At 62.2% G+C, this 58,556-nt stretch overlaps 2 protein-coding genes across 2 annotated transcripts; both read right to left on the bottom strand.

Annotated features, from left to right (window-relative positions):
* Positions 1-245: 245 nt before the first annotated feature.
* On the bottom strand, positions 246-18,022 carry HNRNPUL1 (heterogeneous nuclear ribonucleoprotein U like 1; the record flags this gene model as incomplete). Its single annotated transcript, XM_050322155.1, has 14 exons — positions 17,973-18,022; positions 17,321-17,499; positions 15,347-15,544; positions 14,462-14,575; positions 14,162-14,339; positions 12,836-12,909; positions 11,528-11,667; positions 8,967-9,066; positions 8,325-8,437; positions 5,911-6,177; positions 3,505-3,627; positions 3,295-3,423; positions 676-844; positions 246-330 (listed from the first exon to the last, which is right to left on the bottom strand). Coding segments are annotated over exons 1-14 (1,919 nt in total), but the record flags the coding sequence as incomplete, so codon positions are not given.
* Positions 18,023-19,711: 1,689 nt separating this feature from the next.
* On the bottom strand, positions 19,712-49,335 carry LOC126643643 (tyrosine-protein kinase receptor UFO-like). Its single transcript, XM_050322156.1, is given in 27 exon segments — positions 19,712-19,943; positions 22,790-22,926; positions 24,933-25,092; positions 26,431-26,470; positions 26,893-26,966; positions 27,354-27,473; positions 27,705-27,720; positions 29,328-29,363; positions 29,366-29,416; positions 29,504-29,576; positions 29,670-29,770; positions 30,815-30,885; positions 31,572-31,695; positions 32,979-33,008; positions 34,234-34,363; positions 35,107-35,237; positions 36,519-36,846; positions 38,789-38,900; positions 42,622-42,717; positions 42,719-42,800; positions 44,660-44,755; positions 46,582-46,625; positions 46,657-46,777; positions 46,865-46,897; positions 46,986-47,018; positions 47,111-47,167; positions 49,236-49,335. Coding segments are annotated over 27 exon segments (2,628 nt in total).
* Between the last annotated feature and the right edge of the window lie 9,221 nt (positions 49,336-58,556).

Here is a 58,556-nt window from a genome sequence, read left to right as displayed (position 1 = left end):
CGGCGTGGTCGGGCACGTCCTTGCCCTCCTCGGTGGGTGCCACATGGGGCAGATCCCCCCCAATGCTCCATTCCCACCCCCAATCCTGGTGTTTTTCACCCCAAATCTGGGTGTTTTTCCCCAGAATTCCGTGTTTTTCACCCCAAATTCCCATTTTTCCCCACCTTTCATCTCCTGCATGGCGTGGTCGGGCACGTCCTTGCCCTCCTCGTGGGTGCAGATCCCCCCCAGTCCTCCATTCCCACCCCAAATCCTGGTTTTTCACCCCACATCCCGGGGTTTTTGCCTCAAATCCCGGTGTTTTTCCCCAGAATTCCCATTTTTCCCCACCTTTCATCTCGAGCACGGTGTGGTCGGGCACATCCTTGCCCTCCCCATCAGTGCCCATGGGGCAGATCCCCCCCAGTCCTCCATTCCCACCCCCAATCCCGGGGTTTTTCACCCCAAATCCGGGTGTTTTTGCCCAGAATTCCCCCAGAATTCCCATTTTTCCCCACCTTTCATCTCGAGTACGGCGTGGTCGGGCACGTCCTTGCCCTCCTCGTGGGTGCACATGGGGCAGATCCCCCCCAGTCCTCCATTCCCACCCCAAATCCTGGTGTTTTTCACCCCAAATCTGGGTGTTTTTGCCCAGAATCCCGGTGTTTTTCCCCCAAATTCCCACGTTTTCCCCACCTTTCATCTCGAGCACGGCGTGGTCAGGCACGTCCTTGCCCTCCTCGTCGGTTCTGCGCACCGTGCGCTGCCGCAGCTCCTGGTCGGTGGGGCAGATGACGATGGCCTTGCGCTGGAAGCCCTCGAAGGGACGCATTTTTCGGCGCTGGGCGGAGCCGTACACGTTGGTCTGGGCGGGGATTTGGGGGAAAAAAGGGGGGAAATGGGTTAAAAGTGGTGTTTAGGGAGGGGTTTCCTGGGGAGGGGCAGGACTGGGGGACAGGGACACATCCAGGATGGGGGACAGGGACATGGGAGATGTCCAGGATGGGGGACAGGGACATGGGGGATGTCCAGGATGGGGGACAGGGACATGGGAGATGTCCAGGATGGGGGACAGGGATATGGGAGATGTCCAGGATGGGGGACAGGGATATGGGGGAGGTCCAGGATGAGGGACAGGGATATGGGAGATGTCCAGGATGAGGGACAGGGACATAGGAGATGTCCAGGATGGGGGACAGGGACATAGGAGATGTCCAGGATGGGGGACAGGGATGTGGGGGAAGTCCAGGATGGGGGACAGGGACATGGGGGAAGTCCAGGATGGGGGACAGGGACATGGGACATGTCCAGGATGGGGGACAGGGACATGGGGAGGTCCAGGATAGGGAACAGGGACATGGGGGAAGTCCAGGATTGGGGACAAGGACACTGGGACATGTCCAGGATGAGGGACAGGGACATGGGAGATGTCCAGGATGGGGGACAGGGATATGGGAGATGTCCACGATGGGGGACAGGGATATGGGAGATGTCCACGATGGGGGACAGGGACATTGGAAGAAGTCCAGGATGGGGAATAGGGATATGGGAGATGTCCAGGATTGGGGACAGGGACATGGGAGATGTCCAGGATGGGGGACAGGGACATGGGAGATGTCCAGGATGGGGGACAGGGACATGGGAGATGTCCACGATGGGGGACAGGGACATTGGAAGAAGTCCAGGATGGGGAATAGGGACATGGGAGATGTCCAGGATTGGGGACAGGGATATGGGAGATGTCCAGGATGGAGGACAGGGACATGGGGAGGTCCAGGATGGGGGACAGGGACATGGGGAGGTCCAGGATGGGGGACAGGGACATGGGAGAAGTCCAGGATGGGGGACAGGGATATGGGGGAAGTCCAGGATGGGGGACAGGGACATGGGGGAAGTCCAGGATGGGGGACAGGGACATGGGGGAAGTCCAGGATGGGGGACAGGGATATGGGGGAAGTCCAGGATGGGGGACAGGGATATGGGAGATGTCCAGGATTGGGGACAGGGATATGGGAGATGTCCAGGATGGGGGACAGGGACACCGGGACATGTCCAGGATGAGGGGCAGAGACATGGGGAGGTCCAGGATGGGGGACAGGGACACTGGGACATGTCCAGGATGAGGAGCAGAGACTGGGAAGGCAGTGGAGGCTGTCCCACAAGTGCCCCCAGTGCCCCCAGGATGCCCCCAAAGCCCCTCAGAGTCCCCTCCCCACCTGGTCGAGGGTGTAGTTGCGGCATTTCCTGGCTACGATCCGGATGAGTTGGTTCAGGCCCTACATGGCCTGCTGACCCTGACAGCCCCCAGAGCCCCCCAGGATGTCCCCAGAGCCCCCCAGAGCCCCCCAAAGCCCCTCACCCACCTGGTCGAGGATGTAGTTGCGGCGTTTGCGCGCTGCGATCTGGATCAGGCGGTTCAGGCACTGCTCACCCTGACACCCCCCCAAAGCCCCCCAGGATGTCCCCAGAGCCCCTAGGATGTCCCCAAAGCCCCCCAGAGCCCCCTGGATGTCCCAGCCCCCACCCACCTGGTGCTGCGATCTGGATCAGGTGGTCCAGGCACTGCTGACCCTGACACCCCCAGAGCCCCAGACGCCCCCAGGATGTCCCCAAAGCCCCCAGGATGTCCCCAGAGCCCCCAAGCCCCCAAGCCCCCCACCCACCTGGTCGAGGATGTAGTTGCGGCGTTTGCGCGCTGCGATCTGGATCAGGTGGTTCAGGCACTGCTGACCCTGACACCCCAGAGCCCCCAGAGCCCCCCAGGGTCCCCAGGATGTCCCTAGAGCCCCCAAAGCCCCACTCCGCTGCGACCTGGTCAGGATGGTTCGGCTTAGCGCTGCTGACCTGACACGTTTCAGGCACTGCGGGACGTCCCAAGCCCCAGAGCCCCCCAGAGCCCCCAAAGCCCCCACCCACCTGGTCGAGGATGTAGTTGCGGCGCTTTCGCGCATGCGATCTGGATCAGGTGTTCAGGCACGGCTCACTGGCACCCCAGTGCCTCTGACACCCCCGGATGCCCCCAAAGCCCCCAGAACCAGGATGCCCCAGGCCCCAGAGCCCCCAAAGCCCCCACCCACCTGGTCGAGGATGTGGGGCGTTTTGCTGATCTGGATCAGGTTCAGCTCTCACCTGACACCCCAAGCCCCATGTCCCAGAGCCCCCAGAGCCCCCACCCACCTGGTCGAGGATGTAGTTGCGGCGTTTGCGCGCTGCGATCTGGATCAGGCGGTTCAGGCACTGCGTGGTCCTGATGACCCTGACATGCCCCCAAAGCCCCCCAGAGCCCCCAGGATGTCCCCAAAGCCCCCCACTCACCTGGTCGAGGATGTAGTTGCGGCGTTTGCGCGCTGCGATCTGGATCAGGCGGTTCAGGCACTGCGTCGCCTGCTGGATCAGCACGTCCCACCTGCCCGCGTAGTTTCGCTGCCGCCGCAGCCCCATCACCTTTGGGGGGACAGGGGGGACGTGAGGGGGGTTCAGCCGGGCCTGGGGACACCTCGGGGACCCCCAGGGGGGCGGCCGTACCCTCATCTTGTCCATGATAGCGTTGGTGCCCAGGATGTTGTACTTCTTGGACGGGTTGGCGGCCGCGTGTTTGACGGCCCACGTCGTCTTGCCCGCGGCAGGGAGGCCCACCATCATCAGGATCTGGGGACATTGGGGACATGTGACACTGTCATTGGGACAGCCCAGGGCACCCTCAGTGTCACAGCTGTCCCTGTGCCACCCCACCATCATCAGGATCTGGGGACACAGGGGACATGTGACACTGTCACTGATCACCCTGCACTCCTTGGGGTCACAGCTGTCCCTGTGTCACCCCACCATCATCAGGATCTGGGGACAGGGGACATGTGACACTGTCACTGGAACAGCCCAGGGCACCTCAGTGTCACAGCTGTCCCTGTGTCACCCCACCATCATCAGGATCTGGGGACAAGGGACATGTGACACTCACTGGAACAGCCCAGGCACCCTCAGTGTCACAGCTGTCCCTGTGCCACCCCACCATCATCAGCATCTGGGGACAGGGGACATTGGGGACATGTGACACTGATCACCCTGCACCCCTCAGTGTCACAGCTGTCCCTGTGTCACCCCACCATCATCAGGATCTGGGGACAGGGGACACTGGGGACACAGGGGACACTGTCACTGATCACCCTGCACTCCTTGGGGTCATAGCTGTCCCTGTGTCACCCCACCATCATCAGGATCTGGGGACATTGGGGACATGTGACACTGATCACCCTGCACCCCTCAGTGTCACAGCTGTCCCTGTGTCACCCCACCATCATCAGGATCTGGGGACAGGGGACATTGGGGACATGTGACACTGTCACTGGGACCCCCCAGGGCACCCTTAGCATCACAGCTGTCCCCGTGTCACCCCACCATCATCAGGATCTGGGGACATTGGGGACATGTGACACTGATCACCCTGCACCCCTCAGTGTCACAGCTGTCCCTGTGTCACCCCACCATCATCAGGATCTGGGGACATTGGGGACACAGGGGACATTGGGGACATGTGACACTCACTGGGACAGACCAGAGCACCCTCAGTGTTACAGCTGTCCCTGTGTCACCCCACCATCATCAGGATCTGGGGACATTAGGGACATTGGGGACACAGGGGACACTGTCACTGATCACCCTGCACTCCTTGGGGTCACAGCTGTCCCTGTGTCACCCCACCATCATCAGGATCTGGGGACAGGGGACAGGCATGTCACTGTACTGCGACCCCAGTGCACCCCTTGGGGTCACAGCTGTCCCTGTGTCACCCCACCATCATCAGGATCTGGGGACATTGGGGACAGAGGACATGTGTCACTGGGACACCCTGTACCCCCCAGTGTCACCATCACTGTGTCACTGCTCATTGGGACCCAGGTGACCCAGATCCACCTCCAAGCCCCATCACAGCTGTCCCTGCACCTCACCACCAGCCATCATGATCTGGGGCACAGGGTGCCCCAGGGCTGCCCCAGGGGCAGGTGCTGGATGGGGGTGAAGCCAGGGGGGAGGGCACAGGGTGACCCCAAAGCTCCTCAAAGACCCCCACACCTCTCACCTCACACTCAGCCTTGCTCTTAGGGCCCAGGATGACCCTCAGAGGACCTCAGGGCCCCCCGCACACTCGTCACTGATCACCCTGCACTCCTTGGGGTCACAGCTGTGCCTGTGTCACCCCACCATCATCAGGATCTGGGGACAGGGGACAGAGGACATGTGTCACTGATCACCCTGCACTCCCCAGTGTCACCATCACTGTGTCACTGCTCTTGGGCCCCAGGGCGACCCCAAATCCCAAACCACCCCCAAACCCCTCACCTCACACTCAGCCTTGCTCTTGGGCCCCAGGGTGACCCCAAACCCCTCACCTCACACTCAACCTTGCTCTTGGGGCCCAGGGTGACCCCAGGATGTCCCCCCAGCCCCAGGGTGACCCCAAATCCCCCCAAAGCCCTCACCTCACACTCAGCCTTGCTCTTGGGGACCAGGGTGACCCCAGAGCCCCCAAATCCTCCCCAAAGCCCCCCCACATCCCTCACCTCACACTCAGCCTTGCTCTTGGGGCCCAGGGTGACCCCAGGGTGTCCCCCCAGCCCCAGGGTGACCCCAAATCCCCCCAGTTTTCCCCCAAAGCCCTCACCTCACACTCAGCCTTGCTCTTGGGGCCCAGGGTGCCCCGCAGGCGCTGCCCCAGGGGCAGGTGCTGGATGGGGGTGAAGCCAGGGGGGAGGGCACAGGGTGACCCCAAACCCCCCCAAATCCCCCCAATCCCTCACCTCACACTCAGCCTTGCTCTTGGGGCCCAGGGTGCCCCGCAGGCGCTGCCCCAGGGGCAGGTGCTGGATGGGGGTGAAGCCAGGGGGGAGGGCACAGGGTCACCCCAAACCCCCCCAAATCCCCCCAATCCCTCACCTCACACTCAGCCTTGCTCTTGGGGCCCAGCGTGCCCCGCAGGCGCTGCCCCAGGGGCAGGTGCTGGATGGGGGTGAAGCCAGGGGGCAGGGCACAGAAGGGCTCCTGGCGCTGCCCGAAGTTGAACTCCACGGCGCAGTTCTTCACCAGCACGTGGGGGAACAGGGCCCGGCCCCCCAGGGCCTCCTTGGGCACCCTGAAGGCCACCCCCAGCCACTGGCCGTTCTTGAGGAACGACAGCTCCACCTCCTCCCCGCACTCGAAGTCCTGCCGGGGACGGGGGGACAACGTCACGTCCACCGTGGGGACAGCGGGGACAATGTCACATCCACCGTGGGGACAACGTCACATCCACCGTGGGGACAGGGGAACAATGTCACATCCACCGTGGGGACAACGTCACGTCCACCGTGGGGACAGGGGGGACAATGTCACATCCACCGTGGGGACAACGTCACGTCCACCGTGGGGACAAGGGGGACAGGGACAGGGGGACAACGTCACATCCACCATGGGGACAGGGACAGAGGGGACAACGTCACATCCACCGTGGGGACGTCACATCCACCGTGGGGACAGGGGGACAACGTCACGTCCACCGTGGGGACAGGGGGGACAGGGACAGGGGGACAACGTCACATCCACCGTGGGGATAGCAGGGGACAACGTCACATCCACCATGGGGACAGGGGGACAACGTCACATCCACCGTGGGGACAGGGGAACAACATCAGATCCACCCCATGGGGACAGGGGGACAATGTCACATCCACCGTGGGGACAGGGGAACAACATCAGATCCACCCCATGGGGACAGGGGGACAATGTCACATCCACCATGGGGACAGGGGGGACAACGTCACATCCACCGTGGGGACAGAGGGGACAGGGACAGGGGGACAATGTCACATCCACCGTGGGGACAGGGGGGACAGGGACAGGGGGACAATGTCACATCCACCGTGGGGACAGAGGGGACAGGGACAGGGGGACAATGTCACATCCACCGTGGGGACAGGGGGGACAGGGACAGGGGGACAATGTCACATCCACCGTGGGGACAGGGGGGACAGGGACAGGGGGACAATGTCACATCCACCGTGGGGACAGGGGAACAGGGACAGATCCACCCCATGGGGACAGGGGGGACAATGTCACATCCACCGTGGGGACAGGGGGAACAACATCAGACATCCACCCCCCGGGGACAGCAGGGACGGGGACAGTGGGACAGGATGGGGCACAGGGACAGCGGGGACACCATCAGCCATCACCCACTGTGGGGACAGCAGGGCATGGGGACAGTGGGGACACCATCAGACCATCCCCCTGGGGACAGCAGGGCAGGGGGACAGTGGGGACACCATCAGACCATCCCCCTGGGGACAACAGGGCATGGGGACAGTGGGACAGGATGGGGCACAGGGACAGTGGGAGGGAGACAGGGACAGTGGGAGGGGGACAGGATGGGGCACAGGGACAGTGGGAGGGGACAGGATGGGGCACAGGGACAGGGGAGGGGGACAGGATGGGGCACAGGGACAGTGGGAGGGACAGGGACAGTGGGAGGGGACAGGATGGGGCACAGGGACAGTGGGAGGGGGACAGGGACAGTGGGAGGGGGACAGGGACAGTGGGAGGGGGACGGGATGGGGCACAGGGACAGTGGGAGGGGGACAGGATGGGGCACAGGGACAGTGGGAGAGGGACAGGATGGGGCACAGGGACAGGGACTCTAAAGGACACAACGGAGCTCCAGAACGTCCCCCAGGAGGGGTCCCCCTGCAGGACACCCAGAACAGGTCCCAGAGCCCCCCAGGACACCCAGGACAGATCCCAGTACCCCACAGGACACCCAGGATGGATCCCAGAGCCCCCCAGGACACCCAGAACAGGTCCCAGAGCCCCCCCAGGACACCCAGGACAGATCCCAGTACCCCACAGGACACCCAGGACGGGTCCCAGAGCCCCCCAGGACACCCAGGACGGGTCCCAGAGCCCCCCCAGGACACCCAGGATGTGTCCCAGAGCCCCCCAGGACGGGTCCCAGTACCCCCAGGACACCCAGGATGTGTCCCAGCACCCCCCAGGACAGATCCCAGCACCCCCCAGGACACCCAGGACAGATGCCAGTGCCCCACAGGACACCCAGGACCGGTCCCAGAGCCCCACAGGACACCCAGGACCGGTCCCAGAGCCCCCCAGCACACCCAGGACAGATCCCAGAGCCCCCCAGGACACCCCAGGACAGGTCCCAGAGCCCCCCAGGACACCCAGGACAGGTCCCAGCACCCCACAGGACAACCAGGATGTGTCCCAGCACCCCACAGGTCCCCCAGGATGTGTCCCAGCACCCCCCAGGCCATGCAGGGGGTCCATAAAGGGGTCCCAGGGCCCCCCTTTCCCCCACCCACCGCCAGGCAGGCGATGACGTCGTTCTCAGCGAAGGGCTCCCCGTAGCTCTCGAACTTGCAGTTGGTCGATTTCTTGCCGGTGCCGCCGTAGCCGTAGGAGAAGGGCTCCTCTCCTGGGGGGTACACACTGCCATGGGCTGGAGCCCCCCCAGAACCCCCCTTACCCAGCTGGGTGCTGCAGGAGCCCCCCTTACCCAGCTGGGTGCTGCAGGAACCCCCCCTTACCCAGCTGGGTGCTGCAGGAGCCCCCCTTACCCAGCTGGGTGCTCAGGAGTCCAGGGACCCCCCAGAACCCCCCCTTACCCAGCTGGGTGCTGCAGGAGTCCAGGGACCCCAGAACCCCTTACCCAGCTGAGTGCTGCAAGAGCCCCCCTCTTACCCAGCTGGGTGCTGCAGGAGTCCAGGGACCCCCTCAGAACCCCCCCTTACCCAGCTGGGTGCTGCAGGAGCCCCCCTTACCCAGCTGGGTGCTCAGGGACCCCCCCAGAACCCCCCCTTACCCAGCTGGGTGCTGCAGGAGCCCCCCTTACCCAGCTGGGTGCTGCAGGGACCCCCCCTTACCCAGCTGGGTGCTGCAGGAGTCCAGGGACCACCCCAGAACCCCCTCTTACCCAGTTGGGTGCTGCAGGAGCCCCCCCTTACCCAGCTGGGTGCTGCAGGAGTCCAGGGACCACCCCACGCGCACGACGTGCGGGTCGGGCTCCGACGAGGGCAGGTGCTTCACCGAGATCTCCTCGTTCACCTGCACGGGGGGCATGGGGTTATTGTCACTGGGACCCACCGCTGTCACCAAACCTGTCAGCTGTCACTGGGACCCCTAACTGTCACTGTGACCCATCACTGTCACCAGAACCTGTCACTGGGACCTATTATTGTCACTGTGACCCATCACTGTCACCAGAACCTGTCACTGGGACCTATTATTGTCACTGTGACCCACCACTGTCACCAGAACCTGTCAGCTGTCACTGGGACCCCTCACTGTCACTGAGACCCATCGCTGTCACCAGAACCTGTCAACTGTCACTGTGACCCGTCACTGTCACTGTGACCCACCACTGTCACCAGAACCTGTCAGCTGTCACTGGGACCCCTGACTGTCACTATGACCCGTTACTGTCACTGTGACCCATCGCTGTCACCAGAACCTGCCACTGGGACCCGTTATTGTCACTGGGACCCGTTATTGTCACTGTGACCCACCACTGTCACCAGAACCTGTCAGCTGTCACTGGGACCCCTGACTGTCACTGAGACCTGTTATTGTCACTGTGACCCATTGCTGTCACCAGAACCTGTCAGCTGTTACTGGGACCCCTGACTGAGACCCGTCATTGTCACTGTGACCCATCACTGTCACCAGAACCTGTCAGCTGTCACTGGGACCCCTGACTGTCACTGAGACCTGTCATTGTCACTGTGACCCGTCATTGTCACTGAGACCCCTCACTGTCACTGAGACCTGTCACTGTTACTGAGACCCATCACTGTCACTAAGGCCTGTCACCAAGACCTATCATTGTTACTGAGCCCCATCACTATCACTAAAACCTGTCATTGTCACTGAAACCCATCACTGTCACTGGGACCCGTCACTGTCACTGAGACCCATCATTGTCACTGAGACCCGTCACTGTCACTGAAACCTGTCACTGTCACTGATACCCGTCACTGTCACTGAGACCCATCACTGTCACTGAGACCTGTCACTGTCACTGAGACCTGTCATTGTCACTAGACCCGTCACTGTTACTGAGACCTGTCACTGTCACTGTACCGTCACTGTCACTGAGACCCAATGTCCTGGACCTGTCACTGTCACTGAGACCTGTCATTGTTACTGAGACCTGTCACTGTTACTGAGACCTGTCATTGTTACTGAGACCCATCACTGTCACTGGGACCTGTCACCAACACCTGTCACGTGTCACTGTCCCCTGTCACCTCTCAGTGGGATCTGGCACCAAAAACCACCACCTGTCACCATGACCTGCCACTGTCACCAGGACACAACAAAGTCACCAGGATCTGTCCCGTCTGTGTCCCTGTCCCTGTCAGTGTCCCCTGTCCTTGTCTGTGTCCCCTGTGTCCCCTCTCACCTTCATCTCGAAGCAGACACCTCCCTGCCATGCCACGTAGGTAGCCCTGTGTCCTCTGTGTCCCCTGTGTCAGTGTCCCCTGTGTCAGTGTCCCCTGTCCTTGTCTGTGTCCCCTGTGTGTCCCCTCACCTTCATCTCGAAGCAGACCCGTCCCTGGCGAGCCCTCTAGGTGTCCCTGTGTCCCCTGTCCCTGTCAGTCTCCCCTGTGTCAGTGTCCCCTGTCCCTGTCCCCTCTCACCTTCATCTCGAAGCAGACCCATCCCTGGCGTGCCCCGTAGGTGGCCCTGTGTGTGTCCCCTGTCTGTGTCCCCTGTATCAATGTCCCCTGTGTCTCCTCTCACCTTCATCTCAAAGCAGACCTGTCCCTGCCGTGCCCCGTAGGTGGCCCTGTCAGTGTCCCCTATGTCTGTGTCCCCTGTCCCTGTGTCCCCTGTCCCTGTGTCTCCTGTGTCAGTGTACCCTGTGTCTGTGTCCCCTGTGTCAGTGTCCCCTGTGTGTGTCCCCTGTGTCTCCTCTCACCTTCATCTCGAAGCAGACGCGTCCCTGCTGTGCCCCGTAGGTGGTCCTCTGTGTGTCCCCTGTCTGTGTCCCCTGTGTCCCCTGTGTCAGTGTCCCCTGTGTCCCGTCCCTGTCTGTGTCCGTGTCCGCCTCTCACCTTCATCTCGAAGCAGACGCGTCCCTGCCGTGCCCCGCAGGTGTCCCCTGTCCCTGTGTCCCCTGTGTCAGTGTCCCCTGTGTCCCCTCCCACCTTCATCTCGAAGCAGACGCGTCCCTGCCGTGCCCCGTAGGTGGCCCTGTCAGTGTCCCCTGTCCCTGTGTCCCCTGTGTCAGTGTCCCCTGTCCCCGTGTGTGTCCCCTGTGTCCCCTGTCCCCCTCTCACCTTCATCTCGAAGCAGACGCGTCCCTGCCGTGCCCCGTAGGTGGCCCTGTCTGTGTCCCCTGTCCCTGTGTCCCCTGTCCCTGTGTCCCCTGTGTCCGTGTCCCTGTGTCCCCTCACCTTCATCTCGAAGCAGACGCGTCCCTGGCGTGCCCCGTAGGTGGCCCTGTCTGTGTCCCCTGTCCCTGTGTCCCCTGTCCCTGTGTCCCCTGCCTGTCCCCTCTCACCTTCATCTCAAAGCACACACGTCCCTGCCGTGCCCCGTAGGTGGCCCTGGCCCCGGACCAGAGGTAGGCGAAGCCCTCGATGGTCAGGGGGTAGCCGCTGTACCGGTCCCGCGCCACCTTGAAGTGCAGGTCACAGTTGTCTGGGGACACACAGCGCACAGGGGTCACCCAGGGGACACCGGGGGGACAGGGGACACCTGGGGGGACAGGGAACACCTGGGAGGGACAGGGGACACCTGGGAGGGACAGGGGACACCTGGGGGCACAGTTGTCTGGGGACACACAGTGCACAGGGGTCACCCAGGGGACACCTGGGGGGCACAGGGGACACCTGGGGAGCACAGGGGACACCTGGGGGAACAGTTGTCTGGGGACACACAGCGCACAGGGGTCACCCAGGGGACACCTGGGGGGCACAGGGGACACCTGGGGGGACACAGGGGACACCTGGGGGAACAGTTGTCTGGGGACACACAGGGCACAGGGGGTCACCCAGGGGACACAGGGGACACCTGGGGGACAGGGGACACCTGGGGACAGCACTGTCGGGGACACATAGCTACAGGGGCCAGGGACACCTGGGGACTGGGGACACCTGGGGGAACAGCGGACACCTGGGGGACAGGGGACACCTGGGGGACACCTGGGGGCACAGGGGACACCTGGGGGGACAGGGGACACCTGGGGGGGCACAGGGGACACCTGGGGGAACAGTTGTCTGGGGACACACAGCGCACAGGGGTCACCCAGGGGACACCTGGGGGGACAGGGGACACCTGGGAGGGACAGGGGACACCTGGGGGAACAGTTGTCTGGGGACACACAGCGCACAGGGGTCACCCAGGGGACACCTGGGGGGCACAGGGGACACTGGGGGTCACAGTTGTCTGGGGACACACAGTACACAGGGGTCACCTAGGACACCTGGGGGGGACAGGGGACACTGGGGGGGACAGGGAACACCTGGGGAGCACTGTTGTCTGGAGACACACAGCACAGCAGGGTCACAGGGGGACACAGAGGACACCAGGGGGGAACAGGGAACATCGAGGGGGTCACAGACGACAAGGACGGGGGGAGGGGGGTGACACATAACACCAAGGGGGGTGACAAGTGACGTCAGGGGTGTGACAGGGGGGGTGACAGGTGATACCAGGGCAGTCCCAGGGGCCACGAGGGGGTCACAGGTGACATGGGACAGGTACTCACAGGTGACACGGGGGGGTCCCAGGGGACACAGGGGGGTCACAGGCACTCACAGGTGACACAGGGGGTGACAGGTGACACGGGGAGGTGACAAACACTCACAGGTGTCCACGGCCACCAGGGAGTCATCGAAATCCTCCTCCTCCTCCTCGGCCGGGGGCTGTGGGGAACGGCCCCTGGGGGGGCACAGACTCAGCTGGGGGGGCAGGGACCCCACTGGGGGGGAGGGACTGAATTTGGGGGTAGGGACCCAACTGGGGGCAGGGACTGAATTTGGGGGGCAGGGACCCAACTGGGGGGCAGGGACTGAATTTGGGGGCAGGGACTGAATTTGAGGGGGCAGGGACCCAACTGGGGGCAGGGACTGAATTTGGGGGCAGGGACTGAATTTGGGAGGTCAAAGCATGAATTTGGGGGCAGGGACTGAATTTGAGGGGCAGGGACCCAACTGGGGGGCAGGGACTGAATTTAGGGGGCAGGGAGTGAAGTGGGGGGGCAGAGACTGAATTTAGGGGGGTAAGGAATGAATCTGGGGGGGCAGAGACTGAATTTGGGGGGTCAGGGCACAAAATGGGGGTCAGAGCATCAAAGTGGGGGATGTCAGAGACCAAACTGGGAGAGTCAGAGTCCGAAATTGGGAAGTGTCAGAGACCAAACTGGGGGGGTCAGAATCTCAAACTTGGGGGGCTCAGAGGCCAAATTGGGGGAGGTCAGAGCGCCAAATTGGGGGGGAGGGGTCAGAATCCCAAACTGGGTGGGGTCAGAACCCAAACTTGGGGGGATCAGAGCCCCAAATTGGGGGAGGGGTCAGAGCCCCAAACTGGCGGGGTGGGGGGGCCCAGAATCCCAAAGTGGGGGGGGTCAGAACCCCAAACTGGAAGGTGACAGAACCCCCAATCGGAGGGATCAGAATTCCAAACTGGGGGTGTCAGAACCCAAACTGAGGGTGTCAGACCCCTCCAGTTAGAAGGGAATCAGAACCCCAAACTGGGGGCTGTCAGAACCCAAACCAGGTGGGGCGTGTCAGCCCCCCAAATCGGGGGTCAGCCCCCCCAAATTGTGCTGGGGGGGGGTCAGTGGCTCAGCCCCCCCAAATCGTGCCATGGGGGTCAGCAGCTCAACCCCCAATGTGCTGGGGGTCAGCCCCCAAATTGTGCTGGAGGGGGGCTGGCTCAGCCCCAAATCGTGCTGGGGGATCAGGGGCTCAGCCTCCCCAAATCGTGCTGGGGGTCAGTGGCTCAGCCCCCCCAAATTGTGCCGGGAGGGGGTCACTGGCTCAGCCCCCCCAAATCGTGCTGGGGGGGGTCAGCCCCCCCAAATCGTGCTGGGGGAGGATCAGGCCCAGCCCCCAAATCATGCTGGGGTGTCAGCCCCCAAATCGTGCTGGGGGGTCAGCCCTCCAAATCGTGCTGGGGGTCAGGGGCTCACCTCTTGTCCTCGCGGTGCTCGTAGTAGCCCCTCCCCGCGGCCTCGTAGGGTCTCTTGCGGGGCTGGGGGCCGGGAGGGGTCTGGGCCCGGCCGCCCCGGGGTGCTGTAGGGGGCCCGGGGCGCTGAAGGTGGGGAGGGGCGCTGTAGCTGGGGGAGCTGTAGCTGGGGGAGGCCGTAGCTTGGGGGAGGGCGCCGTAGTTTGGGGGAGGGCGCTGTAGGTGGGGGAGGGGCGCTGTAATTTGGGGAGGGAGCGCTGTAGGTGGGGGGGCCGGGTAGCCGGTGGGGAGGGGAGCCTGCAACCGGCCGGGGGGAGCGGTGAAGGTGGGGGGCGGGGGAGGTGAAGGGGGGCGCTGTAGGTGGGGGACGGGGCAGGGGGCGTGGGGGTCGTCGGCCTTCGCTCCGGCAGCTTCATCTCTGGGGGGGTGGAGAGAGGAGGGGGAATGGTGAGAGAGGGGCTGGAGACCCCCACCCAGAGACCCCCCAAGCACCCCAGGGCAGGACAGGGGGGTCTTGTTGAGAGACCACCCCCAGAGACCACCCTGAGCCCACCTGGGGCAAGGATGGGGGGGTTCTTGTTGAGAGACCCCCCCCAGAAACCACCCTGAGCCCCCCTGGGGCAAGGATGGGGGGGTTCTTGTTGAGAGACCCCCCCCAGAGACCACCTGAGTCCCCCTGGGGCAGGACGGGGGGGTTCTTGTTGAGAGACCCCTCCAGAGACCATTTGGGGCAGGATGGGGGGGCTCCTATTCAGAGACCCCCAAATCACACCCCCAGACACCCCTGTGACCCCCTGGGGCAGGACAGGGGATTCCTGTTCAGAGACCCTCCCAGAGACCCCCCGAGACCCCCTGGGAGAGGATAGGGGGGTTCCTGTTCAGAAACCCTCCCAGAGAGCCCCCCGAGACCTCCTGGGACAGGATAGGAGGATTTCTGTTCAGAGATCCCCACCCAGCGACCCCCCCGAGACCCCCTGGGACAGGACAGGGGGGTTCCTGTTCAGAGACCCCCCAATCACCCCCTCAGAGACCCCCCCAAGCACCTCTGGGGTAGGGTGGGGGGGTTCCTGTTCAGAGATCCCCCAAACACATCCCAGAGACCCCCCCCCAACCCCACTGGGAGCATCAAGGGGGGGGGGTTCCTGCCCAGAGACCCCTCCAAAGACCCCCCCAAACACCCCTTCCCTACCTGGGGGCAGCACTAGGGGGGGTTCCTGCTCCAGGGGTCTCCTCTCGTAGCCGGGCTCGGCCTCGGGGTCTCGCCCCCCCTGCTCGTAGCCCTGGGGGGGGCCCTGGAGGTCCTGGTAGTGGCCCTGGGGGTCCTGGTGGTGGCCCTGGAGGTCCTGGTGGTGGCTCTGGGGGTCCGTGTTGTGGTTGTCGAGGCCGTCTGGGAAATCAGGGGGGAAGAAAATGAGAATTTGGGCAAGGAACGGTCTCAAAATGTGGGGTTTTAATCCCCCCCCACTCCGGATTAGGGGGAAAATAAGGGGTCCCAGGGGATCTCAGGGATGAGGAAGGACATGGGGGGGTCCCAGGACCCTCAGGGATGGGGGGGAACATGAAGGGGTCCCAGGAGCCTCAGGGATGGAGGGGGAACACGAAGGGGTCCCAGGACCCTCAGGGATGGGGGGGGGACATGAGGGGACACAGGGAGGAATTGGGGGTCCCAGGAGCCTCAGGGATGAGGTGGGACCATGAAGGGGTCCCAGGACCCTCAGGGATGGGGTGGGGACATGGAGGAGTCCCAGGACCCTCAGGGATGGAGGAGAAATGGGGGGACATGGGGAAATGGGGGATCCCAGGGGGTCTCAGGGATCGGGGATCCAGCGGGAATGGGGGGTCCCAGGACCCTCAGGGATGGGGGATCCTTGGGAAGGGGGGGTCCCAGGACCCTTAGGGATGGGAGATCCTGGGGAAGGGGGGGTCCCAGGACACCCAGGAATGGAGGAGAAAGGGGGATACGTGGAGAAATGAGGGGTCCCAGGGGGTCTCAGGGACGGGGGAGGACATGTGGGGGTCCCAGGATGCTCAGGGATGGGGGATCTGTGGGAATGGGGGGGTCCCAGGACCCCCAGGGATGGGGGGGAGACCCGAGGGGATCCCAGGGACCCTCAGGGATGGGGGATCCTTGGGAATGGGGAGCTCCCAGGGACCCTCAGGGATTGGGGATCCTTGGGAATGGGGGTCCCACGACCCTCAGGGATGGGGGATCCAGGGGGGAATGGGGGGTCCCAGGACCCTCAGGGATGGGGGGAGACCCGAGGGGGTCCCAGGGACTTTCAGGGATGGGGGATCCAGGGGAAATGGGGGTCCCAGCCCCCTCAGGAGTGTAGGAAATGAAGGGGAGTCCCAGAATCCTCAGGGATGGGGGATCTAAGGGATCCCAGGAACCTCAGGGATGGGGGATCCTGGGGGATATGGGGAGTCCCAGGAAACCCAGGGATGGAGGGAGACCCGAGAGAGTCCCAGGACCCTCAGGGTTGGGCGTCGCGGGGCGTCCCAGCCCCTCAGACACGGAGGGTAACGGGGGGTCCCAGCCCCTCAGACATGGAGAGTAACGGGGGTCCTGAGGCCCTCAGGGAAGGGGGTCCCAGCCCCTCAGACACGGAGGGTAACGGGGGGTCCCAGCCCCTCATACACGGAGGGTAACGGGGGGTCCCGAGGCCCCTCAGGGATGGGGGGTCCCAGCCCCTCATACACGGAGGGTAACGGGGTCCTGGCCTCAGGAGGGGGTCCCAGCCCTCAGACACGGAGGGTAACGGGGTCCCAGCCCCTCAGACACGGAGGGTAACGGGGGGTCCCGAGGCCCCTCAGGGATGGGGGTCCCAGCCCCTCAGACACGGAGGGTAACGGGGGGTCCCGGGGCCCCTCAGGGAGGGGGGTCCCAGCCCCTCAGACACGGAGGGTAACGGGGGGTCCTAGGGCCCTCAGGGATAGGGGTCCCAGCCCCTCAGACACGGAGGGTAACGGGGGTCCTGGGGCCCTCAGGAGGGGGGTCCCAGCCCCTCAGACACGGAGGGTAACGGGGGATCCCATCCCCGCCAAGCCCGGGGGTCTCGGCCCTCCGCGCCCCCTCCGCGCGATCCTCACCCCCCGCCATCGGCGCGACCCCCGAGGGTCCCCCCCAACCCCCCCGGCCCCCCCGGCATCCTCACCCCCTTACACCGCCCGTCAGGCGCCGCCTCCCCTCTCCGGCCGCCCTCTCCGTCCAGCGCCGCCTGCAGCCGCTCGGCCAGCTCCGCCTTCAGCCCGCGCGTGTCGAGCCCGCGGCGGCCCAGCTCGTCCCGCAGCTCCTGCACCCGCAGCCGCCGGGGTCCATGGCCGGCCCCCTCCCCTCCCTCCCTCACGGGCCCCTCACGGGATCAAAATGGCCGCCACCGCCCCCCTCACGGCCGCGGCCCGCGCCGCGCCGTAACGCGCGCTCCCATTGGCCCGCCCCGCCGCCCGCCGATGTAACGCCGCTCCCCATTGGTTGCCGCGATCCGCTTCGCCCCCCCCCGCCTTCAACGGGTCCCGCCTTCTTCCCCCCCCCTCCTCACCCACAGCCCGGGCTCCCGCTCAGCCGCGCTTTGTAACCGGGGCGCTGATTGGGCGGCGGGGGCGGGGTCGGGGTGTAAGGCGGGCGATCATTGGTTAGTGCTGGGACTGGGCGACGCCTCTCCTCCTGAGGCGGGCTGCGCTACTATTGGCTGAGCGCCCTGCCTGTCAACGCGAGGGCGGGCGCAGAAGAGTAAAACTCGATTTCTATTGGTTGTTTAGCACGGGGAGGGCGGGGCCACCAGGACGGCGTCCCGGCGTGTTCCCGCCCCCGTTGCCTGGCAACGGGAGCCGCGCTGCTATTGGCTGGCTCGCGTTGCGATCCCATTGGTTGAGACCCGTTTCAGGGCGTGGTCTAGACCAAACCACGCCCCCTCCCCAAGCCACGCCCCCGAGCCTCCCCAAAAAGCGAGGCCGGAGCAGAACGAGGGGCTTTAATTGGGGGGGACACAAAAGGGGGTCCCGGGGGGGTTCTGGCCTTTGGGGGCGTCCCTGGGGGGGCTCTGGGGCTGAAGGGGGAGGGGTTGGGCCCTTTGGGAGACCCCAGAACCTGTGCGGGGGAGGGGTGTGGGGTGTCCTTCCTTTATGGGGGTCCTTGTGCTCGGGGGTCCCAAATGCCCTGATACCTTTGGGGGTCCTGCCTCTTGGGGGTCCCCAGTACCTTTGGGGGTCCTCAGTACCTTTGGGGGGTTCTCCTTTCGGGGGTCCCCAAAATGCCCTGATACCTTTGGGGGTCCCTGCCCTTGGGGGTCCCCAGTACCTTGGGGGTCTCGGTGGGTCTCTGCCCTTGGAGGGTCCCCAGTACCCTGGGGGGTCCCAGGGGGTCCCTGCCCTTGGGGGATCCCCAGTACCTTTGGGGGGATCCCAGGTGGGTCTCCAGTACCTTTGGAGGGGTTCTCCCTTTCTTCGGGGGTCCCCACAATGCCCTGATACTTTTGGGGGGTCCCAGGGGGTCCCTGCCTCTGGGGGCTCCCAGTCACCTTGGGGGATCCCTAGTACCTTTGGGGGGTCCCAGGGGGTCCCCAGTACCTTTTTGGGGGGTCTCTCCCTTTGCGGGGTCCTCACAATGCCCTGATACCTTTGGGGGTCCGTCCCAGGGGGGTCCCTGACCCTGGGAGGGTCCTCAGTACCTTTGGGGGATCCTCAGTACCTTGGGGGAGGTCCTGTCCCTTTGGGGCGGGGGTCCTGTGCCTCTGGTGGGGGTGAAGTCCCTGGGAATGCCCTGATGCCATTTGGGGAGGGGGCGTCTCAGGAGGTCCCTCCCATTTGGGGGTCCTGTCTTCTTGGGAGGGGGTCCCGGAATTCCCCTAATCCCTTGGGGGTCCTGTCCCTCGGAGGGTCCTGACCCTTAGGGGGAGTCCCTGGGGTGTCCCTTCCTTTGGGGGTCCTGACCCTTGGGGGGTCCCTGGGGTGTCCTTCCTTTGGGGGTCCTGACCCTTTGGGGGTCCTGTCCCTGGGTGGGGTCGCCCTGGGGGGTCCCTTCCTTTGGAGCGGGGTCCTGTCCCTTTGGGGGTCCTGACCCTTGAGGGCTGTCCCTGGGGGTCCCTTCCTTTGAGGGGGGTCCTGACCCTTTGGAGGGTCCTGTCCCTTTGGGGGTCTCTGTCCCTTGGGGGTCCTGACCCTTGGGGGCCGTCCCTGGGGTGTCCCTTCCTTTGGAGGGGGTCCTGTCCCTTTGGGGGTCCTGACCCTTTGGGGGTCCTGACCTCCCTTCCTTGGGGGGTCCTGACCACTTTGGGGGCTCCTGTCCCTTTGGGGGTCTCTGTCCCTTTGGGGGTCCTGTCCCTTTGGGGGTCCTGACCCTTGGAGGTGTCTCTGTCCTTTGGGGGTCCTGACCCTGGGGGTCCCCAAGTCCGTGATTCTGGAGGAAGGGGGATCGGAAGGGGTGGGGGCGTCCCTGGCAGTGCGGCAGCTTTTTTGGGGGTTGGGGGAGGGGGGTGGGGCGGGTGGGGACCCCCACGTCACCGCCCTCCTCGGAGGCGGCGCAGGGGGCCGGGCTGGGGGTCCCCTGCTCGGGGGCTCAGGCAGAGCACGTAACGCCCGGGGGAGGGGCGAGGGAGGGGGCTCTGCCGGAGCCCTCCCCACCCTCTGGCCGCCCCTCCCCCTCGGCCATGTTGACGTAGAGGGTCCGTGGGGGCGGCGGGGGTCGGGCAGGGGGGAGACCTGCAGGGCTAGCCCCCAGAGCCCCCCAGCTCCTCGAAGGTCGGGCGGTCCCGGGGTCGGCGGCCCAGCAGCGGAGCATCAGAGAGTACTGGGGGACCCCAAAATGGGGGACCCCAAAATGGCCAGGAGAGGGGAACCCCAAAAATGGGGGTCAGGGGCACAAAAATGAGGGCACAGCACGCATCAGGAGTACCTGGAGGGACCCCTGAAATTAGGGAACCCAAAATGGGGGAGTCAGGGAGAGAGGGGAACCCCAAAAATGGGGGTCAGGGGTCACCCTAAAAATGGGGGGGCCAGGGAACCCCAAAAATGGGGGACAGGGGCACCCTGAAAATGGGGGCTCCAGCAGCGGAGCATCAGGAGTACCTGGGGGACCCCAAATGGGGGACCCTGAAATTGGGGGTCAGGGGCACCCCAAAAATGGGGGGTCAGGGGGCACACTAAAAATGGGGGCCCAGCAGCGGAGCATCAGAGAGTACCTGGGGGGACCCCAAAAATGGGGGGGGTCAGGGGAGAGAGGAACCCCAAAAATGGGGGCCCAGCAGCGGAGCATCAGAGAGTACCTGGGGGGACCCCAAAAATGGGGGGTCAGGGGAGAGGGGAACCTCAAAAATGGGGGAGCACCCCAAAATGGGGGTCAGGGAGAGAACCCCAAAAATGGGGGCCCAGCAGCGGAGCATCAGAGAGTACCTGGGGGACCCTAAAAATGGGGGAACCCCAAAATTGGGGGTCAGGAGAGAGAGGGAACCCCAAAAATGGGGGAACACCCCAAAAATGGGGGGGTCAGGGGAGAGAGGGGAACCCTAAAAATGGGGGCCCAGCAGCGGAGCATCAGGGAGTACTCTGGGGGACCCCAAAAATGGGGGAACCCCAAAAATGGGGGTCAGGGGCACACTAAAAATGGGGGCCCAGCAGCGGAGCATCAGAGAGTACCTGGGGACCCCAAAATGGGGGACCCGAAATTGGGGGTCAGGGGACCCCAAAATGGGGGTCGGGAGAGAGGGGAACTAAAATTGGGGTCAGGGTCACCCCAAAAATGGCGGCCCAGCAGCGGAGCATCAGAGAGTACCTGGGGGACCCTAAAAATGGGGGAACCCCAAAATGGGGGTCAGGGGACCCCAAAAATGGGGGTCAGGGGAGAGGAACCCCAAAATGGGGGCCCAGCAGCGGAGCATCAGAGAGTACCTGGGGGGACCCCAAAAATGGGGGGGAACCCCAAAAATGGGGGGGTCAGGGGAGAGAGGGGAACCCCAAAAATGGGGTCAGGGGGCACCCAAAATGGGGGCCCAGCGGGAGCATCAGAGAGTACCTGCGGGACCTTGAAATTGGGGGGACCCCAAAATGAGGGGTCAGGGGAGAGAGGGAACCCCAGAAATGGGGGAGCACCCCAAAAATGGGTGCCCAGCAGCGGAGCATCAGAGAGTACCTGGGGGGGACCCCGAAATTGGGGGGATCAGGGGGTCACCCCAAAAATGGGAGGGTCAGGGGAGAGAGGGGAACCCCAGAAATGGGAGGAGTACCCCAAAAATGGGGGGTCAGGAGGCACCCCAAAATGGGGGTCAGGGAGAGAGGGGAACCCCAAAATGGGAGGAGTACCCTCCAAAATGGGGAGCACTCCCAAAATGGGGGCCCAGCAGCAGAGCATCAGGGAGTACCTGGGGGACCCCGAAACTGGGGGGAAGGGGGTTTGGGGTCAGCCTGCAGCTGGGGGGCACTGGGGGTTTTGGGGGTCAGGGTCACTCACAGGTGTGGGGGTTGGGGAGGGTCAGGGGTCACAGGTGCGGGGACAGTGGGGGTCAGGGGTCACAGGTGGGGGTTTTGGGGGTCAGGGTCACTCACAGGTGGGGGGCTTTGGGGGTCAGAGGTCACTCACAGGTTTTGGGGGATTTTGGGGGTCAGGGTCCCACAGGTGGGGGTTTTGGGGGTCAGAGGTCACTCACAGGCAGGGGGTTGGGGGTCAGAGGTCACTCACAGGTGGGGGTTTTGGGGGGTCAGAGGTCACTCACAGGTGGGGGGCTTTGGGGGTCAGAGGTCACTCACAGGTGTGGGGGTGTTTGGGGGGTCAGAGGTCACTCACAGGTGTGGGGGTTTTGGGGGTCAGAGGTCACTCACAGGTGTGGGGGTGTTTTGGGGGTCAGAGGTCACTCACAGGTGTGGGGGTTTTGGGGGGTCAGAGGTCACTCACAGGTGTGGGGGATTTTGGGGGGTCAGGAGGTCACTCACAGGTGTGGGGGTTTGGGGGGTCAGAGGTCACTCACAGGTGTGGGGGATTTTGGGGGTCAGAGGTCACTCACAGGTGTGGGGGCTTTGGGGGTCAGAGGTCACTCACAGGTGTGGGGGTTTTGGGGGGTCAGGGGTCACTCACAGGTGGGGGTTGGGGGTCAGAGGTCACCTACAGGTGCGGGGAGGCTACTAGGTGTGGGGGTTTGGGGGGTCAGAGGTCACTCACAGGTGTGGGGGGTTTTGGGGGTCAGGGGTCACTCACAGGTGCGGGGGCACTGTGGGGGTTTGGGGGTCAGGGGTCACTCACAGGTGTGGGGGCTTTTGGGGGTCAGGGGTCACTCACAGGTGTGGGGGCTTTTTGGGGGTCAGAGGTCACTCACAGGTGTGGGGGCTTTGGGGGTCAGGGGTCACTCACAGGTGTGGGGGTTTTGGGGGTCAGGGGTCACCACAGGTGCGGGGCACTGTGGGGGTTTGGGGGTCAGGTCACTCACAGGTGCGGGGGCACTGTGGGGGTTTTGGGGTTCAGGGGTCACAGGTGGGGCTTGGGGGTCAGGAGGTCACCCACAGGTGGGGGCACTGTGGGGCTTGAGGCTAGGGGTCACAGGTGGGGCTTTTGGGGGTCAGAGGTCACTCACAGGTGCGGGGGGCACTGTGGGGGCTTTGGGGGCCAGGGGTCACAGGTGGGGGTTTGGGGGGGTCAGGGGTCACTCACAGGTGCGGGGGGCACTGTGGGGGGGCCCCCAGGCGATGCCCCCCCCGCAGGTACTCGAAGACCTCGCTGTTCTCCAGCCCCGGGTACGGGGTCAGACCCCGGGCGGCGATTTCCCACATGGTCACCCCGAAGGACCACTGGGGGGACAGGAACCAACTGGGATCCACCAAAATCCACTGGGATCCACCCACATGGTCACCCCGAACGACCACTGGGGGGACAGGAACCAACTGGGATCCACTGGGATCTGATGGGATCCACCCACAGACACCCACATGGTCACCCCGAACGACCACTGGGGGGACAGGAACCAACTGGGATCTGATGGGATCCACCCACAGACACCCACATGGTCACCCCGAAGGACCACTGGGGGGACAGGAACCAACTGGGATCCACTGGGATCGACCGGGATCCACCCACAGACACCCACATGGTCACCCCGAACGACCACTGGGGGGACAGGAACCAACTGGGATCCACCCACAGCCATCCAAATCCACCCCCATGGTCACCCCGAAGGACCACTGGGGACAGGAACCAACTGGGATCCACTGGGATCCACCCACAGCCATCCCCATCCACCCACATGGTCACCCCGAAGGACCACTGGGGGGACAGGAACCAACTGGGATCCACCCACAGCCATCCCCATCCACCCACATGGTCACCCCGGGCGACCACTGGGGGGACAGGAACCAACTGGGATCCACTGGGATCCACCCACAGACACCCCCATGGTCACCCCGAACGACCACTGGGGGGACAGGAATCAACTGGGATCTGATGGGATCCACTGGGATCCACCCACAGACACCCACATGGTCACCCCGAAGGACCACTGGGGGGACAGGAACCAACTGGGATCTGATGGGATCCACCCACGGACACCCCCATGGTCACCCCAAACGACCACTGGGGGGACAGGAACCAACTGGGATCCACCCACAGCCTTCCCCATCCACCCACATGGTCACCCCGAACGACCACTGGGGAGACAGGAACCAACTGGGATCCACCAGAATCCACTGGGATCCACCCTCATGGTCACCCCGAACGACCATTGGGGAGACAGGAATCAACTGGGATCCACTGGGATCCACCCACGGACACCCCCATGGTCACCCCAAACGACCACTGGGGGGACAGGGACCAACTGGGATCCACCAAAATCCACTGGGATCCACCAGGATCCACCCACATGGTCACCCCGAACGACCACTGGGGGGACAGGAACCAACTGGGATCCACTGGGATCTGATAGGATCCACTGGGATCCACCCACAGCCATCCCCATCCACCCACATGGTCACCCCGAACGACCACTGGGGGGACAGGAATCAACTGGGATCTGATGGGATCCACTGGGATCCACCCACACCCTGAACGGTTTTGGGGTCCCTGTGGATGTTTTGGGGTCCCTGTGAATGTTTTGGGGTCCCAGTGGATGTTTTGGGGTCCCAGTGGATGTTTTGGGGTCCCAGAGGGTGTTCTGTGGTCCCAGAGGGTGTTCTGTGGCCCCAGTGGATATTTTTGGGGTCCCAGTGGATGTTCTGTGGTCCCAGTGAATGTTTTGGGGTCCCAGAGGGTGCTCTGTGGTCCCAGTGGATATTTTGGGGTCCCGGTGGATATTTTGGAGCCCCAGTGGATGTTTTGGGGTCCCGGTGGATATTTTGGGGTCCCAGAGGGTACTCTGTGCTCCCGGTGGATGTTTTGGGGTCCCAGTGGGTGTTTTGGGGTCCCAGAGGGTGCTCTGGGGTCCCAGAGGGTGCTCTGTGCTCCCGGTGGATATTTTGGGGTCCCAGTCGATGTTTTGGGGTCCCAGTCGATGTTTTTGGGGCCCAGTGAATATTTTGGGGTCCCAGTGAATATTTTGGGCTCCCAGAGGGTGCTCTGGGGTCCCGGTGGATGTTTTGGGGTCCCAGAGGGTGCTCTGGGGTCCCAGTGATATTTTGGGGTCCCAGTGGATATTTTGGGGTCCCAGAGGGTGTTCTGTGGTCCCAGTGGATATTTTGGGGTCCCAGTGGATATTTTGGGGTCCCAGTGGGTGTTCTGTGGTCCCAGTGGATATTTTGGGGTCCCAGAGGGTGCTCTGAGGTCCCAGTGGATATTTTGGGGCCCCGGGGGTGCCCTGTGCTCTCACCACGTCGCTCTTGGTGGTGTACACGCGGTCAGCCAGGCTCTCCAGGGCCACCCACTTGACGGGCACGGGGGCCCCCCGGCCCTGCCGGTAGTACTGGGACCCCCCCACCTGCTTGGAGAGCCCGAAATCCGCCACCCGCACCCGCAGGTGCTCGTCCAGCCTGGGGGGAAAGAGACCCCATCACCCCAAATAACCCTGACACCCCAAATCCCATCACCCCATAACCCCCACCCGCACCCGCAGGTGCTCGTCCAGCCTGGGGGAAAGAGACCCCATTAACCCCAAATAACCCTGACACCCCATCACCCCATCACCCCCCACCCGCACCCGCAGGTGCTCGTCCAGCCTGGGATGGGGGGAACAGGGACCCCATCACCCCAAATAACCCTGACACCCCAAATCCCATCACCCCATCACCCCCACCCGCACCCGCAGGTGCTCGTCCAGCCTGGGATGGGGGGGACAGGGACCCCATTAACCCCAAATCCCGGGACCCCAAATAACCCTGACACCCCCAAATCCCATCACCCCATAACCCCAAATCCCATCACCCCATCACCCAAATCCCATCACCCCATAACCCCCACCTGCACCCGCAGGTGCTCGTCCAGCCTGGGGGGAAAGAGACCCCATCACCCCAAATAACCCTGACACCCCAAATCCCATCACCCCATAACCCCCACCCGCACCCGCAGGTGCTCGTCCAGCCTGGGGGGAAAGAGACCCCATTAACCCCAAATCCCATCACCACATCACCCCAAATCCCATCACCCCAAATCCCATCACCCCATAACCCCCACCCACACCCGCAGGTGCTCGTCCAACCTGGGGGGAAAGGGACCCCATCAACCCCAAATAACCCTGACACCCCAAATCCCATCACCCCATAACCCCAAATCCCATCACCCCCCCATAACCTCCCACCGCACCGCAGGTGCTCGTCCAGCCTGGGGAGGACAGGGAGACCCCATTAACCCCAAATAACCCTGACACCCCAAATCCCATCACCCCATCACCCCCACCCGCACCCGCAGGTGCTCGTCCAGCCTGGGATGGGGGGACAGGACCCCATTAACCCCAAATCCCATCACCACATCACCCCATAACCCCAAATCCCATCACCCCATCACCCCCACCCGCACCCGCAGGTGCTCGTCCAGCCTGGGGAGGGGACAGGGAGACCCCATTAACCCCAAATAACCCTGACACCCCCAAATCCCATCACCCCTTAACCTATCCCCCCCGCCACCCCCTTTCCCCACGTGCCCCCCCGTGCCCCCTCGAGCCCCCCTGAGCCCCCTCGAGACCCCCGAGACCCCCGAGCCCCTCCGAGACCCCCCGAGCTCCCCCTCTCCCCGGAGCCACCCCTGTCCCTCCGTGGCCTCCTCTGCCCCCACGTCCCCCTCGAGACCCCCACATCCCCTCCCGTCCCCTGAGCCCCCGAGCCTCCCCTGTCCCCCTGAGCTCCCCAAGCCCCCCGAGCCCCCCCTGTCCCCACATGCAGTTCCGAGCCGCCAGGTCCCGGTGCACAGTTCCTGCTGCTCAGGTAACTCATCCCGGCCGCGATGTCCCACATGAACCCCACCAGGGTGCGGGGGGCAGCGCCTGGGGCACAGACCCAAATTAAACCCTGGGCCCCCAGGGACCCCCAACCCACCCCTGAGACCCCCAACCCATCCTGGACCCCCCCAGGTAACTCATCCCGGCCGCGATGTCCCACATGAACCCCACCAGGGTGCGGGGGGCAGCGCCTGGGGGCACAGACCCAAATTATACCCCTGGGGACCCCGGGGACCCCAACCCATCCTGAGCCCCCCGGTAACTCATCCCGACCATGGTGTCCCACATGAACCCCACCAGGGTGCTGGGGGCAGCGCCTGGGGGCACAGACCCCAAATTAAACCCCTGAGCCCCCAGGGACCCCCAACCTGCCCTGAGCCCCCGGGCACCCCCAACCCACCCAGACACCTCCCCAGGTAACTCATCCCGGCCGCGATGTCCCACATGAACCCCACCAGGGTGCGGGGGCAGCGCCTGGGGGGGCACAGACCCCAAATTATACTCCTGAACCATCCCCAGGGACCCCCAACCCACCCTGAGCCATCTCGGGGACCCCCAACCCATCCTGAGCCCCCCTTTGACCCCCCCATTCCCCACTGACCCTGGGGTCCTCGAGGCGGGCGCAGAGCAGGAAGCTGTGAGACCCCCCCATGACCCCCCCATGCCCGCACTGACCCTGGGGTCCCTGAGGCGGGCGCAGAGCAGGAAGCTGTGAGACCCCCCAGGACCCCCCAGGACCCTCCTGGACCACCCCAGGACCCCCGATCCCCAGCACTGACCCTGGGGTCCCCGAGGCGGGCGCAGAGCAGGAAGCTGTGAGACTCCCCAGGACCCCCTATGACTCCCCATGCCCGCACTGACCCTGGGGGTCCCCGAGGCTGGGCGCAGAGCAGGAAGCTGTGCAGGTCCCTGTGTTTCATGAAGGGCAGGATGACGATGGGGGCGGGGAGCCCCTCGGCCCCCAGCTCTGCAGGGACACCCCTGGGGGTCACCCTGGGACCCCCGGACCCCTGAGCCCCCAGCTCTGCAGAGACACCCTGGGGGTCACACCTCGGACCCCTGGGACCCCCTGAGCCCCCCAGCTCTGCAGGGACACCCCTGGGGGTCAAACCTGGGACCCCACGGGACCCCTGAGCCACCCTGAGCCTCCCAGCTCTGCAGGGACACCCCTGGGGGGTCACACCCTGGGATACCCTGGGACCCCTGACCCACCCTGAGCCCCCCAGCTCTGCAGGAACACCCCTGGGGGTCAAACCCTGGACCCCTGGGACCCCCAAACCCCCCAGCTCTGCAGGGACACCCCTGGGGGGTCACACCCCAGGACCCCTGGGACCCCTGAGGCCCCCAAACCCCCCAGCTCTGCAGGGACACCCTGGGGGTCACACCTGGGACAACCCTGGGACCCCTGAGGCCCCCAGCTCTGCAGGGACACCCTGGGGGTGGTCAAACCCGGGACCCCCGGGACCCCCTGAGCCCCCAGCTCTGCAGGGACACCCTGGGGGTCACACCTGGGACCCCCTGGGACCCCCAAACCCCCAGCTCTGCAGGACACCCCGGGGGTCAAACCCCGGGACCCCACGGGACTCCTGAGCCCCCAAACCCCCCAGCTCTGCAGGGACACCCCTGGAGGTCACACCCGGGACCCCCGGGACCCCCCAGCTCTGCAGGACACCCCTGGGAGGTCACACCCTGGGACCCTCTGAGCCCCCCAAACCCCCCAGCTCTGCAGGACACCCTGGGGGTCACACCCAGACCTCTGGGACCCTGAGCCACCCTGAGCCCCAGCTCTGCAGACACCCTGGGGTCACACTGAGCCCGACCCCTGACCCACCCTGAGCCCCCAGCTCTGCAGGGACACCCCTGGGGGTCAGACTCAGGACCCCTCGAGTCCCCCCAGCTCTGCAGGGACACCTCTGGGGGTCAGGGATCCCCAGAGGGTTTGGGGGTCCCAAGGATTTGGGGTGTCCCAAGGGTTCGAGGGGGTCCCAGGGGTGCTGAAGATCTCCCAGGGGTTTGGGGGTCCCCAGGGTTTGGGGGTCCCCAGGGCTTGGGGCTTTCCCAGGGTTTGGGGGTCCCCAGGGGTTTGAGGGGTTCCCAGGGGGTTGGGTGGGTCCTGGGCTTTGGGGGTTTCCCAGGGGTTTGGGGGTCGTGGGGTTTTGGGGTGTCCTGAGGGGTCCTGAGGTGGGGGTCCCTCACCGATGAGCTTCATGACATTGGGGTTTGGGGTGCCATGGGGCTTTTGAGGGGTCCCAGGGTTTTAGGGGAAGTCCTGGGGCTTCCCAGGGGTTTGGGGAGGTCCCGGGTGTTTTGGGGTGTCCTGGGGTCCTAAGGTGGGGGGTCCCTCACCAATGAGCTTCATGACATTGGGGTTTGGGGTGCCCAGGGGTTTGGGGGGTCCCAGGGGTTGGGTGGGTCCCAGGGGTTGGGTGGGTCCCAGTGGTTTGGGGGTTCCCTGGGGTTTGGGGAGGTCCTGGGTTTTGGGGGTTCTCCGGGGTCCTGAGGTGGGGGGTCCCTCACCGATGAGCTTCATGACGTTGGGGTTTGGGGGTGCCCAGGGGTTTGGGGGTTCCTAAGGGTTTGGAGGGGGTCCCAGGGGGTGCTGAGGATCCCCAGGAGTTTGTGGGGGTCCCAGGGGTTTGAGGGGTTCCCAGGGGGATGGGTTGGTCCCAGTGGTTTGAGGGGTTCCCAGTGGTTTGGGGGTTCCCAGGGGCTTGTGGGGTCCCAGGTGTTTGTGGGGGTCCCAGGGTTTGGGGGGTCCCAGGGGTGCTGAGGATCCCCAGGGGTTTGTGGGGGTCCCAGGGGTTTGGGGGGGGTCCCGAGGGGGGGTCCCCTCACCAATGAGCTTCATGACGTTGGGGTGGTCGAACTCTTCATGCAAACGGCCTCGCTCAGAAATCCTCCAGCTCCCCGCGAGCAGATGGCGACTGCAGAGGATGGGGGGTCAGGGGGGTCAGGGGGTCGGGGGGTCCTGGGGTCCGTGCTTTGGGTGGGGGTGCTGTCTGAGCGCTCACTCTTCATGGTTTTCACGGCCACCCTGAGCACTCCGCCCTCCTGGTGCAGCTGCCCCTCCACCACCGAGCCGAACTCCCCTGTGGGATTGGGGGTTGTTGGGAGGGGGTCCCTCCAGCCCCGGGGGTCCCTCCAGCACCGGGGGTCCTGAGGTCCTGGGGTCGGGACACCCACCTCGCCCAGGGTCTTGCCCAGGGCCACGCGGTGCCGCTCGACCAGCACGTCCCGCAGCTTCTCCTTCAGCTCCGCGCTGATGCCCAGACGGTTCACTGGGGAAAAGGGGGAAAGGGGGTCGGGGGGGCCCACGGGGGTGTGGGGGACACGGGGGGCGGGGTGGGGTGTGGGGGGCAGGGGGGGGGACACGGGGGTGGGGAATGCAGGGATATGGGGGGATAGTGGGGAGACTGGGGGAGGGTCAGGAGGGGACACGGGGTCGGGGGCGGGGGGTGGGGGGACGGGAGGGACATGGGGGTATGGGGAATGGGGGATATGGGGAGATGGGGAGGGTCAGGAGGGGCCATGGGGAGGGTCAGGAGGGGCCATTGGGGAGGGTCAGGAGGGGACACGGGGGTCGGGGGCACGGAGGACACAGGGGGCAATAGGGGATATGGGGGACATGGGGACGATGGGGGATAGGAGGTATTGGGGGATATGGGGAGACGGGGAGAGGGTCAGGAGGACATGGGGATTCAGGGGCGAGGGGGTCAAGAGGGGGCACAGGGGACAGGGGGATGTGGCTCAGGGGACAGGGGACACAGGACAGGGGGATGGGGGTCAGGGGACATGGGGGCACAGGGACAGGGGGATGTGGCTCAGGGACACAGGGGCCAGGGGATAGGGGTTCAGGGGACCATGGGGGACACAGGGGCACAGGGGACGTGGTTCGGGACACAGGGGACACAGGGCCAGGGCCCAGCGTGACTCATGGGTGGCCTGATGGGGCCATGGGGGACATGATGATGTGGGTCAGGGGACACAGGGGACAGGGGGATGTGGTTCAGGGGACAGGGGACACAGGGGACACAGGGGCCAGGGGGCATGGGAGTCACAGGGGACACAGGGGACACAGGGGACAGGGGATGTGGGCTCAGGGGACCCGACACAGGGGACAGGGGGATGGGGGTCAGGGGGACCTGGGGACAGGGGACACAGGGGCACAGGGGATGTGGGGTCAGGGGATCAGGGGACACAGGGGGACACAGGGGCCAGGGATGTGGCACAGGGGTCAGGGGACACAGGGGCCAGGGGGATGGGGTTCAGGGGGACCTTGGGGACACAGGGGGACACAGGGGCCAGGCCCCAGCGTGACTCACGGGTGGCCTGTGCCGAGCGGCGGCCGTAGGAGCTGCGCACCCGGAAACGAACGGTGGGAGCGAACGCGGCCCTGGGGACACCACAGGACACCGGGGCCGTGGGGTCAACAGGTCAGCAAGGGGTCATGGGGGTCACCAGAGCTGTGGGGGTCACCAGGGGTCATGGGGGTCACCAGAGTTGTGGGGGTCACTAGGGGGTCACCAGGGGCTTACAGGGGTCACCAGGGTCACAAGGGGTCATGGGGGGGTCACCAGGGGGTCGTTGGGGGTCACCAGAGTCATGGGGGGTCACCATGGGGTCACAGGGGGACACCAGGGGTCATGGGAGTCACAGGGGTCACCAGGGGGTCATGGGGGTCATGGGGTATCACAGGGGTCACCAGAGGGTTACAGGGGTCACCAGGGTTCAAAGGGGTCATGGGAGGTCACCAAGGGGTCATGGGCCATCACTAGAGAGTCATGGGAGGTCACAAGGGGTCATGGGGGTCACAGGGAGTCACCAGGGAGTCATTGGGGTCACCAGGGTCATGGGGGGGTCATGGGGTGTCACAGGGGTCCTCAGGGTTCAAAGGGGTCATGGGAGGTCACCAAGGGGTCATGGGGGTCCCCAGGGTGATGGGAATCACAGGGGTCACCAGGGGGTCATGGGGGGGTCACAGAGGTCACCAGAAGTCATGGGGGGTCACAGAAGGTCACCAATGGTCACAGGGGTCATGGGGGTCACAGGGGTCCCCAGGGGTCCCGGGGTGGGGCTCACCCGAACCGCGTCTCCTTCCGCCGCCGCCGCGCGGCCACCACGGCCAGCGCCCCCAGCGCCAGCGTCCCCACGGCCACCAGAGCCACCAGCGCCGGCCACCAACCCCCGGGCACCGCCGGCCGCACTGCGGGGAGGGGACATTGGCAGGGGTGGCATTGGCGTCAGTGTCATTGTCATCGTCAACGTTATCGGCGCCATCATCACTGACATCGTCAATGTCATTGGGGTCATCGTCATTGTCATCGTCGACGTCATTGGGGTCATCATCAACGTTATCGGGGTCATCATCGTTGTCATTGTCATCGTCAACGTCACTGGGGTCATCGTCATTGTCATCATCAACGTTATCGGGGTCATCATCGTTGTCATTGTCATCGTCAACGTCACTGGGGTCATCGTCATTGTCATCATCAGTGTTATCGGGGTCATCGTCATTGTCATTGTCAACGTTATTGGGGTCATTGTCAGCGTCATCGTCTATCTTATCGGCGTCATCGTCATTGTCATCATCAACATCATTGTTGTGATTAATTGTCATCACTGTCATTGTTGTCGCCATTGTCACCGTCATCGTCATTGTCACTGTTGTCATCATCAACACTGTCATCGCTGTCATCGTCATTGTTGTCATCATTGTCATCATTGTCATCGTTGTCATTGTTGTCACCATTGCCGCCATCATCGTCATTGTCATCATCGTCATCATCGTCATCATCATCATCATTGTCATCCCATCCCACCCCATCCCCTCCATCCCATCCCATCCCATCAATCCCACCCCATCCCATCCCATCCCATCCCAATCCATCCCATCCCATCCCATCCCATCCCATCCCATCCCATCCCATCCCATCCCATCCCATCCCATCCCATCCCATCCCATCCCATCCCATCCCATCCCATCCCATCCCATCCCATCCCATCCCATCCCATCCCATCCCATCCCATCCCATCCCTCCCATCCCATCCCATCCCATCCCACCCCACCCCATCCCATCCCATCCCATCCCATCCCATCCCATCCCATCCCATCCCATCCCATCCCATCCCATCCCATCCCATCCCCTCCCATCCCATCCCATCCCATCCCACCCCACCCATCCATCCCATCCCATCCCATCCCATCCCATCCCATCCCATCCCATCCCATCCCCTCCATCCCATCCCATCCCATCCCATCCCATCCCATCCCATCCCATCCCATCCCCTCCCATCCCATCCCATCCCCTCCCATCCCATCCCATCCCATCCCATCCCATCCCATCCCCATCCCATCCCATCCCATCCCATCCCCATCCCATCCCATCCCATCCCATCCCTCCCATCCCATCCCATCCCATCCCATCCCATCCCATCCCATCCCATCCCATCCCATCCCATCTCCATCCCATCCCATCCCATCCTCACCCAGATGTGTCTCCAGTGGGGCCTCTCCAGCTGTGGGGACACGAGGAGGAGTCAGTGAGGGATTTGGGGGGGGATTTGGGGGGGATTTGGGGGGGCATTTGGGGGAATTTGGGGAAATTTGGGGGATTTGAGGGTGGGATTGAGGGGGATTTTGGGGGGATTTGAGGAGCATTTGGGGAAATTTGGGAGTTCTGGGGCTGGGATTGGGAGAGATTGGGGAGGATTTGGGGGCATTTGGGGACATTTGGGGCTGGGATTGAGAGGGATTTGGGGAGATTAGGGGTCCAGGGTTTTGGGGGGATTTTGGGAGTTTTTTGGTGGGGATTTGGGGGTCCAGGGTTTTGGGGGATTTGGGGTTGTTTTTGGAGGGGATTTTGGGGTCCAGGGTTTTGGGGTTGTTTGTGGGGGCATCTGTGGGGTGATTTGAGGGTCCAGGGTTTTGGGGTGGTTTTGGGGTGGTTTTGGGGGGATTTGTGGGTATTTGGGGTGATTTGTGGGGTGATTTGGGTGTCCAGGGTTTTGGGGGATTCAGGGTGATTTTGGGGGTCGGGGTTTGTGGGGGTGGATTTGGGGTGTTTTGAGGGGATTCAGGGTGTTTTTGGTGGTGATCTGGGGTCCAGGGTTTTGGGGTGGTTTTGGGGTAATTTATGGGTATTTTGGGTGTTTTTAGTGGTGATTTGGGGGTCCAGGGTTTTGGGTTGGTTTTGAGGAGATTTGTGGGTATTTGGGGTGGTTTTGGGGTGGTTTTGGGGTTGTGGGTATTTGGGGTGTTTTGGGGGTGTTTTTGGGGGTGATTTGGGGTGTTTTTGGGGGTGTTTTTGAGGGTGATTTGGGGTGTTCAGGATGGGTTTTGGGGTGTTTTTGGGGTGTTTTTGGGGTGTCTCAGAGTGTTTTTGGGGTGTTTTTGAGGGGTGATTTGGGGGTGTTTTGGGGGTGATTTGGGGGTGTTAAGGCTGTGTTTGGGGGTGTTTTTGGGGGTGATTTGGGGGTGTTTTTGGGGATGATTTGGGGGTGTTTTTGGGGGTGTTTTTGGGGTGATTTGGGGGTGTTCAGGGTGGTTTTTGGGGTGGTTTTGGGGTGTTTTGGGGGTGATTTAGAGGGTGTTTTTGGGGTGTTCAGGGTGTTTTTGGGGGTGTTTTGGGGGTGATTTAGGGGTGTTTCTGGGGGTGATTTGGGGTGTTCAGGGGTGTTTTTGGGGGTGTTTTGGGGTGATTTGGGGGTGTTTTGGGGGTGTTTTGGGGAGGGGGTGACTCACGGGGCAGCAGCAGCAGCAGGGGGCTCCAGGGCCCGTCCCCAGTGTAGGGGGCCACGCGGAGGGTCACGTTGTGCAGGGGGGACCCCAAATCCAGCGTGGCCTCCTGAGCCAACCCCACGTCCAGAACCTCCTGGGGAGCACCGGGGCGGTCAGGGAGAAAATGGGGGTCAGAGGGGGCACAGGGGATAATGGGGGCATAGGGGGCAATGGGGGTAGGGGTGTTGGGGGCACAGAGGGTGATGGGGGTCAGAGGGGAAAATGGGGGTCAGGGGAGGAAATGGGAGGTCGAGGGGCAAAGGGGGTGATGGGGGCAATGGGGAGATGGGGGTATGGGGGCAAAGGGGGTGATGGGGGCAATGGGAGGACAATGGGGGCAGGGGTTGATGGGGGCACAGAAGGTGATGGGGGCACAGGGGGACAATGGGGGTCAGGGGTTGGGGGGTGCAGGGGGTGATGGAGGGCAAAGCAAGGGGGAAATGGGGGTCGATGGGGGGCAATGGGGATTTTGGGGGGCCATGGGGGCACAATGGGGGCAAGGGTTGATGGAGGACAAAGGGGGTGATGGGGGCCATGGGGGTGATTGGGGGTGATGGGGGGCACAGGGGGTGATGGGGGTCTTGGGGGCAAGGGGATGGTGGGGGCCATGGAGGTGATGGGGGTGATGGGGGCACAGGGGTTGATGGGGGACCATGGAGGTGATGGGGGTGATGGGGGCACAGGGGTGATGGAGGGTCTTGGGGGCACAGGGGTGATGGGGGCCATGGAGGTGATGGGGGCGTGATGGGGGTCATGGGGGTGATGGGGGGCACAGGGTGTCTTAGGGGGCACAGGGGTGGGGGGGCTATGGGGGTGATGGAGGCTCCGGGGTCCCACCTGGTGGTGGGGGTCGGTGCTGTAGCTCAGCCTGTACCCCTGAGCACCCCACTGAGGGGTCCCCAGGGGGTCCCCAGCGCACCCGGGCCCTGCCCCCTCCAGCTCGGCCGTCACGTTCTCGGGGCCCCGAGCTGGGAGGGGGAGGGAGGTCAGCTGGGGGTGTCTGGGACCCTCCAAACCAGGGGGATCCCAGAGACCCCCACGTCCTGTCAGCCCCCTCACACTCCTCCCAGGGCAATGGGGACCCCAAATTCACACTCCCATCCTCAGGGACCCCAAATCCAGACCCAGCCCCTATCCCCCAAATCCCCCGGGGACCCCAACCCACCCCCATCCCTAGGACCCCCAAATCCAGTCCACCCCCCTATCCCCCAAATCCCCTGGGGACCCCAAACCCACCCCCATCCCCAGGGACCCCAAATCCAGACCCAAAAGACCCCCCAAATCCCCTAGGGACCCCAAACCCACCCCCATCCCCATGGACCCCCAAATCCAGACCCAAAAGACCCCCCAAATCCCCTGGGGACCCCAAACCCACCCCCATCCCCATGGACCCCAAATCCAGACCCAAAAGACCCCCCAAATCCCCTGGGGACCCCAACCCACCCCCATCCCCAGGGACCCCCAAATCCAGACCCAAAGACTCCCCAAATCCCCTGGGGACCCCCAAACCCACCCCCCATCCCCAGGGACCCCAAATCCAGACCCAAAAGACCCCCAAATCCCCTGGGGACCCCAAACCCACCCCCCATCCCCAGGGACCCCAAATCCAGACCCAAAAGACCCCCCAAATCCAGTCCCTGAGGCTCTGACACCACCAACCCCCTCAGGGGTCCCAGGGGGTCCCCAAGTCCAACCTCCTCCCACTCCGCCCCCTCCATGGTGGCCATGGGCACCCAAGGGGTCCCTCGGGGGTCCCAGGGGGTCCCTTGGAGCACCCTGGGGGTTCCCAAATCCCCCCTCCCCACTCACCCCCCTCGGTGGTGGCCATGGGCACCCAGGGGGTCCCCTGAAGCCCCCTCCCCACTCACCCCCCTCGGTGGTGGCCATGGGCACCCAGGGGTCCTTGGAGCACTGGGAGTCCCAGGGGTCCCCAAATCCCCTCCCCACTCACCCCCTCGGTGGTGGCCATGGGCACCCAGGGGTCCCCTAGAAGCCCCCTCCCACACACCCCCTCGGTGGTGGCCATGGGCACCAGGGGGTCCTTGAGCACCCAGGGGTCCCAGGGGGTCCCCAACCCCACTCACCCCCTCGGTGGTGGCCATGGGCACCCAGGGGGTCCCTGAAGCCCCTCCCCACTCACCCCCTCGGTGGTGGCCATGGGCACCCAGGGGGTCCCTGAAGCCCTCCCACTCACCCCCCTCGGTGGTGGCCATGGGCACCCAGGGGGGGTCCCCTAAATCCCCACTCACCCCCCTCGGTGGTGGCCATGGGCACCCAGGGGGTCCCCAAATCCCCACTCACCCCTCGGTGGTGGCACAGGCACCCAGGGGTCCCTTGGAGCACCCAGGGGGTCCCAGGGGGGTCCCCAAATCCCCACTCACCCCCCTCGGTGGTGGCCATGGGCACCCAGGGGGTCCACGCGGAGGGGCCGGGGGGGCTCCGGCAGGACACGCGGGCCCGGTAGGGGGTGAAGGGGCGGAGCCCCCCGATGCGGTGGCTGAACGGGGGCACCGCGACCACCCGGTTGTAGAGACCCCCGGGGGGCACCCGGCTCAGGTCCTCGGCAGCGCCCACCGCCTGCGGGGGGGTGGGGGGGGACATAACAGAGCCCGTGGGGATCCCACCCGGACCGCCACAACCCCCCATATCCCCCAAATCCCCCTGTGTCCCCATATGCCCTCACACCCCCTGTGCCCCCATATCCCCCACATCCCCCGTGCCCCATGAGACACCCCCCATATCCCCCCCATACCCCCGCGTGTCCTCCGTGCCCCCACACCCCCTGTGCCCCCATATCCCCTCACCCCCATGCCCCCGAGACATCCCCATATCCCCTCACACCCCCGTGCCCCCATATCCCCTCACACCCCCTGTGCCCCCACCCACGCCCCCCCACATCCCCCTGTGCCCCCATATCCCTCACCCCCCCGTGCCCCCATATCCCCTCCCACATCCCCCCTGTGCCCCCCCATATCCCTCACCCCCTGTGCCCCCATATCCCTCCCACACTCCCCTGTGCCCCCGAGACATCCACATGTCCCCTCACACCCCCTGTGCCCCCACGCCTCCCCACCCCGCGTGTCCCCTCGTGCCCCTCACACCCCCTCGTGCCCCCCACACTCCCCACTATCCCCCATGCCCCTGCCGTGTCCCCCGGTGCCCCCCCACATGTCCCCCCGTGCCCCTCACACCCACACGCGTGCCCCTCTGTGCCCCCCATGCCCTCCAATGCCCACCCCCACTCCCCACATGCCCCCTCCCCTGTGTCCCCTGTGCCCCTCACACCCCCTCGCGTCCCCCTGTGTCCCCCCACTCCCACATGCCCCTCCGTGTCCCCCCTGAGCCCCTCCGTGTGTCCCCCGTGTCGCCCCCCTGTGTGCCCCCATGTCCCCTCAGTCCCCCATATCCCCTTCACACCCCCCATGTCCCCCGTGTCACCCCCGCGTGTCCCCCCATATCCCCCATGCCCCCCGTGTCCCCCCAGTGCCCCCCACACCCTCCCCATGCCCCACCCTGTGTCCCCTCATGCCCCTCACCCCCCACGCCCCCGGTGCCCCCCCACTCCCTACATATTCCCCCCGTGTCCTCCCGTGCCCCTCACACCCCCGCATGTGCCCCCATATCCCCCTCATGTCCCCCCATGCTCCCCAGCTCCCCACAGTGTCCCCCTCGTGTCCCTCACGCCCCTCTGGAGACCCCCGTGTCCCCCGTGTGCCCCCCTGTGCCCCTCACACTCCCCTGTGTCCCCCCATATCCCTTTCACACCCCCACGCGCGTCACCCCGTGCCCCACACGTCCCCCGCGTGTCCCCTGTGCCCCCCATGCCCCCCGTGTCCCCCTGTGCCCCTCCATATCCCCACATACCCCTCCCCGTGCCCCCCTGTGTCCCCTCATGCCCCCATGTGCCCCCTGTGCCCCTCACACCTCCGCGTGTCCCCCCGTGTCCCCCATGCCCCCTGTGTCCCCCTGTGCCCCTCCATATCCCCACATACCCCTCCCGTGCCCCCCGTGTCCCCCAGCTCCCCCACAGTGTCCCCCCGTGCCCCTCCACCCTCCAGTGTGTCCCCAGTGTCCCCTCATGCCCCCTGTGCCCCCCTGTGCCCCTCACACCCCCTGTGTGCCCCCATGTGCCCCCACATGTCCCCCGTGTCCCCCGTGCCCCCCGTGCCCCTCACACCCCCCGCGTGTCCCCCCGTGCCCCCATGTCCCCTGTGTCCCCCTGTGTCCCCCTGTGCCCCTCCATATCCCCTCACACCCCCACGTGTCCCCCATATCCTCCACACCCCGCGTGTCTCCCCGTGTCCCCCCATGCCCCCTTCATCCCCTCACACCCCCGTGTGTCCCCCGTGTCCCCCCATGCCCCCCCGTGTTCCCCCTGTGCCCCCACACCCTCCTCCTGTGCCCTCTGGTGTCCCCCGTGTCCCCCGTGTCCCCCCGTGTGTCCCCGTGCCCCTCCCACCCCCCCCGTGCCCCTCACACCTCCCACACCCCCGCGTGTCCCCCCAAACCTGGACCGTGCAGGTCTCCAGGGAGTCTCCCCACTCGGCCCCGGCTCCCAGGACACCTCGAGCCAGCGCGGCCCCCGCACCAGCACCAGCTTCTGGGGGCTCTGCGGCACCACTGAGGGGGGCCTGGTCAGGGACCCCAAAATCGCCCCGGTACCCCCAAAATCTCCCCAGCCCCCTCCCGGCACCCCCAAAATCTCCCGATCCTCCCCACTGATCCCCTACAACACTCCCCTCTCTCCCAGCGGGTTTTGGGGGCTCTGGGGCTTCACTGAGGGGTCTGAGGGTTCAGTGGGACCCCCCCGTGACTCCTGGGACCCCTGGGATCCCCCAAAATCCTCCGGCACTCCCAAAGTCTCCCCAGCCCCTCCCGGCACCCCCAAAGTCTCCCCGATCCTCCCCTCCCCAGTGAGCACCTACAACCCCTCCCCCACTTCCCCGCGGGTTTTGGGGGCTCTGGGGCTCCACGAGGGGAGAGGGTCAGTGGGACTCCCAAAATCCCCTCTGCACCCCCAGAAGTCTCCCCAACCCTCCCGGCACCCCCAAAGTCTCCCCGATCCTCCCCTCCCCAATGACCACCTACAACACTCCCTCCCTCCCACGGGTTTTGGGGCTCTGGGGCTCCACAAGGGGGAGAGGGGTCAGTGGGACCCCAAAATCCTCCGGCACCCCCAAAGTCTCCCCGGCACCCCCAAAGTCTCCTCGATCCTCCCCTCCCCACCGAGCACCTACAACCCTCCCCCACTTCCCCGCGTGCTTTGGGGGCTCTGGGGTGGGGGAGGATTCAATGGGACCCTCCCGATCCCAGGGACCCCGAGACCCCCAAACCCCCGGGCCCCCAGGCCCCCAGGCCCCACCGGTGACGGAGGCGCTGGGACGTGGTGACCCCACGCGCGTTGTGGGCTTCGCACGAGAAGGAGCTGCTGCGGTTTCAGCCCTGGGGGAGGGAGGATGGGGTGTAAATTTGGGGGTTTAGGGGGTCGGGAGGCTGAGGTGATCCAGGGGTTATGGGGGATCCAGAGGGGTTTTGGGGGATCCGAGGGTTGAGGGTCCAGGGTTTTTTGGGGGATCCAGGGGGTTTGGGGGATTCTGAGGGTTCTGGGGATCCAGAAGGGGTTTTGGGGAGATCCAGGGGGTTTTGGGGGATTCAAGGGCGCTTTGGGGAGTCCAGGGGCTTTTAGGGAGATCCAGAGGGGTTTTGGGGGTCCAGGGGTTTTGGGAGGGTTCAGGGGGTTCTGGGGGATCCAGAGGGTTTTGGGGGGATCCAGGGGGTTTTGGGAAGATCCAGAGGGGTTTTGGGGGGATCCAGGGGGTTTTGGGAAGATCCAGAGGGTTTTGGGGAGATCCAGGGGGTTCTGGGAAGATCCGGGGGGTTGGGGGATCCAGGGGGTTCTGGGAGGATCCAGGGGGTTTTGGGGGTCCAGGGGTTTTTGGGGGTATCCAGAGGGGTTTTGGGGAGATCCAGGGGGTTTTGGGGGGATCCAGAAGGGGTTCTGGGGGATCCAGGGGGTTTTGGGGGGATCCAGAGGGGTTTTGGGGGATCCAGGGGGTTTTGGGGGATCCAGGGGGTTTTGGGGAGATCCAGGGGGTTTTGGGGGATCCAGAGGGGTTTTGGGAGATCCAGGGGGTTTTGGGGGATTCGGGGAATTGAGAAGATCCAGGGGGTTTTGGGAGGATCCAGGGGGTTTTGGGGAGATCCAGAGGGGTTTTGGGGAGATCCAGGGGGTTTTGGGAGGGTTCAGGGGGTTCTGGGGGATCCAGGGGGTTTTGGGGGATCCAGGGGGTTCTGGGGGATCCAGAGGGGTTTTGGGGGATCCAGGGGTTTTGGGAAGATCCAGAGGGTTTTGGGAGATCCAGGGGGTTCTGGGAAGATCCGGGGGGGTTGGGGGATCCAGGGGGTTCTGGGAGGATCCAGGGGGTTTTGGGGGTCCAGGGGTTTTTGGGGGGTATCCAGAGGGTTTTGGGGAGATCCAGGGGGTTTTGGGGGATCCAGGGGTTTTGGGGAGATCCAGGGGTTTTGGGGGATCCAGAAGGGGTTCTGGGGATCCAGGGGGTTTTGGGGGATCCAGAGGGGTTTGGGGGGATCCAGGGGGTTTTGGGGGATCCAGGGGGTTTTGGGGAGATCCAGGGGCTTTGGGGGATCCAGAGGGGTTTTGGGGAGATCCAGGGGGTTTTGGGGGATTCTGGGGAATTAAGAAGATCCAGGGGGTTTTGGGGAGATCCAGGGGTTTTGGGGGTCCAGGGGTTTTTGGGGGATCCAGGGGGTTTGGGGGTCCAGGGGGTTTTGGGGAGATCCAGGGAGGTCTGGGGGATCCAGGGGGTTCTGGGGATGGTCCAGGGGGTTTTGGGAAGATCCAGGGGGTTCTGGGGGGTCCAGAGGGGTTTGGGAGGGATTCAGGGGGTTTTGGGGGTCCAGAAGGGGTTTTTGGGAGGGTCCGGGGGTTTGGGGGGCTGCCTGGACTCCTGGAGGGTCCCCCTTCCTTGTCCCTTCCCCTCCCCCGTGGTGTTCCCCCTCCCCTCCCCCTCCCCCTCCCCGGGTGACTCAGGGCGGTGTCACCTCCGGCCCCCCGCGCCCCCCGTGAGTCACCAGGGAGGGGTCAGAACCCCCGACCCCCCCGAGGGGACGGGAACCCCCGAGTCACCAGGAGGGGTCAGACCCCAAATCCCACCCAGAACCCCCAAATCCCCCCGAGGGGACAGGAACCCCAGAGTCACCAGGGAGGGTCAGACCCCCAAATCCCACCCAGAACCCCCAAATCCCCCCGAGGGGACAGGAACCCCCAGAGTCACCAGGGAGGGGTCAGAACCCCCGACCCCCTGAGGGGACGGGAACCCCCAGAGTCACCAGGGAGGGGTCAGACCCCCCAAATCCCACCCAGAACTCCCCAAATCCCCCCGGAGAGGACAGAACTCCCCAGTTCCCCCCCATCACTCCCAAAAGCCCCCAAACCTCCCCTGACCCCTGGCCCTCAACACCCCCACGACCCCAAATCTCCTCAAAACCCTCCAAACCTCTCCAAAACCCCCTCCAACCCCCTCAAAACCTCCTCAACCCCCCCAAACCCCTCAAACTCCCCTAAACCTCCCCAAACCTCCTTAGACCCCCTCAAACCCCATAAAGCCCCCCTAACCTCCCCCAAACCCCTCAAACACCCCATCGCCCCCAACCCCTCCAAACACACCCCAAACCCCCTCAAAAACTCCCAGATCCCCCAATCCCCGCAAAACTCCTCAAACACCCCTAAACTCCCCCAAAATCTCCTCCAACCCCCAAAACCCCTCAAACATCCCCCCAAACCCCAAAAACTCCTCAAACACCTCCTAAACCCCCAAATCTCTTCCAACCCCCCCAAAACCTCAAACAACCCCCAAACCCCCAAAAACCTCCTCAAACACCCCTAAATCCCCCAAATCTCTTCCAACCCCCCAAAACCTCAAACAACCCCCCCAAACCCCCAAAAACCTCCTCAAACACCCTAAACCCCCAAATCGCCTCCAAAACCCCCAAAATCTCAAACACCCCCACAAAACCCTCAAACACCCTCTAACCCCCCCAAAATCTCCTCCAACCCCCCAAAATCTCAAACAACCCCTAACCCCCAAAAACTCCTCAAACACCCCTAAACCCCCCCAATCTCCTCCAAAACCTCCCTAAAACCCCTTCAAAACCTCCCAGACTCCCCAACCCCCCAAACCTCTTCAAACACCCCGTAAACCCCCAAATCTCCTCCAAACCCCCCAAACCTCAAACACCTCTAAACCCCTCAAACACCCCTAAACCTCCCCAAATCTCCTTCAAAACCCCTCAAGCTCCTCAACCCCCAATTCCCCCTCCCCCGGTGCTGACCAGGCAGGCTGAGCACGGAGGGGCTCCTGGCCAGGGGGTCCCGGGGTCGTGCAGGGGGTCCCCTCGCGCAGCCACAGCAGCCGAACCGGCTCGGGGGCCGCGGGCGCTGCAGCGCAGCGAGAACGGCGTGGACACCCCCAGCTCCACGTCCTGGGGCTCCTCCACGAACACGGGGAGCCCTGGGGGGGGATTTGGGGGATATCAGGGATATCGGGGTGATTTGGGGGATATCAGAGATATCGGGGGTTCTGGGATGGACACCCCAGTTCCACGTCCTGGGGCTCCTCCACGAACACGGGAGCCCTGGGGGATTTGGGGGTGATTTGGGGGATATCGGGGGTTCTGGGGGATATCGGGGGTTCTGGGGGATATCGGGGGTTCTGGGGATGGACACCCCAGCTCCATGTCCTGAGGCTCCTCCACGAACACGGGAGCCCTGGGAGATTTGGGGATATCAGGGGATATCGGAGGGTCCTGGGGATATCGGGGGTTCTGGGATGGACACCCCCAGCTCCACGTCCTGGGGCTCCTCCACGAACACGGGCAGCCCTGGGGGATTTGGGGGTGATTTGGGGGATATCGGGGGTTCTGGGGATATCGGGGGTTCTGGGGGATATCGGGGGTTCTGGGATGGACCACCCCAGCTCCACGTCCTGGGGCTCCTCCACGAACACGGGGAGGCCTAGGAGGATTTGGGGGATATCAGGGATATCAGGGTGATTTGGGGGATATCAGGGGGTTCTGGGGGATGGACGCCCCCAGCTCCACGTCCTGGGGCTCCTCCACGAACACGGGCAGGCCTGGGGGATTTGGGGGGTTATTGGGGAGATATCAGGGATATTGGGGGTCCTGGGATGGACACCCCAGCTCCACGTCCTGGGGCTCCTCCACGAACACGGGCAGGCCTGGGGGATTTGGGGGTTATTGGGGGATATCAGGGGATATTGGGGGTCCTGGGGGATGGACACCCCAGCTCCACGTCCTGGGGCTCCTCCACGAACACGGGGAGCCCTGGGGGAGGGTTTGGGAGGGTCAGAGGGGTCCTTGGGGAGATATCGGGAGGTTCTGGGGGATATCAGGGGTTCTGGGGGATATCGGGGGTTCTGGGGGTTCTGGGGAGGGACACCCCCAGCTCCACGTCCTGGGGCTCCTCCACGAACACGGGGAGCCCTGGGGGAATTTGGGGGTGATTTGGGGGTCCTGAGGGGAGATATCAGGAGGTTCTGGGGGAAATCGGGGGTTCTGGGGGAGGGACCCCCAGCTCCACGTTTTGAGGCTCCTCCACGAACACGGGGACTGGGGGCCAGGGGCCTGGGGGATTGGGGGTACTGGAGGGGGCACTGGGGGATCAGTGAGGGGTCCTGAGGGGGATTGGGGATCCTGGAGGGACACTGGGGGCCAGGGAGTCCGGAGGGTGGATTAGGGGGTCCTGGAGGGAGACTGTGGGGTCTTGGGGGAGTATCAGGGGTTTCTGGGGTTCTGGGGTGTCCCAGGGGGTCTGGGGGTTGCAGGAGGGGGTCCCAAGGGAGGGGGCTGTGGGAGGGTCGGGGGTCCCGGGATGGTCCCAGGAGGGTCCCCAGGGATCAGGGTGGGAGGGGGAGGTCCCAGGAAGGAGATTTGGGGGTGAAGTTTTGGGGAGAGGTCTCAGGGTTTGGGGGGTCTGAGGATGGGGTCGGGGAGTCCTGGGGTCGAGGGGGTCCCAAAGGAGAGGGGAGGGGTCCGAAGGGAGGGGGAGGGTCGAGGATCCCGGGAGGGTCCCGGGAGGGTCCCCGGTGGTCGGGGTCCTCTGGAGAGGGGGCTTGGGGGTAAAGTGTTGAGGAGGGGTCTCAGGTTTTTGGGGGTCTGAGGATGAGATTGGGGGTCCTGGGGTCGAGGGGGTCCTAAATGAGGGGAGGGGTCGGGGATCGGGGAGGGGTGTGGTCCCAGTGAAAGGGGGTTGGGGGGTAAAGTTTTGAGGAGGGGTCTCAGGTTTTAGTGGGGGTCTGAGGATGGGATTGGGGGTTCCTGGGGTCGGGGGTTGGGGGTTTCCTCCTTTTACCTGCCAGCTCCAGGTGGGCCTCGTGGGACACGATGAGAGACCCCGCCCTGCCCAGCAGCGGTACCGGCCCGCGTCGGGGGCTGCGCCTGGGACAGCCTAGGGGCACAGGGGGTTAGGGAGGTTTTGGGGGTCAGGGTCAGGGGACATGGGGGGACATGGGGGTCGGGGGCTGCGCCTGCGACAGCCTGGGGGCACTGGGGGTCAGGGGGCACTCAGGAGGAGTCAGGGGATATGGGGGACATGGGGGGTCAGGGGCTGCATCTGTGACAGCCTGGGGGCACAGGGGGTCAGGAGGCACTGGGGGGTCAGGGGGCACAGGGGGGTCAGGAGGGTCAGGGGCTGAGGGGACATGGGGGGACTACAGGGGGTCAGGGACATGGGGGATATGGGGGGACATGGGGGACACAGGGGGGTCAGGGGTCAGGGGACATGGGGGACACAGGGGGTCAGGGGGTCAGGGGACATGGGGGACACAGGGAGGTCAGGGGGTCAGGGGACATAGGGGGGACATGGGGAGTCAGGGAGGCAGCCAGGGGGGTCAGGGGGCACCAGGGGGTCAGGAGATATGGGGGACACAGGGGGGTCAGGGGTGTCAGGGGACATGTGGGGACATGAAGGGGCAACAGGGGGTCAGAGGAGTCAGGGGATATGGGGGACACAGGGGGTTGGGGGGTCGGGGAGGCACAAGGGGGTCAGGGGACATGGGGGACATGGGGGGGTCAGGGGACATGGGGGTGTAGGGGGTCACGGCACTGGGACACACGGCGGCAGGACACAGGTGACACGGGGTGACAGGGGGTGACACGGGTGACGGTGACACGGGTGACAGGGTCACAGGGTGACATAGGTGACGGGGGTGACACAGGGTGACTTTGGGGACAGGGTGACACGGGGTGACAGGGGGTGACAGGGTCACAGGGTGACGGTGACATGTGGTGACATGGGTGACAGGGTCACAGGGTGACACAGGTGACAGGGGGTGACAGGGGGTGACAGGGTGACAAGGGTGGCACAGGGTGACAGGAGGTGACACAGGTGACAGGGGGTGACACGGGTGACAGGGGGTGACAGGGGGTGACATGGGTGACACGGGCTGACACAGATGACAGGAGGTGACACAGGTGACAGGGTCACAGGGTGACACAGGTGACGGGGGTGACAGGGGGTGACAGGGTGACACAGGTGGCACAGGGTGACAGGGGGTGACACAGGTGACAAAGGGTGACATGGGGTGACAGGGTGACACGGGTGACAGGGTGACAGGAGATGACACAGGTGACAAAGGGTGACACAGGGTGACACGAGTGACATGCGGTGACAGGGGGTGACGGGGGTGACAGGGGGTGACAGGGTGACAAGGGTGGCACAGGGTGACAGGAGGCGACACAGGTGACATGCAGTGACAGGGGGTGACAGGGGGTGACAGGGGGTGACAGGGGGTGACACAGGTGACAGGGGGTGACATGGGTGACAAGGAATGACGTGAGATGACATGGCACAGGTGACACAGGTGACGAGGGGTGGCATGAGGTGACACAGGGTGACCCAGGAGGACACGGGGTGACACAAGTGACACAGGGTGACACGGGGTGACACAGGGTGACACGAGGGGTGACCCAGGTGACACAGGTGACACAGATGACACAGGGTGACATGAGGTGACACAGGGACCCAGGATGACACAGCATGACAGGGTGGGTGACACAGGGTGACACAGGTGACACAGGGTGACACGAGGTGACCCAGGACACCCCGGGGTGACACAGGGTGACACGGGGGGGGGTGATGACCCAGGACATCCCAGGGTGCCGTGGGGGGTGACACAGTGTGACAGGAGGTGACCCAGGTGACACAGGGTGACACAGGTGACACACAGGGTGACAGGAGGTGACCCAGGTGGCAGGAGGTGCCCCGGTTGTCACCTGAGGCTGCTGGTGGCCACCCAGAGCCCCCCGGGCAGGGCCAGCTGGGCCAGGTCGGTGTCGGCCTCGAGGGCGGCCCCGTCACGGAGCCAGCCCAGCTCGGGGGGCTCCCCAGACCCCCCCACGCGGCACCGCAGCCACACCGGGCCCCCCACGGCCCCACTCGTGTTCTGGGGCTGCTCCAGGAACGACAGACCTGGGGGGGACATGGGGGGGGTCAGAGACCATCCCAGAGACCCCCAAAACATCCTCAAAATCATCAGGGACCCCCCCACGGCCCCACTCGTGTTCTGGGGCTGCTCCAGGAACGACAGACCTGGGGGGGACACGGGGGGGACACAGAGATCAGCACAGGGACCCCCAAAACATCCTCAAAATCATCAGGGACCCCCCCACGGCCCCACTCGTGTTCTGGGGCTGCTCCAGGAACGACAGACCTGGGGGGACACGGTGGGGGGGTCAGGGATCAGCACAGGGACCCCCAAACACCCTCAGGGACCCCAAACACCCTCAGGGACCCCCCCACTACCCCTGAAACTCCCCACGGCCCCACTCGTGTTCTGGGGCTGCTCCAGGAACGACAGACCTGGGGGGGACACGGGGGGGTCAGGGACCATCCCAGAGACCCCTGGGACACCCCAACATCATCAGGGACCCCCTCCACGGCCCCTGAGAACCCCCCAAGGCCCCACTCATGTTCCCAGGTTGCTCCACAGCCCCCCAGGACTCCCAAAACCCTCCAGGACCTCCCACTGACCCCCCAAGACCACCTGGGATCCCCCCCCACAGTCCCCCAACACCCTCCAGGACTCCTCCAGTGACCCCCCAGGACCTCCCCAAAGCCCTCCATGACCCCCCCCAGTGACCCCCAGGGTCCCCAAAACCCTCCAGGACCCCCAAAACCCTCCAGGACCCCCACAGCCCCCAGGACCCCTAAAGACCCTCGAGACCCCCAGTCACCCCCAGGACCCCAAAACCCTCCAGGACCCCCCCAGCCCCCAGAACCTCCCAAAGACCCCTCGGGACCCTCCAGTGACCCCCAGGACCCCCAAAATCCTCCAGGACCCCACAGCCCCCAGGACCCCACCCTCGAGACCCCCAGTGACCCCAGACCCTCAAGCCTCGAGACCCCCAGTGACCCCAGGACCCCCAAAATCCTCAGGACCCACTCTGGGACCCCAACCCTCCCCAAAATCGCGAGTGGGCGTGGTCACATCGCGCCCCTCCCTTCCCCCGCGGAGGTTTTAGGGTGGGGAGGGACCTGAGGGATTTTGGGGCCGCGACTCCCACTTCCTTCCCACGCCCCCTTTCCCTGGGAGCCTCAGGAATGCCGGGAATCCGCCGAGTGGGAAGGGGGACACACGACACGGGGTCCTGGGAGACACGCGGCCCCCCTCCTCCCCCCACGCCCAAACCCGCGCAGATGTTGGTGGGGTGGGAGGGGTTGGACCCCCACCCATCTCCCGGGGCGCCTGCTGGGTGGAGGGGGGAATGAGGGACATTCTCCCGGATCCCCCAGAAAGGACACTCGGCTGGGACCCCCACCCCAAATCGGGGACACCCCCAAAATTGGGACCCCTAAAATTGGGACCCTCTCTCCAAATCACTGGGACACTCCTGGCAAATGGGGAACCCCCATCCCCAACCAGGACCCCCCAAAATTGGGACCCCTCTCCAAATCACTGGGACACCCCCTGGTAAATGGGAACCCCCATCCCCAACCGGGACCCCCCAAAATTGGGACCCCCCTCCAAATCACTGGGACACCCGGTAAATGGGAACCCCCATCCCCAACCGGGACCCCCAAAATTGGGACCCCTCCAAATCACTGGGACATCCCCCGGTAAATGGGACCCCCATCCCCAACCGGGACCCTCCAAAATTGGGACCCCCCAAAGTTGGGACCCCCAAAGTCACCGGGACTCCCAACTCCTGGAACTCCCCAAAACCGGCCCCCTGCCCCCAAAACTGAGACCCCCAAACTCAGCAGCTCCCCCCCAACTCGGGACCCCCAACTCACCGAGACCCCTGAAATCGGGACCTCCCATCCCTGGGACCCCCCCACCTCACCGAGACCCCCCACAACCGAGGACCCCAAGCCTGGAACCCCCCAAAACCGAGACCCTCCCACCCCCGGGACACCCTCCTCCAACTCGGGACCCCTAAAACCGAGACCCTCCATCCCTGGGACCCCCACCTCACTGAGACCCCCACAAATCATGACCCCAAACTCGGGACCCCCAAACCTGAGACCCTCCATCCCTGGGACCCCCTCCTAACTCGGGACCCCCAAAGCGCGACCCCAAACTCGAGAGACCCCCAAAACCGAGAGACCCTCCATCCCTGGGACCCCCCAACCCCCAAACTCGGGACCCCCTTAAAACCGAGACCCTCCATCCTCGGGGACTCCCCTCCAACTCGGGACCCCCAAAACCGAGACCCTCCATCCCCGGGACAACCCCCCAAACTCGGGACCCCCAAACCTCGAGACCCTCCATCCCTCAGGGACCCCCCCAACTCTGGACCCCCAAACCCGAGATCCCCTCGTTCCAGGACCCCCAACTTACCGCGACCCCCAAACCCGAGACCCTCCATCCCCGGGGACCCCCCACCCCCAAAGTCGGGACCCCCAAAGCCCGTCCCCCCTCACTGACCGGGCGGGGCGGGGGTCGCGGCCGGGGCGGGGGTCGCGCCCAGGGCGGCGATGGCCGCGAGCAGCACCAGCAGCGCCGGGGGCCCCCGGGACTCCTCCATGGGCCTCCCAACTCCCCCGGGACCCCCCCGGGACCCTCCGGGGACCCTCCCGGGGCAACGGGGAGAGGAGGAGGAGGAGGAGGAGAGAAGGGGGAGGGATGAAGGTCCCGGGGTAACGGCCGGGAGGAGGAGGAGGAGGAGGAGGAGGAAAGTCCCGGGATGACGGAGGAGGAGGAAGGTCCAAGGATGACGGGGACAAGGGGGAGGAAGATCCCGGGATGACGGAGGAGGAGGAGGAGGAGGAGGACGACGGGGGTGGGTGGATGAAGGCCCCGGGGTGACGGAGGAAGGGGATAAAAGTCCCGGGAAGGAGGAGGAGGAGGAGGAGGAGGAGAAGGAAGGTCCCGGGATGAGGGGGAGGAATAGGACGGGGGGGGATGAAGATCCCGGGATGACGGAGGAGGAAAAGTTTTTCCTGGGATAGCGGAGGAGGAGGAGGAGGAGGAGGGCGGGGGGGATGAAGATCCTGGGGTAACGGCGGGGAGGAGGAAAGTCCTGGGATGACGAAGAGAGGAGGAGGAGGAGGATGAAGATCCTGGGCAACGGCGGGGAGGAGGAAGGTCCTGGGATGACGGGTGGATGAAGGCCCGGGATGATGAAAAGTTTTTCCCGGGATAGCGGGAGGAGGAGGAGGAGGAGGAGGGGGGATGAAGATCCTGGGATGACGGAGGAGGAGGAGGAGGAGGAGGAGGGGGCGATGAAGTCCCCGGGGATGACGGAGGAGGAGGAGGAGGGGGGCGATGAAGATCCCGGGATGACGGAGGAGGAAAAGTTTTTCCTGGGACGCTCTGACCGCGCCCGAAGGGGGAGGGGAGAGAGAGGGAGAGGGAGGGAGGGGGAGGGAGGAGAGCGGGGAAGGAGGGAGGACGGGAAAAGGGGAGGGCGGGGAGGGGAGACCCCAAACTGGGACTGGGACACCCCAAACTGGGACTGGGACACCCCGAACTGGGACAGGGACACCCCGAACTGGGACTGGGAGCCCCCAAAATGGGAGGAGACATCCCAAACTGGTATGGGACATCCCAAACTGGGACTGGGAGATCATGAACTGGGACTGGGACACCCCAAACTGGGATTAGGACACCCCAAGCTGGGACTGGGACACCCCGAACTGGGACTGGGACACCCCGAACTGGGAAGGGACACCCCAAATTGGGACTGGGACACCCCGAACTGGGAATGGGACATGCTGAACTGGGACCAAGACCCCCCAAACTGGGACTGGGATACCCCAAAGTGAGACTGGGACACCCTGAACTGGGAAGTGACACCCCAAACTGGGATTGGGACACCCCAAACTGGGACCAGGACACCCCAAACTGGGACCAGGACACCCCAAACTGGGACTGGGACATCACAAACTGGGACTGGGACACCCTGAACTGGGACTGGGACACCCCAAACTGGGAGTGGGATATCCCGAACTGGAATGGGACATTCCAAACTGGAACTGGGATCCCCAAATTGGGACTGGGACAAACCTGAACTGGGACAGGGAGACCCCAAACTGGAATGGGACAGCCTGAACTGGGAAGGAACACCCCAAACTGGAACTGGGATAATCCAAACTGGAACGGGACACCCCAAACTGGGACTGGGACACCCCAAACTGGGACTGGGATATCCCGAACTGGAATGTGACACACCAAAGGGAGACTGGGACACCCCAAACTGGGAGAGGGAGACCCCAAACTGGGAGTGGGACACCCTAAAGTGGGACTGGGACATCCCGAACTGGGACTGGGACACCCCAAACTGGGACTGGGACACCCCAAACTGGGACAGGGAGACCCCAAACTGGAATGGGACATCCAAACTGGGACTGGGGCACCCCAAACTGGGACTGGGGCACCCTGAACTGGGAGGAGACACCCAAAATCCCCCCAGGGGACACTCTGGGTCATGGGGACACCCCCAGGGGACACTTTGGATATCTTTGTCCATCCTGAACCCTCGTCCTAAACTTATAAAAAAACCTCTAAACCTAAAATTAACCTTAAACCCTAAACCTAATCCTAACCCTAACCCTAACTGGGACTGGGACCCTCAAACTGGGACTGAAACACCATGAACTGGGAGAGGGAGACCCCAAACTGGGACTGGGACACCCTAAAGTGGGACTGGGAGATCCCAAACTGGGAAGGGACACCTCAAACTGGGACTGAGAGACCCTGAACTGGGACTGGGACATCCCAAACTGGGACAGGGAGACCCCAAACTGGAATGGGACAGCCTGAACTGGGAAGGAACACCCCAAACTGGAACTGGGATAATCCAAACTGGAATGGGACACCCTGAAGTGGGACTGGGACACCCCAAACTGGGATTGGGACACCCCAAACTGGGAGTGGGACACCCCAAACTGGGACTGGAACACCCTGAAGTGAGACTGTGACACCCTGAACTGGGACTGGGACACCCCGAACTGGGACTGGGACACCCCAAACTGGGACTGGGACACCCAAAACTGGGACTGGGACACCCCGAACTGGGAGAGGGAGACCCCAAACTGGGAGTGGGACACCTCAAACTGGGACTGGGACACCCTGAACTGGGAAGGGACACCCCAAACTGGGACTGGGATACCCCAAACTGGGACCAGGACACCCCAAACTGGGACTGGGACACCCCAAACTGGGACTGGGATATCCCGAACTGGAATGGGACACCCCAAACTGGGACTGGGACACCCCAAACTGGGACTGGGAGATCCCAAAATGGGATTGGGACTCCCCAAACTGGGACTGGGACACCCCAAACTGGGACTGGGACAACCCAAACTGGAATGGGACACCCCAAACTGGGACTGGGACACCCCAAACTGGGACTGGGACACCCCAAACTGGGACTGGGACACCCCAAACTGGGACAGGGAGACCCCAAACTGAGACTGGGACATCCCAAACTGGGAGAGGGACACCCCAAACTGGGACTGGGACATCCCGAACTGGGACTGGGACACCCCAAACTGGGAAGGAACACCCCGACCTGGGATTGGGACACCCCGAACTGGAATGGGACAGCCCGAACTGGGACTGGGACACCCTAAACTGGAACTGGAACACCCCGAACTGGAATGGGACATCTCAAACTGGGACTGGGGCACCCCAAATTGGGATTGGGATATCCCAAACTGGAATGAGACATCCCAAACTAGGACTGAGAGATCATGAACTGGGATTGGGACACCCCGAACTGGGAGAGGGAGACCCCAAACTGGGACTGGGACACCCTAAAGTGGGACTGGGAGATCCCAAAATGGGATTGGGACACCCCAAACTGGGACTGGGACACCCCGAACTGGGACTGGGACATCCCGAACTGGGACTGGGACACCCTAAAGTGGGACTGGGAGATCCCAAAATGGGATTGGGACACCCTAAACTGGGACTGGGACACCCTGAACTGGGAGGAGACACCCAAAATCCCCCGAGGGGACACTCTGGGTCGTGGGGACACTCTCATTTTAACTCCCTTTATGAAAATAAACCCTTAAATCTGTAATACATTAACAATTACAACTATTTTATTGCCAGATAACACCCACTCTTCAAATTTAAACCCAAATTCCCGATGGAACCCTCCCAAAATCTGCGAAGCTCGCAGCTAAAAACGTTTTATCTCGCAAACCCACAAGGTGTCACCCTCAGACCGCAGAATATTCGGCTTTCACATTAAACCTGAATCGACACCCAAACCCACGAGGCGTCACCAAAACACCACAAAAAACACGCTCTGAGGGAGATCAGCGCCAGAAAATTCGCGTATTTATGCGCTCTGCAGCGATAAAATCCCTTTTCCCGAACTCTGATCGGCTAAAATAGAAATACATCTGGTAAAATAGAAATTAAATAGAAATTAAAAGTCCCAACTAAGCGTGTTTCTTGGATCAAATCCTAATTCTTATTAGGACAAATCCTAATTCTTAATGGGCAAATCCTAATTCTTAATAGACAATCCTAATTGTTAATGGACAAATCCTAATTCTTAATGGACAAATCCTAATTCTTATTAGGACAATCCTAATTGTTAATGGACAAATCCTAATTCTTAATGGACAAATCCTAATTGTTAATGGACAAATCCTAATTCTTATTAGGAGAATCCTAATTCTTAATGGACAAATCCTAATTCTTATTAGGAGAATCCTAATTCTTAATGGACAAATCCTAATTCTTAATGGAGAATCCTAATTCTTAATGGACAAATCTAATTCTTAATGGACAATCCTAATTCTTAATGGACAAATCCTAATTCTTATTAGGACAAATCCTAATTGTTAATGGACAAATCCTAATTCTTATTAGGACAAATCCTAATTCTTATTAGGACAATCCTAATTCTTAATGGACAAATCCTAATTCTTATTAGGACAAATCCTAATTCTTAATGGACAAATCCTAATTCTTATTAGGACAAATCCTAATTCTTATTAGGACAATCCTAATTCTTAATGGACAAATCCTAATTCTCAATGGACAAATCCTAATTCTTATTAGGACAATCCTAATTCTTAATGGACAAATCCTAATTCTTAATGGACAAATCCTAATTCTTAATGGACAAATCCTAATTCTTATTAGACAAATCCTAATTCTTAATGGACAAATCCTAATTCTTATTAGGACAAATCCTAATTCTTAATGGACAAATCCTAATTCTTATTGGACAAATCCTAATTCTTATTAGGACAAATCCTAATTCTTAATGGGCAAATCCTAATTCTTATTAGGACAATCCTAATTCTTAATGGACAAATCCTAATTCTTAATGGACAAATCCTAATTCTTATTAGGACAAATCCTAATTCTTAATTAGGACAAATCCTAATTCTTAATAGGACAAATCCTAATTCTTATTAGGACAATCCTAATCGTTAATGGACAAATCCTAATTCTTATTGGGACAAATCCTAATTCTTAATGGACAAATCCTAATTCTTAATGGACAATCCTAATTCTTAATGGACAAATCCTAATTCTTATTAGGACAAATCCTAATTGTTAATGGACAAATCCTAATTCTTAATGGACAAATCCTAATTCTTAATAGGACAAATCCTAATTCTTAATGGACAAATCCTAATTCTTAATGGACAAATCCTAATTCTTAATGGACAAATCCTAATTCTTATTAGGACAATCCTAATTCTTAATGGACAAATCCTAATTCTTATTAGGACAATCCTAATTCTTATTAGGACAAATCCTAATTGTTAATGGACAAATCCTAATTCTTATTAGGACAAATCCTAATTCTTAATGGACAAATCCTAATTCTTATTAGGACAAATCCTAATTCTTATTAGGACAATCCTAATTGTTAATGGACAAATCCTAATTCTTATTAGGACAATCCTAATTCTTATTAGGACAATCCTAATTGTTAATGGACAAATCCTAATTCTTAATGGACAAATCCTAATTCTTAATGGACAAATCCTAATTCTTATTAGGACAAATCCTAATTCTTATTAGGACAATCCTAATTCTTAATGGACAAATCCTAATTCTCAATGGACAAATCCTAATTCTTATTAGGACAATCCTAATTCTTAATGGGCAAATCCTAATTCTTAATAGGACAAATCCTAATTCTTATTAAGACAAATCCTAATTCTTAATGGGCAAATCCTAATTCTTAATGGACAAATCCTAATTCTTATTAAGACAAATCCTAATTCTTAATGGACAAATCCTAATTCTTAATGGACAAATCCTAATTCTTAATGGACAAATCCTAATTCTTATTAGGACAAATCCTAATTCTTATTAAGACAAATCCTAATTCTTAATGGGCAAATCCTAATTCTTAATGGACAAATCCTAATTCTTATTAGGACAAATCCTAATTCTTAATGGACAAATCCTAATTCTTAATGGACAAATCCTAATTCTTATTAGGACAAATCCTAATTCTTATTAGGACAATCCTAATTGTTAATGGACAAATCCTAATTCTTATTAGGACAAATCCTAATTCTTATTAGGACAATCCTAATTCTTATTGGGCAAATCCTAATTCTTAATGGACAAATCCTAATTCTTATTAGGACAAATCCTAATTCTTAATGGACAAATCCTAATTCTTAATGGACAAATTCTTATTAGGACAATCCTTGTCCTTTTGGGATGCTGTTTTTGGGGCTCGTTGTCCTTTTGGGGTGCTGTTTTTGGGGGGGATCCTTGTCCTTTTGGGGTGCTGTTTTTGGGGCTCGTTGTCCTTTTGGGGTGCTGTTTTTGGGGGGGTTCACTGTCCTTTTGGGGTACTGTTTTTGGGGCTCGTTGTCCTTTTGGGGTGCTGTTTTTGGGGGGGCTCGTTGTCCTTTTGGGGTGCTGTTTTTTGGGGGGGCTCGTTGTCCTTTTGGGGTGCTGTTTTTTGGGGGCTCGTTGTCCTTTGGGGTGCTGTTTTTGGGGCTCGTTGTCCTTTTGGGGTGCTGTTTTTGGGGGTTCGTTGTCCTTTTGGGGTGCTGTTTTTGGGGCTCGTTATCCTTTTGGGGTGCTGTTTTGGGGGTTCGTTGTCCTTTGGGGTGCTGTTTTTGGGGCTCGTTGTCCTTTGGGGTGCTGTTTTTGGGGGCTCGTTGTCCTTTTGGGGTGCTGTTTTGGGGCTCCTTGTCCTTTTGGGGTGCTGTTTTTGGGGGCTCGTTGTCCTTTGGGGTGCTGTTTTTGGGGACTCGTTGTCCTTTTGGGGTGCTGTTTTCGGGGCTCGTTGTCCTTTGGGGTGCTGTTTTTGGGGTTCCTTGTCCTTTTGGGGTACTGTTTTTGGGGTTCGTTGTCCTTTTTGGGGTGCTGTTTTTGGGGCTCGTTGTCCTTTGGGGTGCTGTTTTAGGGGGCTCGTTGTCCTTTGGGGTGCTGTTTTTGGGGTCTCGTTGTCCTTTGGGGTGCTGTTTTTGGGGCTCGTTGTCCTTTTGGGGTGCTGTTTTTGGGGGCTCCTTGTCCTTTTGGGGTGCTGTTTTGGGGGCTCGTTGTCCTTTTGGGGTGCTGTTTTTGGGGGCTCGTTGTCCTTTTGGGGTGCTGTTTTTGGGGCTCGTTGTCCTTTGGGGTGCTGTTTTAGGGGTTCGTTGTCCTTTGGGGTGCTGTTTTGGGCTCGTTGTCCTTTGGGGTGCTGTTTTTAGGGCTCGTTGTCCTTTTGGGGTGCTGTTTTTGGGGCTCGTTGTCCTTTTGGGGTGCTGTTTTCAGGGCTCGTTGTCCTTTGGGTGCTGTTTTTGGGGTGTCGTTGTCCTTTGGGGTGCTGTTTTTGGGGGCTCGTTGTCCTTTTGGGGTGCTGTTTTGGGGGCTCGTTGTCCTTTTGGGGTGCTGTTTTTGGGGCTCGTTGTCTGCTTTTGGGGCTGCTGTCTTTGGGGTGCTCTGTTGTCCTTTGGGGTGCTGTTTTTTGGGGCTCGTTGTCCTTTGGGGTGCTGTTTTTGGGGGCTCGTTGTCCTTTGGGGTGCTGTTTTGGGAGCTCGTTGTCCTTTTGGGGTGCTGTTTTTGGGGCTCGTTGTCCTTTTGGGGTGCTGTTTTTGGGGGCTCGTTGTCCTTTGGGGTGCTGTTTTTGGGGCTCGTTGTCCTTTGGGGTGCTGTTTTTAGGGCTTGTTGTCCTTTTGGGGTGCTGTTTTGGGGGGTTCGTTGTCCTTTTGGGGTGCTGTTTTTGGGGGCTCGTTGTCCTTTGGGGTGCTGTTTTGGGGCCTGCTTGTCCTTTTGGGGTGCTGTTTTGGGGGCTCGTTGTCCTTTTGGGGTGCTGTTTTTGGGGCTCGTTGTCCTTTTGGGGTGCTGTTTTTGGGGCTCGTTGTCCTTTTGGGGTGCTGTTTTGGGGGCTCGTTGTCCTTTGGGGTGCTGTTTTTGGGGGCTCGTTGTCCTTTTGGGGTGCTGTTTTTGGGGCTCGTTGTCCTTTGGGGTGCTGTTTTTGGGGGTCGTTGTCCTTTGGGGTGCTGTTTTTGGGGCTCGTTGTCCTTTGGGGTGCTGTTTTTGGGGTTCGTTGTCCTTTTAGGGTGCTGTTTTTGGGGCTCGTTGTCCTTTGGGGTGCTGTTTTTGGGGGCTCGTTGTCCTTTGGGGTGCTGTTTTGGGGGCTCGTTGTCCTTTTGGGGTGCTGTTTTTGGGGGCTCGTTGTCCTTTTGGGGTGCTGTTTTTGGGGTCTCGTTGTCCTTTGGGGTGCTGTTTTTGGGGGCTCGTTGTCCTTTGGGGTGCTGTTTTTGGGGGCTCGTTGTCCTTTGGGGTGCTGTTTTTGGGGGCTCGTTGTCCTTTTGGGGTGCTGTTTTTGGGGCTCGTTGTCCTTTTGGGGTGCTGTTTTTGGGGCTCGTTGTCCTTTTGGGGTGCTGTTTTTGGGGCTCGTTGTCCTTTTGGGGTGCTGTTTTTGGGGCTCGTTGTCCTTTGGGGTGCTGTTTTGGGGCTCGTTGTCCTTTGGGGTGCTGTTTTCGGGGCTCGTTGTCCTTTGGGGTGCTGTTTTTGGAGGCTCGTTGTCCTTTGGGGTGCTGTTTTTGGGGGCTCGTTGTCCTTTTGGGGTGCTGTTTTGGGGGCTCGTTGTCCTTTTGGGGTGCTGTTTTTGGGGCTCGTTGTCCTTTGGGGTGCTGTTTTTGGGGCTCGTTGTCCTTTGGGGTGCTGTTTTGGGGCTCGTTGTCCTTTTGGGGTGCTGTTTTTGGGGCTCCTTGTCCTTTTGGGGTGCTGTTTTTGGGGGCTCGTTGTCCTTTGGGGTGCTGTTTTGGGGCTCGTTGTCCTTTGGGGTGCTGTTTTTGGGGGCTCGTTGTCCTTTTGGGGTGCTGTTTTGGGGGCTCGTTGTCCTTTTGGGGTGCTGTTTTTGGGGGTTCGTTGTCCTTTTGGGGTGCTGTTTTTGGGGGTTCGTTGTCCTTTTGGGGTGCTGTTTTTGGGGGCTCGTTGTCCTTTTGGGGTGCTGTTTTGGGGGCTCGTTGTCCTTTGGGGTGCTGTTTTTGGGGCCTCGTTATCCTTTGGGGTGCTGCTGTTTTGGGGCTCGTTGTCCTTTTGGGGTGCTGTTTTTGGGAGGCTCGTTGTCCTTTTGGGTTGCTGTTTTTGGGGGCTCGTTGTCCTTTTGGGGTGCTGTTTTTAGGGCCTCGTTGTCCTTTGGGGTGCTGTTTTTAGGGGCTCGTTGTCCTTTTGGGGTGCTGTTTTTTGGGGGCTCGTTGTCCTTTGGGGTGCTGTTTTAGGGGCTCGTTGTCCTTTGGGGTGCTGTTTTAGGGCTCGTTGTCCTTTGGGGTGCTGTTTTGGGGGCTCGTTGTCCTTTTGGGGTGCTGT

This window comes from Myiozetetes cayanensis, unplaced genomic scaffold (assembly GCF_022539395.1).
Source record: "Myiozetetes cayanensis isolate MyiCay16 unplaced genomic scaffold, myiCay2020 scf274, whole genome shotgun sequence".
NCBI lineage: Eukaryota > Metazoa > Chordata > Aves > Passeriformes > Tyrannidae > Myiozetetes > Myiozetetes cayanensis.
Note: the sequence above shows the minus strand (reverse complement) of the source record. Positions and strands in the feature narration are given on the sequence as shown.